The 72,089-nt window shown below is 40.0% G+C and overlaps 1 protein-coding gene across 1 annotated transcript; it reads right to left on the bottom strand.

Moving 5' to 3' along the window:
• Positions 1 to 25,162: 25,162 nt before the first annotated feature.
• Positions 25,163 to 54,259, bottom strand: LPL (lipoprotein lipase). Its single transcript, XM_007961809.3, has 10 exons — positions 53,970 to 54,259; positions 44,040 to 44,200; positions 40,483 to 40,662; positions 39,016 to 39,127; positions 38,093 to 38,326; positions 36,233 to 36,475; positions 32,951 to 33,071; positions 31,241 to 31,423; positions 30,224 to 30,328; positions 25,163 to 27,115 (listed from the first exon to the last, which is right to left on the bottom strand). Coding segments are annotated over exons 1-10 (1,428 nt in total). The 5' UTR covers positions 54,058 to 54,259; the 3' UTR covers positions 25,163 to 27,114.
• Between the last annotated feature and the right edge of the window lie 17,830 nt (positions 54,260 to 72,089).

The raw sequence follows: 72,089 nt of genomic DNA, 5'->3' as shown, positions 1-72,089 counted from the left end.
AAAGAAAATCAAGCTTGGATTTAAGTGCGCAGGGGCCACCTTGCCAGCAAGAGAAGTCAGACTTAAAGTGAAAAGATCAACTTAGGGCAGTAGTATGTTTATTCTCAGGGGGTCTTCAGATTAATAAGCTGTCAAGGAGTGAATTGTACGTAAGGTATAGATTGCCCAGAAGAAAGACCACAATCCAAAGTAGATTCATTGCAGCTCTCTCCACTCCCCTTCCTTATCATCCTCTGTTCCTCCTGGGTTTTGAAGACCATGGGTTTGGGGAAAGATCACTTGCTGTTGGACATTTGTGAGACTATTTAGTGGCTTCCATTGATCTTTGGATACAGTCTAAATGGAACACAAGCTCTTGCAGGGCTGTGCCCATGCCCTGAGTATCAGCCTTCTCTTGTGTCTCTGTCTCAGTCTGCATTTGGCTCCAGAAATGTTGGCTGTCTCTTTGTTCTTATTCTCCAAACAAGCTCCTTTCTGTCTCAAGCCTTTTGTAGATGCTGTTCTAACTGTGTAGAATGCTGACTCTCCCCTTCCTATCCCCGTTCTCTTGCCTGAATAACTCCTATTCATCTTTCAAGTCTCCATTTAAATCAGTTTTCCTTGGGAAAATCTTTCCTGATTTCCAAAGGAGGTTTGGCATCTCTGTTACATACTCTGAGGATACCCTGTACTCTTAATTCTTGGTATATTATCGAATATCATAATTAACTAAATGCCTGTCTCCCCATTAGACCATCAGTTTCTTGAGAGACAAGGATCAAGTCTGTCTTATTCACTGTGATATGTCTAGTATCTAGCATAGAGCTTGGCTCATAGTAGAAATTCAAATGACTATTAAATTAATGACTGAGTAAATAATTGAATGAATGAAACTTGAAATACATCTCAAGCAAAAACGTAAGTGGCTATTTCATGTTCACTGAACTTTCAGAAAGTGCTGATAAAACATTGTTTTCTTAACCATGCTTTTAATTCTTCACTACTTAAAAGTGTCTTTCAGACTTGTACAAAATTGTTTTAGTAATTAGGACCAGAGATAATAAATAGTATTGCAAAGTCGAATAAGCAAATCAAGTTCTGGATCCTGGATTTTACACCTTTCTAATGGGAATTAAACCACTCTAGCTTCCTATTTCACAAGCACCTATTATAAACAGTACGCATTGTTTGTGATTTGCTCTGATTCCAACTTCCTTTGTGTGTCAAATGGAGAGACTGTGGTGACATCTTGCTTTTGGGAAAAGTGCAGCTGCTCTAAACTACTCCTCGTTAGGTCCGTGGCTCCTCTCACCCCATGTCCTCTGGAGTAGCCACAGGCTGAGGCAGTTTCTCTGACAAGTCCAGAAAGAAGTCTAGAAAGAAGAAGCTACGCTAGGTGGTTATACAGGGCTTTGAGAGCTTTTTCCTCTAGGGAACAAGTGGTTGCACCAATATTCAGAGATTTCAAGGTCAAAGAAAGCCAACTTTGGGAATGGAAATGCGTGTCAACCTTGCCTTGCTTTTTTGCACTTTGAGACATGATTTCTTCTCTTAATGAAGATTGTCTTCAAAGGTCATTTTGCCTGCGCTTCTCCTGGCTAAACCATTTATGAAGAAGCATATGGTTGTTTGCCATTGGAATCTGACTTCCCAATAACAGTTCTAGTCCCATACACCTCAAGGGACAATTGATGTCATCATGTGCTTCTTTTCCATTTTTCTGCTCTAAAGATCCAACATTTTCCTCCGAGCCCCTGCCATCCTATGCTGTCTGTTTCCTCTTCGTGAGAGGCGAGGACACTTCCTCCAGTTTTCAGGGGCATCAATTATCTGTGCAGGATCCACCTTTCTCATGAGGAGCATGCACTTCTGGCTCTTGCCTGATCTCTTCAGAGTAGGTGTGCATTGAGGATGCTCTGCAAGATGCCAAGCCCGTTTCAAATCCTATGTGTGTGAGACACAGTATTGAACTCTCTTAAGTGAACCATCCATATATGATTTCATTTTGGACAATCATCTTAAAGGAATGGGTTTTTATTGCCCTAACACATAGTTTGTATGATGGTAATGATGATGATAATGATATTTGTTATTCATTGCTTGAGTGTATGCTGTTATGGAAGACAGTATCTTGTGCTTGACAGGGAAAAACAGTTGATACATTCATTAATTAGGATCCTGCTTAACCTTCTGTTATGAAGGATGATGAATTGTTTTGGGCAGAATGTTGTGTTTTGATGGAAACATAGTGGGATAATAAAAATACGACTGGATATTTGTGTTTAGTTTTATTTTACATTTTAGAATTTGCTTTATGATGAGGTAATCTAGTAAAGTAATTCAAAAATGAAACAACATTGGAAAGACATATTACAGGCTCACCATTATCCCAAATAATTCCGTTTTTTCACCCTCCCTGTCATGAGTAACCACATTTGTCAGTTTATTCTACACTCTGCAGAGTCTCTTAATACCTATGATTTTGTTTCCGTAACATCCAGTATGACTGTCACAGGAGAGGCGGACTGAGCCCCGTTTTCTAAACTAACCTTTATCATCAAAGCAGAAGGCTTAACTTAAACTAGTGAATGGTTATCCTTCCCAAGACATGTATAATGATACATTTTATGTGATATAATTTATTTGTTTCCTTCTCTTATTCTGAATCGAATTGGTACTTCATTTTTAGCTACAAAATAGATATCCATATTAATACACGAAGAGAAATACATTACCTTTTTAATCTTATTTATTTATTTGAAATGGAGTTTTGTTCTTGTTGCCCAGGCTGAAGAGCAATGGCATGACCTTGGTTCACTGCAACCTCTGCTTCCTGGGTTCAAGCTATTCTCCTGCCTCAGTCTCCCAACTAGCTGGGATTACAGGCCTGTCCCACACCCAGCGAATTTTGTATTTTTAGTAGAGACAGGGTTTCAACAATGTTGGTCAGGCTGGTCGTGAACGCCTCACCTCAGGTGATCCACCTGCCTTGGCCTCCCACTGCTGGGATTACCGGTGTATGTGAGCCAACACGCCTGGCCACCTTTTTTAATTGACATATATTTTGTCACTTGAAGGCATAATGAAAGCCAGTCAATGCAGTGACAGTATTATACGTTCTAAAGACATTCAACAAAGATGAAATAACTGACTAATAAGAACCAGATCTGTTTGAATAAACATGAGTATGTATATTTTTGACTTTAGATGAAATCTGATGCAGATGTTGTCATGTAAATGTGTGGGTGTGACAGGAAAGCAAATTACAGTAATATTCTTTCAAAAATGTTTCACTGGGAACCAAGTGCATGTATGTATGTCAAGGTGTCTCTCCAGAAACTGAAACTATGGTTGTCAAGATAAAGTCTATGTATCCCCATAACTGTGTGTCATTCAGTTTCATTATTCTTCAAGGCTCTGTCAGTTATTTTTATATTTTCTTTGTAATCGGTCTCTTCTCCTTCACTAATATATAGGCCTAAGAATGTCCAAATATCTCTTCCATAAAAAAAATAGAATCAAAATCTTGCTTCTTATATACTGGCTCTTAGGTTACCATCTTCTCTCCCTTCTCGAGTTCCCTGCAGACTTCTCTAGAAGCCATTGACTTCATTTGTGAAAGTCCAATTTATTCTTCATTCCTTGCAGTCTGGCTTTTGTTCCTGTCACTCTGTAGAATTTATATTCTAAGGAGTCATCTATAATTCTACTGCCAGACCCAGACACTTCCCTTGTCATTGTCAACTGGCTTCCTTTCCTTGTAGACACTTTCTGTTTCTGACGTTGATAACTTCCACATATCCTACAGCTTCTTTGAAAGTTTTTCAGTGAATTTTCCTCCACCATCTCTTTTCTAAATTTACCTATCCACAAAGGTCAATTTTGTCCCACATTTCTCTCTCACCATTATTTCTTCCTCGGTTATCTTAATTAGCTGTCACTTCCATGAACACAGCCCTAAAATCTATGTTTGTGATCTCTGACCTCTCTCCCAAACTCCTATTATCTATCATCATGTAGATGTTCCTCTACAACTTCCTGGTCAATTTATTGAAAATAAGCCCATCATCTTACATAACACGGAATCTCTTCCAGTATATTCTGGCTCATTAATATTTTTTAATATTTTGATTTTAGAGGTAGGGTCTCACTCTGTTGTTGAGGCTGGAGTGCAGTGGCACAGTCATAGCTTGCTCCAACTCCTGGACTCAAGCATTCCTGCTCCCCCAGCCCCCCAAGTAGCTGAGACCACAGGCCTGCACCACCACGTCCAGCTAATTAAATTTTTTTTTTTTTTGTAGAGGCAGGGGTCTCCCTATGGTGTCCAGGCTGGTCTCAAACTCCTGGCCTCAAGTGATTCCCTTGCCTTGGCCTCCCAAAGCACTGGGATTTCAGGTTTGAGCCGCCACACCCTGTATATTTTCTAGTTTTATTTATGCAGAATTATCCTTTCACGTAGGCTTGAAGTCAATTTACAGATATTTCCTTCTCCTTTGTCCCTTCTTTGCATTACTAACCTTGTTGAATCACTCATTGTCTCAACAGAGGACCTTTAGACAGATAGGCTGATCTGGAGGGTTCAGGCAATAAGCAACAACCAAATATCCTTCAGAAACCATCATTTCTGTTTTTATATCTCTTGATATAAAGAATCCTTCCCAGGAGAGCTGCTCCAGGCATTGCTTTACTGGTCAGAGTAGGATGGGTTTGGGCTGAGTCATCACCTCTCATCTGGTCTTCTTGTCACTGGAGTTCTTGTCAATGCTGAGGGCAAAAACAATCTGGATAATTTTAGAACTGGGTTTCATGGGTTTTGTTGGTGGTGGTGGCAGCTTTCTTTTGAGACAGAGTCTCACTCTGTTGCCCAGGCTGGAGTGCAGTGGCACGATCTTGGCCCACTCGCTCCTGAGTTGAAGTGAACACCTTAGTTCAAGTTTCTCAGCCTCGCAAGTAGATGGGATTACAGGTGAACACCACCATGCCTGGCTAATTAGAACTGTGCTATATGTATATTAAAGGTAGTCTAGTTCAGTGGTTTTCATTGGAGAACTAGATGTTCTGGAAGCATCGGAGAGACATCAAGGGAAACTTCCTCTTCTCCTCTTTCTCTCATATTCCAAGCAATAATTTTGTTTCTTACACTGTTTCTAAATGTATGATTTCATTTGAAGAAAAGTTCTGCAAACTAAAATAATTTGAAAAATACTTACACCTATCTTCCCATTTTACAGATGAGAAAAGTGAGACCCAGTCAATTTAAATAATTTGTTCAAGACCGCATGTTTAGTGAAGTAGCTAGATGGGAATCTGTGTCTTCTTGATCTTGGTGTCTACTGTGTGGGCTCTCCTATCTGATTTTTACAACCTAAGAAGTAGGTCCTACATCTATTAGATGTGAAAAATGGGATCCAGAGAAGTTAAGTAAGTAGCCCAAACTCTTAGAGATAATAAATGGTGAAGCCGGGTTTTAGAATGCCAGGAAGATGCATTATCTGTTATACCAGTGAGTTGTAAATTTTTTTGTTAATCATACTATTTAAGGATCTGATGAGTGCTATGAACCACTTTCCAGAAAAGTAAACTTTATGCCAAGTGTTAGGTGTAATTTAATATACATTCTATAAGTCATCTATGAGCAAAAACTTTCTAGGAAGGGGCTTGCAGACCCTGGATTAGGACCAGTGTTGTGCTGGTAAATGTTTAACAGTCTACTCTCCTTGTGTAATTCTGCCATGAATATTGGTTGATATTTTCATTTACTTTAACAAGTAAGATGAAACTGAAATCATGAAGATGAATGTCAGAATTTCACTTGTTTCTCAAATGATGAGTGGTTTTTTTTTGCCAAATCAGATAACAGTTTTTAAATATTGAAAGAACATTTCTCAATTATTTACAAGGTAATGTCAGAACTCATAGATTGCTTTTATGCTTAATCTGCATTACTAACACTTCTCTGTCACATTCTTAAGTCTAGATAATCCACAAAACAATAAAGCAAGCCCTGATTTGTAATATTTGTTGATCTCTTTGGTGCTGATACTCCCATGATGGCGGATTTCAGGTCACCAACACGATGTTGTTGAGTACAGAGTTGGGAAGAGATATACAGTAGCACACTATTGTAGAGAATATAGATGTAAAAACATTGATATAAATCATAATAATTAGGAATTGAGTTCTGTGTATTGCTTTTGTTTTCAATACAATTTATTTAATTTTAAGTTAATTATAATTTGATTTTTAGATGACTATGTAGGGAAGTTCAAATTTTCTCTCCAAAGGTTCGAGTTTAAGTCTGTTGAAATGAATTGACAATAGACAAATTCACAGGAAAAAAAGGTATACAGATTCATTTAGCATACATAAACACAGAAGCCACTCACAAAATATGAGACTCAAAGAAAGGTCAAATGGTTGATGCTTAAAAGGAAGTAGGGGGCTGTAGGCAATTTTTAAAGGGTAGTAAATGATTTTAGGAGAGATAAATGAACCGAAGAGACAGAAATTAGATTGTAAATGATTCTGTTTATAAACTAAATGGGACCTGAGAAGTAGGTCCCATTTGTAGGTAGGTAATGGGAACTTCAGAGAACGGTCTCATCTTGTACTTTCGGAGAGACAGGATTGAGAGACAATTTTCTCTGGTCCCATTTAGTTTAGAGGGGGAGATCACAGACCTTGAGACTGCTTCTTTAGTTCACCATGTCAAAGTGCTACATTTTGGGGTTTTCTGAGCCCCAAGAGTTGCATTTAACAACTGGCTTACAAGATTTCTAAAAATTTAACAATGGGTTCTTTCAAGCCTGGTATAAGCCAGCTCCAGCACACAACTGGTGAGGAGCCACCAGGCTGTCCCACCTTCCCTCCCTATCCACAATGCTCCTTGTGACCTCCTCAGCTTCCCCAGGTCTCAGAAGCCTTCTGCAATTCTCAAGCCAACTTCCTTCTGTTTCTTCACGAAGTTCACCTAATGGAAAAGAGGGGCAAGATTGCTGAGTCACCTTTTTCTACCTGTGATGCCAATGGATGCCTTGATTCTGTCCTTTCCCTGCTTCCTTCTGGGTTGCAGTCTCACTTTGATCATTATTTGCCCCACTGAGCTTTCAGCAAGTATAACTCATGCTTCCTCCATAGGCCTGCTTCCTAGGGGCAGATAGAGAATGCTGCCTCTGGGTGGATCTGGACTTGATATAATTCGGGGACATATTTTTAAAAGAATATGAAATACAAATGCAGAATGAGATACAGGTCTTTGGAAATGCCTGTGCCTAAGATTTCATTGGTTTCATGGCAAATCTCTCTGCAGCTCTCAGGTTTTCCTGAAATGGATGGATAATTGGGAGGGGTGTATGTGTGTGTGTGTACACATGTACGTGTGTGTGTATGTGTACGTGTGTGTGTACACGTGTACGTGTGTGTGTATGTGTACGTGTGTGTGTACACGTGTACGTGTGTGTACACATGTACGCGTGCGTGTACGTGTGTGTGTACACATGTACGTGTGTGTGTGTGTGTACATGTACGTTCATACCAGAATAAAGGGAAGTAGAAATGGGGCATGTGGGAAGCAGGGTGCATTTTGGTAGGGCAGGGGCCAGGGTAATTTTTGGAGTCCGCTGGTTAATTTACTGTATGGCGCTGAGCAAGTTATTTTACATCTGGAAGCCTCATTTTTCTTATCTATAAAGTGAAGGGAATGTACTGGGGCCTTGTTGATTTTAAATACAATTTTTTTTTCTTTTTGAGACCCTCTGTCGCCCTGGGTGGGGTGCAGTGGCATGATCTCCACTCACTGCAACCTCTGCCTCCCGGGCTCAAGCGATTCTCTCACCTCAGCCTCTTGAGTAGCTGGAACCACAGGTACATGCCACCACACCTGGCTAATTGTTTGTGTTTTTGGTAGAGATGGTGTATCACTATGTTGCCCACGCTGGTCTTGAGCTCCTGAGCTCAGGCGATCCACCTACCTCAGCCTCCCGAAGTATTTGGGTTACAGGTGTAAGCCACCGCACCAGGCTTAAACATGATTTTTGGAGATGATTTATTTTAAATTGTTAAGGTTTCGTGTGTGTCAGCAGGGTACGAAGTAAATATTTCAATGTAAATATTTGTAGCATGAATGAGTGTAGGATCCACTCAAGCTTATCACAATCAAGGGAAGTACACAGGTAAGCAAATCCCTGCCTCCTATTTCACTTGTTACTGGAGAGACTGAGGGATATGGCGGGAGAATTTTGTAAGAATGATGGAGACTCATGTACAATTTATATAATATTTAAATGCAAGGGATGCTCCCCCCTTTGTCGTCTGGCAACAGCCCTCTTTCAGCTAAAGAGATTCCTCCACTAATTCCTCAGCAGCACCAGCCTCATTAAGATCCCTGATTTTTCTCCAGCAAAGGAGGTGCATCCTTCCAATAGTAATTCCCTAAACTTGTGATCTGTCTGCCTTTACTAGACCTTTCTCTCCAAGATCAAATAAGCTTCTCCCCACCACCCCCACCCTCTTTACTAAGTTAAAGAAGCATTCACAGATTTCCCCACCTCGTCTTCCTTAGCTGCTGTGTCTCCCCGGCCTCCTGATCTTACTGTGACAGGTTTCTCTAAGGTCTTTCAATTGCTGTCAAATTACCCAGCCTGCCCCTTCCTTACCTGGACCTGTACCCTCAGCCATGACCCCATTGGCTTCACCCACAGCCTGTCCCTGCTAAGGAGGCCCAAGAGTGAGTCTAGATTCCACACATCACCTCGGACTAGTTACTTATCTGTGTCTTGATTTCCTAATTGTTCAAATAAAGACTATAAGGGGCCTAATTCACAGGTGTGCTGTGAAGATTTAAAAAATTAATGTGTACAAGTTTATGCACATAAAGTTAATTTGCATAAAGTGCTTAGCATAACACCAGCAGACAGTAAAGGCTCCGTAGATATGAGATATTATTATACGATTCTGTGCAAACTCCAAAGGCAGGGTTTGCAGGCAATATAAACACTTCTGTTCCAGCTGCACAGGTGACAAAATTTACAAAGGTTGAAATTTTAGGTAAAATCAATTATTTTGCGCTTTATACAAACCCTATCTCCCTTCCAAGACAGACATTGTTTGAATTTATATGTATTTCTATAACACTTTGTGATCGCACTCTTCCTTGCTTCTCACTAAATATTAAATGTGATATAACCTAACTGAGGAAAGTAAGGATGAAATTTACTTGTTCTGAAGACTCTATCCACCTTGCCTATCTGGAGACAGACTAGCTTATTTTAAGATGTAAAATTCATGCAACCGATTGTTTTCTAAAATAATCGGTAGAATTCAGTTGAATCCAGTCAACTACAAACATGTATTTTACAAAGCAATTATTATTATATTTTTAAACACAGCATCCTTTGGGCCAATTTTGTACTTTAACAAAAGGCTGTGTGCCTTTCTACAGATTGTCTTTTTCAGAAGAGTGGATGCTAAAGGGCCTACATGGGTCTATTAGCTCCACTCTGATTTTCAATAAAGACCAGGGATAGTAATAGTGACAAGAATGATAACAGCCACCAGATACTGAGCACTTATCATGCTAAGAATTTTACCAGCAAATTCCTCTTTAATTCTAATAACTGTCCTGAATATTAGATATTATTAGCTTTATTTTATGAAGGCAGAACTAGGGCACAGAGAATTACTTAATGAGGATGTAGCAGAGCCAGGACCTGCTACTGTACCTGTTTGTCGCCAAGTCTGAGTTGTTAATGACTGTACCATAAAGCCCTCTCAAACTCATGCGTTAAGGGGTAAAAAGAGCACCGTTTAGTGCTTTATGCTATTAATTTTCACTCATATTTTATGATTTTCTTAGGACTAGGAACTCAGTAAGGATTAATATGGAGTTTGGTAGGGAAAATACCAAACCAAGAAGCAGGAGATGTCAGATGTGTACACTTGGGCAAGTCACCTGATCTGTTCAGATGATAGTTTTCTGTCTATAACATGAGCAGTGTTAAAGAAGAATATTCTTGACACTGGTTAAAATGGTAAGGCACACTTTATTTAGGATCATCACCATTGGTATAAGGTCTACTAAATGGGGTTTTGCAGTCATCAGGAGAAATTGGGCTCAACTTCAAACACAACACGAACAAGTGGAAATTTATAGCCAATTTTTAGCAGCGGATGGAAAATTACGAGAGGAAACACCAGAGTTCGAGGCGATTCTGGCTAAATCCATCTAACAGGATTCTTATTGAAGGCAGGCCAGGTGAATCGGATGTTACCTGGGGGATGGTGGAGGACAAGGAACCCAATCAGGTATCAAAGGTGATGACATATCGAGGGCCGTGCCTAAACTGACTTAGCAGAATTCTTGCTAAAATTGGACTCTTGAGAACACACCCAAGGACATGGACTAATTGAAAAAGAGCTCAGAGGAGCCTGTCTAGAGTTTGGTCAAAGAGAGAATCTTTGTCAGGAGGTCAGTGACTCTAAGATGCACAACAGCCTTACCATTCACTTCTCAAGACTGTGTAAGGGAGTGGTGTTGAGGTGTCTCAGATTTTGTGTCCACTGTGTGGAATGTATCACAATTGGTTTATCCATTCATGAGGTAACAGGCCATCTTCATTTTTTTTCTAGTTTTCGCAATTTTAAATAAAGCTACTGTAGTAGGCAGAATAATACCTGCCCCACCCCCATTTTTGTTGTTTTTTGTTTTTGAGAGTTTTTTGTTTTTGTTTTTGTTTCTGTTGGTCAGGCTGGAATGCAATGGCACGATCTCAGCTCACTGCAACGTCTGCTTCCCGGGCTCAAGCAATTCTCCTGCCTCAGCCTCCCAAGTAGCCGGGATTACAGGTGCCCACCACCAGTCCCGGCTAATTTTTGTATTTTCATTAGAGACTGAGTTTCACCATGTTGGTCAGGCTAGTCTTGAACTCCCAACCTCAGGTAATTCCTCCTTCCTCGGCCTCCCAAAGTGTTGGGATTACAGGTGTGAGCCACTGCGCCTGGCCCTACCCCTTTGTCTCCTACACACAGTGCATCTGAATCATAATCTCCAGAAACTGTGAATATGTTAATGTCAAAAGGGACGTTGTGGGTGTGATTAAACTAACAATTTTGAGATAAAGAAATTGGCTTGGTTTATCCAGGTTGGCCCAGTGTAATCACAAAGTTTCTTATAAGGGAAGGAGGGCGGTAGGAGAAGCAGAGCTCTGTGTGTGTGTGTGTGTGTGTGTGTGTGTGTGTGTGTCTGTTTGAGAGACAGATTTGAAGATGCTACATGGATGGCTTTGAAAATGAAGGAGGCTACAATCCAGGAATGAAGTCAGAATCGGCAAGAAAGTGAATTCTCCCCTAGAGCCTCCAGAAAGAACAAAACCCAAAATACTTTGATTTAGCATGAGAGTTATTTTGAACTTCTAACCTCAGAACTGTAAGATAATACATTTGTCTTGCTTTAAACCATTAAGGTTGTGGTAATTTGTCACAGTAGTAATGGGAAACTAATACAGCTACTCTAAATATTTACTGTAGGTTTTTGTGTCAATATTTTGCATTTCTCTTGGGTAAAATTCCTAAGAGTGAAAATCTGGGTCCTAGCTAACTTTACAAGAATCTGCAGAACTGTTTTACAAAGTGGCTGTACCGTCTGGCCTCCCCACCAACGATGTCTGGGAGTCCTAGTTGCTCTAAATCTTTGCTAACAATCAAATTGGTCTTTTTATTTTAACTTTTCTAATATTACAAATGATGTTGAGCATCTTTTTGTGTGGTTCTTTCCCAACAACACTTTTTCTTTGGTAAATTGTCCAAATATTTGTTCATTTTTAAACAGTTTCCCATCCCCACCACCATCACCTGCCTTCAGCAACCACTAATCTACTTTCTGTTTCTGTAGATTTCTCTATTCTGGACTTCCACACAAAGGGGATGATAATATGTGTCTTTTGTGGCTGGTTTCCTTCCCTTAGCGTAATATTTTCCAGGTTTGTCTGTGTTGTGGTGAGTAATAGCACGTATCAGTACTTGGTTGCTTTTAATGGCTGAATAGTGTTCATGGTATGATTATGTCCCATTTTGCCTATTCATTCATAGGTTGATGAGTATTTGGGTTGTTTCACCTTTTGTGCGTGATAAATCTGCTATAAATGTCTATGTATGCATTTTTTGTGGACATATGTTTTAATTTCTCCTAGTTATGTACCCAGAGTGGAATTACTGGGTCTTATGGTAACTGTATATTTAATTGTTTGACCAACTTCCAAACTTCTTTGAAAGCAACTGAAGCATTTTACTTTTCTATCAGCAATGTTTGAGGATTCTGATACATACTTAGAAACATTCTAATTATCTGACTTTATTATTGTAGTCATTCTAGTGAATGTGCAGTTTTATTGTGGTTTTGATTTACATTTCTTTGATGACTAATGACATCAAGTATCTGTTCATATGTTGGCCATTTATGCACCTTTGAAGAAATGTATATTCAGATCTTTTGCCTGTTTTTAAGTTGGGTTATTTGTCTTTTTATTATTGACTTGTAAGAATGAAGTTGAGTCTTACCTTATATTATATGTAAAAATTAGCTAGCAGATAAATTGAACTTCATTCAATGTAATTGGGTTGTCTTTCCACTTTCTTAATGGCATCTTTGAGCACAAAAGTTTTTAATTTTTATGAAATACAGTTTATCTACTTTTTTCTTTCTTTGCTGTGCTTTGAAAAAGTTTGTCTTAGAATCCTTTGCTAAATCCAAAGGTACATTAATTTACCCCTATGTTTTCTTCTGATAATTTTATAGTTTTAGTATTTTGAGTTAATTTCTGGATATGTAAGGAAAGGTAAGGAAAGGTTCCAACTTCGTTCTTTTGCATGTAGCTATTCAGTTGTGTCAGCTCCATGAGTTAAAAAATGATTCTTCCCCTCCTACCCTCACCCCCGCTGCCACAAATGGTTTTGGAACCCTCATTGAATCAGTTGATCGTAGATGTATTAGTTCATTTGTTGACTTTTAACTCTATTCCATTAATCTGTACATTTTTATCCTTGTCTCAACACGACACTGTCTGGATTACCATTGCCTTGTAGTAAATTTTGAAATCAGGAGATGTAAGCCCTCCTACTTTATTCCTCTTTTCCAAGATTGTTTTGGTTATTCTGGGACCCTTGCATATAAATTTTAGAATCAGCTTGTCAATTTCTACAAAGAAGACACCTGGGATTCTGATAGGGATTGCACTGTACATCAGTCTGAGGAGTACTGCTATCTAAACACTGTTAAGTTTTCTAATCCATAAATTTGAGAAGCTGTTGTATTTATTCACAGCTTCTTTAATAGCGTTCAACAACATTTTGTAGTTTTCAGTGTGTAACTTTTGCATTTATATTAAATTTATTATTATTTTATTGATGTGATTGCAAATATTTGTTTGACTTTATTTTCAGATTGTCCATTACAATTTATTCTTTGTGTAGAAATATAACCGGTTTTGTGCTTTGGTTTTAATGCATCTTCAAGCATGAAAGTCTTTAATTTTGATGAAATCCAGTTTAACTAATTTTAAAAATAATTACTTATCTCTTTACTTGTTTAAGGTCTATTCAGATTCTCTATTTCTTCTTAAGTTTCAATAGTTTGTGTCTTTCTAGGAATTTGTCCATCTCATCTAAGTTATCTAATTTGTTGATATACAACTATCATCGTATTCTTTGCAATTCCTTTTATTTCTGTAGCATTGGTAGTAATGTCCCCTCTTGCATTCTGGTTCTAGTAATCTGAGTCTCCTTTCTTTTTTTTCTTGATTGATCTAACTAATGCTTTGTCAGTTATGTTGATCTTTTAAAAAAACAGCTTCTGGTTTCATTTATTTTCTCTATTGTTTTTCTATTCTCTGTTTCATTAATTTCTACTCTAATTTTTTACTATTTCTGTCCTTTTGCTAGCTATAGATTTAGTGTGCTATTTTTCCAGTGTCTTAACCTAAAAGAATGTTGTTAATATGAGATCTTTCTTCTTACTTTATATAGGAATTTACAACTAGGAATTTTCCTTGAAGAATTGCTTTAGCTACATCTCATAAATTTGGGTATGTTGTGTTTTCATTCATCTCAAATTATTTTCTGATTTCCCTGTTGATTTCTTCTTTGATCCATTGGTTATTTAGGAATATGCTGTTGAATTTCTATATATTTATGAGTTTCCCTAATTTTTTCTACTATTGATTTTTAATTGTATTCCATTGTGGTTGGAGAACATATTTTATATTTATATTTTATATTATTTCTATCCTTTAAATTTATGAAGCATTTTATAGCCTAGCATGTGACCTACCCTGGACAATGGTCCATGTGCACTTGAGAAAATTGTGTATTGTGTTGTTACTGGGTGAAGTGTACTATAGATATCTGTTAGATCTACTTGGTTTATTCTTCCAGCCTTCTGTTACCTTGTTGCTCTCTTGTCTAGTTTTTCTATACATTGTTTAAAATGCGATATTGAGATCTCTTACAATTATTGCCAAATTGTTTTCATTTCTGTCCATTTTTGCTTCATGTATTTGGTGCTTTGTTATCAGTTGCATATAAATTTATAATTGTTATATTTTCCCAGCAGATTTACAGTCTTATTATCAGAAAATGTTCCTCTTTGTCTCCAGTAACATTTTCTTTTGCTTTAAAGTCTATTTTGTCTGATATTAGACTAATACATCAGTCTTCTTGTGGTATTTGTTTGTATGATATATGTTTTTCTATTTTCAATCTATTTGTATGTTGTCCATTTTAATTATAGTTTAATTTTTGAAATCTTTTAAGGATTGGGTTATTTAATATTGAGTCTAAGGGTTCTTTAATAGTTTTGAATATAAGACCTTGATCAGATTTTTTTTTTTTTGGCAAATATTTTACTCAATCTGATTGACCTTTTATTTTCTTAACACTATGTTTGGAAGAGCAAATGTTTTGAATTTTGATTAAGTCTTTGTTATCAGTATTTTCTTTTATGGTATGTGCCTTTGATATCTCACTTAAGGCTATGATTAACCCAATGTTACAAAGATTCTCTTCTGTTTTCTTTAAGAGGTTCTATAGTTTTAGGTTTTATATTTAGGCTCAGTTCTAGTAATTTTGTATGTATGTTGCAAGCTATAAATAGATGTGGCTGGGTTTTGTTGTTTTTGTTTGTTTGTTTGTTTTTACAGATATATCCAGTTATTCTAGCACCGTTTGTTGAAAAGACTATCAATTGTTCATTGAATCACATAGGCAACTTTGTAGATAATTTTTGTTTATTCCATCACATTGTTTACATAGATGATCATGTATGGAAATAAAGGCAGTTATACCTCTTCCTTTCCAATATGGATGCCTTTTATTTTTTTAGCTTGTCTTGTTGTACCGAATGGAACCTCCAGTATAATATTGAATAGGACTGGTAAGGCAACTATCTGAGCTTTTTTCCTGATCTTAGGAAAATAATTTAATCTTTTACCATTAAATATAGTTTTAGATGTAGATATTTTGTGGCTGGCCTTCATCATGTTGAGGACATATCCTTCTATTACCAATTTTCTGAGAGTTTTTTTTTTTTTTAACATGAATGAATATCAAATTTTGACAAATCCATCTTTATCTTCATTTTTTATGGTTGCAAAATAATCCTAATTGACAGGTATATGTGTTGTTCACTAATTTGCTATTACAAACAAAATTGTAATGACTGACACTATGTTAATATCCTTTTGCAGATATGTATCTTCAAGGTAAATTCCCAAGAGCAGAACCATTAGAAAAGGATATGTATTTATAATTTTGAAAGGTATTACCAATTGTCTTCTACAAGGATTGCACCAATATACATTTCTATCAGTAATGTAAGAGTTCTTATTTTTCTTTAGAGTTGCCAACAAGGTGTATTTTTAAACTTTGGGATTTTCTCAGTCTAAATTGGTAAAAAGTGGCATTTTCATGTATTATTAAATTCTATCTCTTACTATGCATGACAATGATTACCTTTCATATGTTTAAGGACCACTTTAGGTTTACTTTTGTGTTCCCATCTTTTGCTCTTTTTTCCTTTGTGTGCGCGCGCGCGTGTGTGTGTGTGTGTGTGTGTGATTTTCTTATTGATTTTTAGAAACTTACTATTATTATTTTTTGAGACAGAGTTTTCACTCTTGTTGCCTAGGCTGGAGTGCAATGGCATGATCTTGACTCACCACAACCTTTGCCTCCCAGGTTCAAGCGATTCTCTTCCCTCAGCCTCCCGAGTAGCTAGGCTTACAGGCATTCACCACCACGCCCAGATAATTTTGTATTTTTAGTAGAGATGGGGTTTCTTCAAGTTGGTCAGCCTGGTCTCGAGCTCTCGACTTCAGGTGATCTACCCGCTTTGGCCTCCCAAAGTGCTGGGATTATAGGCATAAGCTGCTGTGTCCAGCCGAAACTTACTTTTTATATATCAATTTTGGGGGGATCAATTTGTTATCTTTTGATTTTGCTTATATTTCAGCTTATCTTAAATGGGTTACATTTTCTTTCCATTAGTTTTTCTGCTGAGCTTTTAGGCATGTGACTTAGGAGAAAATGTGGGAAACGCTATAGTTATGTCTATTATTTTGACAAATCACTTTTTGGAAAGATACCCACATGTGGTGAGCCTTATAAAAAGAGTGTGCTGATTTCTGCTACTTTTTTCATAGAAATTATGCAATATAACTTGAACGTTTCTTCTTTTACTGGTAGGAATAAGAGGTACCACCTTCACTTCCTCACTCCCTACACCCTACCCTTTAAAGAAGCAGTAAACATCAAGGAGCAGCGTGATGCTATTTGTTGTACATGAAATTAAAATGTGTCCTTGGACTTGAGGTCACCTTGAAATAATGAGTGGCCTGGTCTCAGAAGGTTCCATACCTTTGAAGGGACACTTATCATTGTCATCTTAGCCAAATCACATGTGGTAGCAGAGGAATCTTAGGGCCTCGTTTAACAACCCAGGCTTACTTCGGACCTGGAGACATCTAAAAGCCTGAGTTTCTAGCCCTTACATGGTTATCAAAATGCTGAGTTCACATGTTACTCAGGCACATCACCGAGCTCTTTATTTAACTAGCACTGTCATTGCCCTCAGTGTGTGACACAAACTCACATGATATTGGCCCATGCAATGGAAAAATAAGGTTGGTTTTTACTTAAAATCAATATTGTTATTAAAATGATAGCGTATCAAGACATGAGTATCTTCCTTCCTTCTTTCTAACTTCTGTTTTCTGTTGCTTTTTTTAAAAACCCCAACTCAAAATCACCCACTGTTTCCTAAAGATCTATTTTGGTCAATATCTCAGTTCCTTTTTGTCTCCTGGTTGTTTTCTCCTTCTTAGGACATATAGGAAAATCTCTTTCTAGAATAAACTGTGTTCATTTTTGTTACATTCTTGAGAAACTCACTTTTATGAATCAAAGAAGGTATTTTTAGAGCATCCTACATGTTCTGTTCCCAGGAAGAATGAGTGTGCTGGTCAATTTCGATTATGCCCTCTACTTGTAGAAACCTACAAAAGTGGAAACATGGAGAGAAAAATGAGAAGTTTCATTCGTTTGTGCTGCTTGTTGGAGCTTAAAAGTACCTATTCATGGTAGTCTTTATTCACTTATTCAATTATGTATAATTTGTTGAACAAAACAAATTATCATTAAATACACTTATTTTTATACTTTGAATTTTTAAAAGAAAAATAGATGGATGATATAATCATTATTGCCAAAGGAACTGAGATGGCAAGAGAAACAGTGATGCAAATCAATTGCAGGACAACAGAATGCTGGGGGAAACGTAGGGCCAAAATAATATTGCAAAAGCATTTTTCTAGCTTCTTCATCCCCCTTCTTTATATCCAGGTATCTTCAGCATCTTTAAATCATTCCTAACAAACTTGGATGAGAAACAGAGCAGTGAGTAAAGTCAGGGTTAGCATGTACAGTATATTGCCTGTGCATGAATTACCAAAATTTGCCCACTCTGGGCAGATGAATTATAAAAAGACAAGTGTATGAAGACCCTTGTCACTCCTAACTTTGCTATATACTCCCATAAGTCTGCTCAAACAGGGCGCAAGCTGCATGACACTAGCACCTTACAAAAGTTGCCCGCACATCATAGGTACCTGATAAAAATTTGCATTGACCTTACATTTTCCTACCTTTGTCCATCTAGCTGTTAATAATATCACTTGTCACAACCCACCACAAATGAGTTGCTGAAGCACTAGGGGTGTCAAGGTTCCCTAACCTACGGAGTCCCCACTGAAGTCAGTACAGCTTACAAAAGCCACCACAGACTCCAGCGCATTAGAAGCTTGCTGGAAAAATGTTGGGCCACCGTGCTCCACACTATGGATGCCAAATCTAACAATTCACAGATTATGATAGCTGCTTCTCCCCAAACCTCAGGCATCCCCCCATAGGCAGGGCTGTCAGACAACAGAAACAGACACACGGTGGAACTCAAAGTTGCCTCTCCTGTCTATCCTGGGTCTCCATCCATGATTCTCTTTTATGTGTTTTGCTTCTCTTTTCTCTTAGGAAAAAATTTTCCTGCCAATAGATTTATGGTGCACTATCTCCAAGTGCCCCAGATATGTTCAAACAGGCTTAAAACTCAAAGGGGGAAAAGATCAAAAACTCCAACTTTGAAGTCACACATTGGTTTAAAAGCCAACTCGCCCAGTTACTATCTTTGATATCTAAATTAATTCATTTTCCTGCACCTCAGTTTATTCATCAATAAAGAGAAGATAAAAATGTCTATTTTAGGAAGCTATTGTGAGAATAAAACAAATGTTAGCCAAGCACTTCACACAGTGCCTGGCACATAGTTGATGCAGAAAAGCAGGTAGTGACTATTTTTAGTAACACAACATCAGAGCAAGTACTTGCAACACTTGTGCTGACAGATAGATCCTGGTGGTAACATAGCAATGGAAGAAAAAACGGTTGCAGAAGGGAGCTCAGAAAAGTGAATGTAGTCATTAAAGGTACTTAGAAAATAGGGTGGTCATTTTAGGCAGTGAGGGCCATTTGAGCAAAAATATAGAGACTGCAGGGGAAAAAAAACCTTGTTTAGGGAAAGAGTAAGAGGCTAGGTTGTCTGGGGAAGAGCTTTATGTTAGATGCATGAAGAGTACCTGGGATGAGATGGAGAAGTCTGGGAAGTACGGTGATTTATTGTCTCTACCGACCTATTCTCCTTAACTTGCAACTGGGACCATTTGATCACCATTAAGGGACTTGAGGAATCCCTACTTTTGGCTTAGCACAGCATGACTCCGGAAATGGTCTTGGGGTTGCATCCTGAGGCTATCCCATTGTGGTGGTGTGAGCTTGGACTTTGCGCATAACCTTTCCCCATTTGTAATGGAGCAGTGATGCCAACCTCCTGGAATTATTATGAGGATTAGAAAAGATGTATTTGAGGACCTGGATCACATAGCCTTTGGATCTAAGGGGCAGCTCTTGTGCTAATTCTTAGTGTCTCATCCATGATGTGATTTCTGCTGCCACGCCCATGCCATCTGGAAACACAAAGATTAAGGGAAATTTAATCATCCTCAGCTTATGCAGCCAAATTTTGTAAATCTTATTATTGATTCTTATCTCCTTTAGAGCTTTCTCCAGTTGTGTGCTAAGAAGGAATTTCATTTTCATTATGAAACCTTTGTGTTTCATGTTTGGCTCTGGAGGCATTGTCTTTGGCTTAGCGATCTCTTGATTAAAAGACCCTGAAGTTGTTGGAGCCCTGTCAGAGGAATGGATGGAGTCAGAGAAATGCCTTGACTCCAGATGCCTTCTCTTAATCTCACATCAGCAGATTTCCATGGTAGGTTACAAGAGGATGAAGGATCTGAGACCTGATAAAGGAATGAGGTCCCTATACTGGAACTCTAGCACAAGCTTTCTGAGTGAAGTCTGCTTAAAGCCCACATTTACTGAAAAATCCGTCATCATGAGGAACAGATCTGTGACCAGAGAACAGAGTTGCCAGTGTAATTTGATGGAGAGAGGATATTTTTTTCAACAAATTGCTGGAACAGTTTGACTACGTAAAAAAGAAATTATTGCCACAGCTACCACAACAAAAACAAAAACATTTCTATCCATAGATAGTATCATATACAAAAATTAACTAGAAATGGGCTAAATGTAAAACAGGGTGAGTAACAACAGTGTGCATACAAACACACACATGCATATGCAAACAATAATTTATAGTTGTTTTGTTAGGCAGGATGAAAAATAGAGATGAAGCATTGGGTAGAGGAATGGGATGCTACAATCTACTCTAGAAAGTTCACCTGACTCATTATTAATAGACTAATGGGAAGCAAGGGCAGTAGCAGAGAAACCAGGGGAGACTATTGAAATTATCCAGTGAAACCTGATGGCGTAACATTAACAATGGTAAAGTGCAGTCAGATTCTGGATATATTTTGAAACAACGCTGATATAATATATATATTTTTTGAGACAGGGTCTTTCTTGGTCACCCAGGCTAGAGTGCACTGTTGCTAATGTAGTTCTCTGCAGTCTCAACCTCCTGGGCTCAAGCTATCCTCAAACCTCAGTCTCCTGAAAATACAAGTATGAATCACTATGCCAAGCTAAGTTTTTTTTCTTGTTTTTTTTTTTTTTTTTTTTTTTTTTTTTTTAAGTAGAGATGACGTCTTGCCATGTTGCCTGGGCTGGTCTCAAACTTCTGAGCTCAAGCGACCCTCGTGCCCAGGCCTCCCAAAGTGCTGGGATTACAGGCATGAGCCATGACACCAAGCCAGTTTTGTTGACTGATTGATTATGTATTGCGGAAGAAAGAACTCAAGTATGGATTCCAAGATTTCCTCCTGAGCAACTGGAAGAAAGAAATTATTTTAACTAGGAGGAGAAAACTGGTGGATAACAATGTTTTATAACATGATGGGTTCAAAAAACCTATTAGAAAGCCAAGTGGAGATATTTGATAGACAACTGGATATATAAAAAGTCTGAAATTTAGAAGCGATGTACAAGATGGAGATGTAAATTTTGGATTGGTCAGCAGCTATGTGGTGTTTAAAGCCATGGAACTAAGTATCACCTTTTGAATAGATATAAATGAAGTTGAGACAGCCGAAGAATGAGCACTGAAGCACTCAACACGTTAAGGGTTAGGAACATGAGCAGGAATCAACAAAAAGTGAGAAGGAGTAGCTAATGAGAGAAAGAGGGTAGCAAATAGTGCAGTCCTAAGAGAGCAGTGAAAAATCGTTTCAAGGGAAAAGCAACCTGGCTCAAATTACACAGGGAAGTCAAGTAAGAGGACAAAGGAGAGTCAGCCATTGGGTTTACTGCCATGGTATTCATCAGTAAGCTTAGCAAGAATAAGTTTGGTAGATTGAAAGTGGCTTGGTCAGACTTTGTTCGAGGATTGTGAGGGGAAGTAGAAACCATTAGTAGAGATTAAGCAATTGTTATAAAGAAGAACATGAGGCTGGGTGCAGTGGCTCGTACCTATAATCCCAGCACTTTGGGAGGCCGAGATGGACGGATCACTTGAGGTCAGGAGTTCGAGACCTGCCTGGCTGACCTGGCAAAACCCCATCTCTACTAAAAATACGAAAAAAAATTCACTGGATGTGGTGGCACGTGCCTGCAATCCCAGCTACTCAGGAGGCTGAGGCAGGAGAATTGCTTGAATCGGGGAGGTGGAGGTTGCAGTGAGCTGAGATCGTGTTACTGCACTCCAGCCTGGGCAACAGAGTAAAGACTGTCTCAAAAAAAAAAAAAAAAAAAAAAAAAAAAAGGGAAGGTGGAGGTGGAAGTGGGTTCAAGCAAGTTTTAATTTGTTTTTAAGTGGAAAATATGTATTTTTGTTTGCTGTTAGAATGATCCAGTAGGGAGGTGAAAACTGAGAAGCAAGAGAGAACAGGAACAACTCCAGAGCAATGTCTTTGAGTAGGAGAAAAGGACTTCCTTCTCCTGCAAGATCTGTTTGTGCAAGAATTGGTCAGAGATAGGAAGAGGGAAAATGCCTTTTATATCAGAAGGGAAAGCAGAGTGGAGCAGGGAAGTGGATAGATTTAAGAATGAAGCACATAGAGCGTTTTGGTTGCCCCTGTATTCTCAGTAAATAAGGCGATCAGCTGAGTGTGGAGACAGGTGAGAAATTATTGGACGTGTGAAATTAAATCATCCTCTGGGAGAGTGAGGCCTGTTTGAACTAGGGAAATGTAGGAGGACTGCTGGACGACTGTAAGGGATCCATGGAGTGAGGCGGTAATGTGAGGGGCAGCAGGGCTGTGTGTGCATGGGTGTGTTACCTCACATTCTGCTGTTCTGATGCAGTTATGGAGTAAGTGGTGATCTGGGTTTATTCAGGTTTATGTTTTGCCCCGTAGAGCTCAGGTGAGGGTGAGAGAAGCACAGTTCTTTAGAGTTTTGGCATTGGAATAATAATAACCTTGGGCCTTGAAATCTAAGCTGAGTAAGGATCAAATGAGGCTAAGAAAGGAAATGAGGGATGGATAGATCAATGTATTGGAGGTCCTGGGGCAGTTGAGGAGTTGTTGGACTGAGAGCACTAGACTGATTAAAGTAGAAAGAGAGCATGGTAGCCAAAGAAGGGGGAAGTTGAAATTGAGTTTTTATGAGTTATTAGTAATGGCATGATATAGTATAGCACGTGACAGAATGTTTCTATGTAAAGGTTGATTTAGAAGACAAGGCCATGGGAGAGGAGGAGGTAAAGGCAGTGAGAAGCCAGAATAATGGATGCATCATCCAGATGTTTTAATTATCTATTGTTGCAAAACAAACTCCTCAAAACTTAGTTAAAACAACAAGTTATTAATATCTCTCATAGTACTGTGAGTTGGCTGGGCTTGGCTGGGCAGGGCGTCTCTCATGTTGTTGCATCCAGATGCCAGCTCAAGCTGCAGTCTTCTGAACACTCAACTGGCTGGAGGTCCAAGATGCCTCACTCAAGTGACTGACAGTCGAGACTGGTTGTTTGTTGGGAGCTGAGAGAACCAACATATGCTCTTTTTATGAAGCTTCGCCTTCCCACATCATGAATGCTGAGTTCCAAAAGGAAGTTTCCCAAGAGTGAGTGCCCCAAGGAGCCAAAAAGCAGAAAATGCCAAGCCAGTTAAGGGCTGCACCCCACACTGGCACAGGGTCTTTTTAGTTATATTTTACTAGTAGAAGCAATCTTAGGGCCCACACAAGTTCAAAGGAGTGGGGAGACTAGAAAAGTGGGGTGACTAGATTGCAACTCTTAATAGGGATGTCAAGGTAACATTGCAGGGGAACATGCAGAATGGGAGGTAGTGTTGTGGCTGCCATTGGAAAATAAAATCTGTCCCCTCAGAGATGATGAAATCAGTAAGAATAATGACAGAACTAGTGTAGAAGGGAGAGAGAGTGAACCAGGTTCTAAAATAATGATTAGGTAAAAAACTCAGAGCTCCACAGATGTCTGTAACTAGGAAGAAGAGATGGCAATAAACTTGTTGACATGAGCAAGACAAGGGCTTAAGGGAGGAGGATGGGACAATGGTGGGCATGTCTTATGAAAAGTTGCTTTCACCTCATCCCTGTTTTAGCTAGTTCTCAATTTGGTACAGTGTATGAGGCCCACCTCCAGAGTTGAGTCCCACCTCCTACTTCATCTTGAGAATACCTCTTTCCTTTAGCCCTCTCAAATGTGGGTATTTTCTTTCCTCCTGTGTTACTTGGCCTGGGAACGAGGCAGGTAGCCTTTTTGTTCCTCTTTGCAACTTTTACACCGTTGTCCCGTTCTCTTCCCCTAAGCCCATGGTTCCATTTTGCATCTGGTTTCTTTCATATAGCAAAAGGTTTTCAAAGTTCATCATGTTGTATCATATATCTGCCGCTTGTTCTTTTTACTTCCGAATAATATTTCATTGTATGAATTTGCCACATTTTCCTTATCTCTTTCACAAGTTCATGGACATTTGGGTTGCCCACTTTGGGACTAATCTGATTAATGCTGCTGTGAAAATCTTTGTGTGCAAATCTTTGTGGATCTGTTTTCATTTCTCTTGGGTATATACCTAGGAGTGGAATTGCTACGTCATATGGGTTATGTGCTTAATTTGGGAAATACTACCAAATTGTTCTCCAGAGTGGCTGTGCCGTTTTACATTCCCATCAGCCACTTACACAGGTTCACACTTCACATCCTCAGCGACACCTGCAATTGTCTATCTTATTGATCAACAGACATTGATGGGCAGTGGCCAAGTGTAAACTGGGGAGCTCCCTCCTGTCAGGGGAGACCCAAACTCCAGAAGATCCAATACCTAACTGACAATAAAAGTTTGGGTCAAGGCTGGGCACGGTGGCTCATGCCTGTAATTGCAGCACTTTGGGAGGCCGAGGAGGGCAGATCACTTGAGGCCAGGAATTCAAGACCAGCCTGGGCAACATGGTGAAACCCCATCTCTACAAAAAATACAAAAATTAGCTGAGTGTAGTGGCATGTGCTTATAGTACCATCTACTTGGGAGGCTGAGGCAGGAGAATCACTTGAACCTGGGAGATGGAGGTTGCAGTGAGCCATGATCGCACCGTTGCACTCTAGCCTGGAAGTTTGGGTCAGTGGCCATTGAAGTAATTGTTTTCTGGACTAAATTCTTCCTGACTGTACTAAGAAGTAATCCCTACTTAGCTGTATAAATGGACTATATGCTATTATTTTAATTATCAAGGCAACCCAAAGCAAAGTTCTAAAAAATGTACCCTATCCCAAATAGTTCATTTTATTGCACAAATTTTGCTACTTACGTTACAGCTAACGATGAGGCCTCAGAAATAAAGATAATGTATACTATAAAATGACCAAAGACACTTTATGTTGGTCTAACATTTTGCTTGTGAAAAAGCATATTGTAGGCAAGAATAGTCCCGTGTATTTTATGCAGGCAAAATTCTGTATCATTTTCTTCTATAGTCAGTTTAAAGGGTATGTAAGGCTTTCTATAGCTTTATACAAATATGAATGTTAAAAATATGTAAAATGTGCACTATAATTCTCAGAAGCTCTTTGGTTTACTAAGTACAATGGTTACTTAGTCAAAATAAGCTGAGTGAATCTGACCTAAGAATAAATTTACTTTAAAAATGATACAAAATAATGACTTAGTGTGGTAATAAAATGTTGTCAATTTTATTAAAAGCCGATTCCATTTCTTCACACAGTTAAGTACGTTTCTTCCTTGCTTTGTTAAAGCCCATTTCATAAGAGTAAGTTGGCTCTGTGAGAGCATCACTGATAAAGACACGTACAAAGTTAGCACCACACGTTTATAAATGCAGATCGCCACAAGGACCTTTCCAATATGTACAAGCTCCGTTTACACATCCACACAGGTATTTACAGCTAATAAATAAAATGTAAAGCCAAAGCATCCTTGATATAAATAGCAAAGTTTTTCAGAGCCAGAGTTCCTGGTGCTATGTGTTGCTTTAGTGGATCTTTTAAGTTAATGCACCCTGGGTCACAACCCAAATCCAGACATTTAATCAATTAGTAATAAAGGGGATGCCAACAACAAATCGTATGTCATTTTATTTTTAGAGAGAATTCATTCCAAGCCTGATGATGTTAATCACAACATTGGTCCTACTATTTATAGGCACGGTCATCTCTCTCAGAGAAAGGGTCAAAGTTCTGGCACATCAGGAACAATTTCTACTCCAACATGTTCCAATACATCCCTTGATCGACTGTTTTCCCTTCCAAATGATGCTGAAGGACAGCACACGTGCAGAGCTTTCTAGTATGTGTTCACATATCACACATTTTCACAGTCCGGTTCCCAGCGATAGCCTCTGAGATATTTGACATCTTTATCATTTCATATTTTTACATAGAAGAGCATTCTGAAAAATAGATCTAGTTTATAAATAATTGTTCACTCACTCTTAATTCGTTGTTAAAAACAACAAATAACAACCCTCATGGTGCTCCATGTGGCTCCTTGCACGCGATGGTTTAGTAGCACTGCTTAGGAATCTACCCCAGGAACTTCTCCACCCTTTTACTTAGTAAAAACAGTCCTTCTCTAAAATCTGTAGAAGCTCACACAATGCAAAATTTGAACTCAAACGTATCTTTTCATGTCAAAGCTAGGAACAAAAGAGACGTACTGGAAGTACAACTGAAGCATGACTGAGGTAAGCCTAAAACTGAATAGTAACTGTCAGATATTGAATGATTTTAAATTGATGAAAATCATTTGGAGAATCTAATAATAAAATTATGGTATTTTTTTTTTCTGCACTGTTCAAATTATGTGTCAGCTGAGGATTACAGGCTCGTTTTCAACACCTACCTAGAGAACATGATTATAATATAATCTTGAGACAAAGAAAAAAGAAGGGGTAGAGAGGGATTAATCTATACATGATAAAGCCTATGAAGAATTAATTGATCTGGATTTTACATCTGCTTGAATTTGTAACTTTGTCATGATGCGAGCCAATGGTAGGGACTGTTTAAAAGCTCTGTGTTTATCAGCCCCTTTCTTTGTCCCTCTCCAAGTCACACATTTCTGGTGGACTTCTGGACCACATTCCAACAGGAAGAGGGAATCATTCTAAAACGTCATGCATACTGCTGGGTAGATGAGTCTGATTCATGCCATGGAAAAGCATTTTCTGTATTCTTGGAGACTTGGAGTAAACTTTGAGAAGGTCTTAGCCTGAAAGATCTAGAATTTCAATTAAAATAGGAGGTTCTAACCAATTATAGGCGATGGCCCAATACGCCACATGAAGGAGCCTTATTTTACTATGTGCCCAAACAATTATTTCTTTCTCAAAGGACAAAACAGTGCTTTTCATGATCCACTGTCTTTTAACGTTGGAGGATGTGCTGTTTGGCCACTATAGCCCACAAATTGAATTAGCCACCTTTTAGTGCTTGAGACTGTCTCCTAAAATAACTAACAAGGATAGAGCTGGGATTAATATTCAGGAAAATCCACTTTTGAAACACGCCAAACACTGGGTATGCTTTGTAAAAGTTACTTCCTTCACTTCATTCTTCACAGAATTCATGTGCTGTTCTTTCTTCTGTAGAGCTGCCCAGTTTCTGAGAAAAAGCACAGGAAAAGGGCAATTTATTATCTGCTGATTGTCTTACAAACCCTGCTCATACCCCACTGGTTTTAGGATGGAAAAAGCCTTCAACTGGAATTTCAGAGCAAAGGTTGTGAGAACAAACCCACAGGGCGGGGGGTGGGGTGGGCGGGATGTGTATAATGGATTGGGGGGGCGCGGGATGTGTATAATGGATCAGAGAATGGCAGGTTCGTAGGAATGAAAGACACTGGAGCAACTATTTAGCCCCATCCAAATAAGGTGCATCATTTTTGGAGGACTGGGCCAAATGACTTCTAAATTTAGAGGATTTCTTATTCTAAAATGTATCAAACAAAAAGCCCATTCCATTTCATTTCTTGTGATATGAAGTTTCTGATGAGTTAGCAGAAGGTGTGAGAAAGAGAATCTTTGATTTGATTGATTTTAATCACAGAAGAAAGGAACCATTGAAGATCATTAGTCTAATTTATAATTACTTCCTAGATAAAGTTCAGATGCATTTTTTAGAATGCATGTGGCTGGGCGCTGTGGCTCATGCCTGTAATCCCAGCACATTGGGAGGCCGAGGCAGGCAGATCACCTGAGGTCAGGAGTTCGATGACCAGCCTGGCCAATATGGTGAAACTGCGTCTCTACTACAAACAGAAAAATTAGCCGGGCATGGTAGCGGGCGCCTGTAATCCCAGCTACTTGGGAGGCTGAGGCACAAGAATTGCTTGAACCCGGGATGCAGAGTTGCAGTGAACCGAGATGATGCTACTGCATTCTAGCCTGGGCAACAGAATGAGACTCTGTCTCAAAAATGAATAAATAAAAATAAAATGCATCTGAGCATTCTCTGCCTAAATAACTGTTCTTTCAGTAATCCTATAATCGGACAAGGAATGCATCAGTCGGCTTTCTCAGATAAAGTCTTGTAACTTATAGAAATAATATGACTGGATGTGCTTTGCAAGCAGAGTTATTTACTAATTTAATGAGGTTTTATTTTTACATTCACATATAGATTTAAAGTTGTAGATGTTCTGGGAGAATATGCGTGCTATTTATGTGTAACACAAATGCATGTATAAAACTTCATCTAGAGCTGGGTGCGGTGACTCATGCCTAAAATCCCAGCACTTTGGGTGACCGAGGCAGGTGGATCACCTGAGGTCAGGAGTTCAAGACCAGCCTGACCAACATGGTGAAACCCTATCTCTACTAAAAATACAAAATTAGCCAGGTGTGTTTGTGGACACCTGTAATCCCAGCTACTTGGGAGGCTGAGGCAGGAGAATCTCTTGAACCCAGGAGGCAGAGGTTGCAGTGAGCCGAGATCAAGCCACTACACTCCAGCCTAGGCAACAGGAGCGCAGCTCCATCTTAAGAAAACAAACAAAAAAATTCATCTAAAAGTCTATTTCTAAGAATTGAAGAAAGTATGATATTGCCTCAGATTTGTGATGAGGAAAAACAAAGTAATAACCTCTTAGAAGAAAAGTCTCCAGTTAGATAAGAATTGCGTTATTTTGCCTGGGTCAATACCACTAACTATTCTCCATTTTAGTTTATCTTGATGCTCTTACATTAATGCTTTTGATCCAGATGGTCTCATCTAGTCGTTCAGAGTTTATACACCATAATTCTATTTTTGTAAAAGATGAAAAACATATAAATATTGTATATATATAAAGTCTGAAAAAATATAAATCAAAATGTTAATTGGGGTTGTCTCTGAGTGATATGGTCACAGTAATTTTATTTTCTTTTTGCTCATTTTTCCTGATCTATTTATAGTAAACATGCATAAAATCTATTATAAAATAGAATTTAAAAATATTAAAGATGTTAATATATAGGGTCTTTAATGTACTTTTCCTAATAGGCAATTTTTTTTTTTTTTGAGACAGACTCTTGCTCTGTTGCCCAGGCTGGAGTACAGTGGCGTGATGTCGTCTCACTGCAACCTCCGCCTCCTGGGGTTCAAGCAATTCTCCCACCTCAGCCTCCCGAGTAGCTGGGATTATAGGCATGTGCCACCACATCCAGCTAATTTTTATATTTTTAGTAGAGACAGTGTTTCGCCATGTTGGCCAGGCTGGTCTTGAACTCCTGACCTCAGGTGATCTGCCCGCCTCAGCCTCCCAAAGTGCTGGAATTACAGGCATGAAGGCAATTCTTATTCTATACTTTTGTCTCTAAATGCAAACTAGGAAAAGAGAACAAACCAAAAGCAATTGCTTTTCCTATTTCCAGATGACACTGTGTCCAGCCTTTCCCATCATTTCTTGTGTCACTGGCTTGTATGACATGATCTAATATTTCTCCCCTTTGTTCCTGTAACCCATTAGCACTTGCTATCTGGCAGGGGATGTGTGGAGGGATGAAAATGGCATATTCCGGGAATTCAGAACAGGAGTGGTGAAGGTCACATGCTTGGTCTCCTCTTAGTACTGACACTCTGGAAAGATTCAGCTAACAGCTGCCACATGGATTAGCCCTAAAGGTCAGGTAGGAAAGAGGCAGAGAGTTGTTTGGAGATAGAAAAGAGAACAGTTTCCTATAACTCTCATTCTGTTCAGTTGGTAACTTCGAGGGTTTTGAGATGATTGCTTGGGCTAGTCCTGTTGGCTGGCTGTCCTGGAGTGCGCTGGCGCTTGCAGAATCAAGAACTATGTGGCTACAGGTGATGCAATGAAACCTTTTCATTTCCCTGAGTACATCCTGGGAAGAACTGCGCCCACAGCCAGAACGGCAACTACTAAATTTGTGTTACATGCTCTGCAGATGGGATTTGCAAAGACAGCAGAGATGCAGTAGAGAAAAACACAGAAGTGAAGATTCAGGGGTAGTTCAAGGAGTAAAATAAAACCTAAAACGTGTGCCTGGGATGAAGGTCAGGGCTGGGAGAAACAACAGAAAGAAGAAAGAGGAAGTATTGCAAAAAGCAACAGACCCATCTGATACGTATACAGAAGGACTAAGAAAGACTGAAGGCTTTGATCACATGAGTCAGGACAAGCTGCTGGTGATAGGGTGAAGAGGAATGCATGAAGCTGCCTCCCTTAGGGTACAAGCTCAGGATGCCCGGACAGCTTTAGCCCAGAATGCTCACCAGCCTGACTTCTTATTCAGAGACTTGTCATGGCATTTCACAAATACCGCTGGTGCCTTGCCTTTTTGCAAGTGAGACACTTTCTCCCTAGAACAGAAGATCACCCTGTGGAAGAAAATGGATGTGACTATGCCATGTAGAATAATCAAAAGCCCTGTTCACAAAGGTACAGTTCTGTCAGGACTGTTTAAATACTACGTGATCGTGCTGGGTAATTGTTTTGATATTCCCAATAATTAACTGTCACACTCAGGCCACATCAGAATCAGAGGGTAATTTGAGAGCCTAACCCAGTGTTCAGCAAACAAGCTGGTTAATTTAGATAGACAGGCATGCAGACAGCCTAGAGCAGCCTTATATCACTGGGCTTTCACCAAGAGATGATAAAAGATCAACTCTGCCATCTCTTAGCATCTGCATTAAGGAATTAGCGCATCTGCCTTCAACTGGACCTTGCTAGTGAAAAAAAGGTTCTTTATAACATTTCTGTCCCATCCCCAAGATCTTTTTTCTTTTTCTGTTTCTTTTTTTGGTGATACAAGCAAATGACTACTATAGCGTTCTCTATGTAATTCATTTTATGGGTACCCGTGGGTGAGGTTGCAGAGACAGGTTGAGATTGTCTTGGAATCTCATCCCTCTTGAAGAGGTTGGTTTGAATCTTTGATTATCCAGGTAACATCTCGGAGGTTTGTTCCCCAACTATTTTGTGCTCACAAGAAACAGTGCTAAATGAGAAGCTTAGATTCTTGACTTCTAATCCCAGCACTCACTGAATAACTCAGAGCGATTCAGGGCTTATGTTTTCCTTACATGAAATACAAAAATACTATCATTTCCCCAAAAAATAAAATAAGAAAATAAAATAATACTCCTAAAGAAAATCTACATCATATAGTAATAAATACAAGGTTTCCTAAAGCTCTCCCTGAATCTTGAAGGCCCCTGAAATACAATCCCTAGGTCATGATATCAGGTGGGGGTCTAAAGTGGATGAAAAAAAATACATTTAATTACTTTTTCTGAGTCTCTCCGGCTTTTACTCTGATCTTCTGAATGGCAAAGCCGGGACTGCTCCACCAGTCTGACCAGCTGAAGTATGAATCGCTCTTCCATTTGAGCTTCAACATGAGTAGCTCTCCAATGTCTACCTCTGTGTAAATTAGGAAGGAGTATGTCTTATTTGTGGAAACTTCAGGTCTAAACAAAAAAGTAATACATTTGGTTAGTTATAGAGATCAGTTCTCCCTGCCCCCCACCACTTTTTTTTCTCTTCTCCAAATATAAATAGTTCTATTGTTTAGGGCATATTTTAAAAATGCAAAAAATGCCCAAGAAAATACCCAAAATGACGGTCGATGGCATTTAGTATATTTTAAATTATATCCACATCCCTTTGGTCTATTCCAGCATTTATCCTAATGACATGAACTATTTAATACAATTCTAAAAGAAAATCCTGAAGTCAATCATTCAGAAATAAAATTTTCATTTTCAGGTATTCCTTTTCAATTTGTATGGATACTTGAACATTATTTAGTTACAATCATAGCACACATAAAATTCTCTATTCTTTATTCTCTTTATATTTTATATTCCATTTTTTACCATGTTTTCCTGGTTTCCCAGAATTACAGTTTTTATAGGCTAGATCAATTTTATTGACTTGATAAACCACAGTTCATTTAACTACTGACTCAATGTTGGATACTGGATTTCTAATTTATGCTAGTATATGTACCGTTGTAATTGATGTTTTAAAAAATGTTTGTTGACTATTTCTTTAGGATAAATATTAGAAAAAAATCACTTCCTTCTATGTAATAACATTTCGTAGCTGTGGAAAGTTATTAACATACTGCCTTCCGCACCTAGAGGGTTCTAGCTGTGAACAATGTGCAGTAGGTTCGCATGTTCTGCTTCACCACCTTGTCTGCACTGGCTATTTTAAAGATTTGTTCTTCTAGTAATTGTAAAAGAATATCAAGTTGCCTTAATTTTATATTTCTTTGATTAATAGTAAGGGGTAGGCTGGGAACAGTGGCTCACACCTGTAATCCTAGCACTTTGGGAGGCCAAGGTGGGTGGATCACCTGAGATCAGGAATTCGAGACCAGCTCGGCCAACATGGTGAAACCCTGTCTCTACTAAAAATACAAAAATTAGCTGGGTGTGGTGGCGGGCACCTGTAGTCCCAGCTATCGGGAGGCTGAGGCAGAAGAATTGCTTGAAACTCGGGAGGCAGAGGTTGCAGTGAGCTGAGATCGCAACACTGCACTCCAACCTGGGTGACAGAGCAAGACTCCATCTCAAAAAAAACAAAAAAAGAAGAGCTAACACTTTGTTATGGACTTGTTACTACTTATATTTTCTATACGTATTATACATATATCTAGAGTGGTTTCTTGTTACTATTGCTCATTTTCTTTAATGTCAAACCTTTTGAGATGATTTGATTGTATTGTTTAACAGCAGCTTTATAAAAGAAATAAGCAGATACAAGATGATAAATAAAAAAATATAACTAGTAAGTGAAAATAAAATGGCCAATTTGAAGCATTTTTTTTTCTCAATATAAAATAGAGGAAAGACCTCAATTTTGAAATTCTGATTTTTTTAACTAGAGACTTGTTTTCTAGGCATCCCGCTCTGCCTCTGCTGCTCAGACCAAGGGTTATGGCAGGGGAGGGAGCAGTGCCATGATGACTGCCCCCATGTGCTACTCACAGGGTGAATGGGATGTTCTCACTCTCAGCCACGGTGCCATACAGAGAAATCTCAAAGGCCTGGTTGGTATGGGTTTCACTCTCAGTCCCAGAAAAATGAATCTTTACTTGGTAATGGAAGACTGTCAGGGAGGAAATTGGAACATGCTGATCAATCTTTATGAAAATATCACAACCCCAAACAATCAGGCAATTTAGAACTACAGAAAGTATCTCACTAGCACTCAAACCAGAAGTTCACACACATGGAACCACTGGTGTTGCTTGGAAAGACTTCATCATGCACAATGTTCATATTTAGAAAACGCAGACCTTGAATTCTACTCCCTTTCGGAAAAGTGTGGTTATATGCATAGGAAAAACCCAAATGTGTCTGAATTGCCAAGCAGCACTAGGAAGTAGCCATCTTTAATGGGGTGCTAGAGAGATCAAATCAGAAGGCCAAACAAAACACTCATGATGCTTTCTCCATGAACTCTGCCATCCTTGGCCGTCTTGTCCCTTAGCATCTGGAGCAAGCATATTCAGCATTTGCTTCTGTGTCACTATATGTCACTGTGTTTGTTTCATGAGTAGGTCTGTCCTTCCACCCTGGCTGTAAGCAGGCTTCTGGTCAGAGGACCATGCCCACCCTTTTAATTCCCGCACCATCTAGTGCAGAGTAGGTGTCTACTAGGCACACCATAGAACTTATTTCATTAATTTTTCCATTCTGTGATGGGCACACCAAAATCTCACAAATCATCGCTAAAGAACTTACTCATGTAACCAAACGCCACCTGTTCCCCAATAACCTATGGAAATAAAAATAAATTTTTAAAAGAACTTATTTCCTTGAGCCATCAGCGAGGCCACAAGGACTGCCTTGTAAAGCCAGCTCCTAAAGTATTCTATACTAGGGACAGCCTCTGGAAGCAGGTACTTGAACTTCTGTATCTCTTCCCTGCCCCTCCTCTGGTCTCTACCAAAAACCCTGAGCAAATGGGCCTGGGGAGAGGTTAAAAGGAAAGGCAGCAGGACTAAAATACAATCTCAATGATGGGGGAAAAAAGAGTTCTTGGAGGCCAGGCACGGTGGCTCATGCCTGTAATCCCAGCACTTTGGGAGGCCGAGGTGGGTGAATCACCTGAGGTCAGGAGTTTGAGACTAGCTTGGTCAACATGGTGAAACCCCATTTCTGCTAAGAAAAATACAAAAATTAGTCGGGCGTGGTGACGGGTTCCTGTCATCCCAGCTACTCGGGAGGCTGAGGCAGGAGAATCGCTTGAACCGGGAGGCAGAGGTTGCAGTGAGCCAATATTGCGCCACTGCACTCCAGCCTGGGTAACAGAGCAAGACTCCGTCTCAAAAAAAAAAAAAAGGAACTCTTGGAATGTTTTTTTTTTTCTATATCCCACTATCCTTGGTCAGATTTTTTCTTTTATTTGTGTTACTATCTATTAAATGTACTTTCTCTTAAGCTGAGACACAGATCTCTTAAGATTGATGGTTTAGAATAGAATATAGAAGACCATATTTTTATGCTGCATTAGACTCTTGTCCAGGTGAAAAAAATTTCAATAAATTTTATTGTTGTGAACTTCTGATAACAATCTCTATTTTGTTTAGATATATCTCTTTTTATAATTAAAAAGTAGCCAGATACTAAGCAAAAACAGAAGAACAACAACAAAACCCCATAGCTACTAAAAGATGAAGAGACATTGAATTGGGAATTAAGCAAATCCCTTGCAGGCAGCAGGACAGGCCAGAACTGAAGAAGCTGGGAGTGGTGAGGTGCCCCCAGGAGACACTGACAGAGCCTTGAACCCACTGGTGCAGGCAGCAGGGATGAGTGAAGCCTGTCTGTGTCTTCAAGATTATGGTCCCATGGTCCCCTCTTTACCTCATACACATTGCCTGATTCTGAAGAGTTAAGGTTTCCTTGAAGCACAGGTGCCCCAACCTCTATACCACAAAAGACACCTCTACAGATTCTAGGAATCACCTTACACACAGATGCCATATGTTTTACCTGGGGCCACTGTTCTCTAATATCGTCCCTTCCGTTAGGTTTCCACCTGAATTCCACAAAAGCCACCCTTCCTGAAGTTGGTCCCTCTCACCAGATTTATCCAACGACCTCCTCTCCCATTTTCCCACCATTCCTTTAGGTCTGGCTCTAAACAAGAGGCCAAGCTTGAAATTCAAGTGTGAAACAAACTCCTGGCAAAATGGCAATATCTTAGAAGGTGTGAGATACTCTTGCCTTCCAGGAATAGTTGCATTTAAAAAGACAAATGAAGCCAAGGAGGGCAGATCACCTGAGGTCACTGGTTCGAGACCAGCCTGGACAACATGGTGAAACCCCCTCTCTACCAAAAAACAAAAAAATTAGCCGGGCATGGTAGTGCATGCCTGTAACCCCAGCTACTCCAGAGCCTGAAGCAGGGGAATCCTTTGAACCCGGGAGGCAGAGGTTGTGGTGAACCAAGATCGTGCCCCTCTATTCCAGCCTAGGAGAATGCTAGACTTCATCTCAAATTAAATAAATAAATAAGACAGACAGATGGTCCTTGCCTTTATGTAAGTCGTGAACTTTCTGTAAAGGGCCAGGGAGTAAGTATTTTAGGCTCTGTGGGCTATCAACTCTGTTACGGTGGCATGAAACCAGCCTTTGCCAATATGGTAATGAATGTGTGTGGCCATGTCCTAATAAAACTTTGCATGAGCACATAGAGGGGAACAACAGACACTGGGGCCTCCCAGAGGGTGGGAGGAGGGAGAGCTTCAGGAAGAATAACTAATGGGTACTAGGCTTAATACCTGGGTGATGGAATAATCTGGACAACAAACTCCCCTGTCACAAGTTTACCTATTTAGCCAACCTGCATATGTACCCCCGAACTTAAAAGTTTAAAAAAACTATTTACAAAAGCAGGAAGTAGGCTGGATTTGGCATAAGGGTTATAGTTTGTTGACCCCAGGTAGATGGTTCCAAATGAGCTCTGAGCTCTGTGCTGATGGCCTAGCCCATGCTAATGGCCACATTTACAGGGGAGGGCAGCGAGCGAGGCTGCAAATCCCAGGCTGGGCACTGAGGCCTTGCTGGCAATGGGAATTAGGAGCCTCAGGCAAATAGATCAATGTAACTCCCTATCAACAGAAACACCAGTGAGGGCTCAGGGTTTAGTAATACCAGTCATCATCTCTGTTCCAATGGACAGAATCAGTACATGCGATGCAGTGAGCATGATAAAATAGGACTCCTTGATTTCCTTATTTACAACAGTCTCCAGCCTACCTTTGTAGGGCATCTGAGAACGAGTCTTCAGGTACATCTTGCTGCTTCTTTTGGCTCTGACTTTATTGATCTCATAGCCCAGATTGTTGCAGCGGTTCTTTCTACAACTCAAGCAGAGCCCTTTCTCAAAGGCTTCCTTGGAACTGCACCTGTAGGCTTTACTTGGATTTTCTTCATTCAACAAGGAGTCGATGAAGAGATGAATGGAGCGCTCGTGGGAGCACTTCACTAGCTGGTCCACATCTGGGTAAAAAAGAGACACAAAGATTGTATCTCAGCAGAAATCCACAACGTGTGTTTCATTTGGCGTGTCTAAAATAGGTTAGATGTGGCGTTAGAATAAAATGACCCAAGGATATAGTCCTGTGTATTTATGATCGTAGGCCCGATTTCAGGAAATATTCTTCGTGGTAGTGACCCACGCACCTCCAAGACAGTGAAAGTTGCAAGTTCACAGGGAATTTTCGACTTTCATACTTCTTATATTTATGTGTATGTTTATGAAGCTGTGATAAGCCTCCAAGGTGGAGGTTGATTTCCTTGTTTATCACGTCATTTTCTTATATTGAAAATGTCTAACACTTCTAGGTGCTTCTAGAAACATATACATGCCCCTTGCCTTACAATATATTTTTCCTAAGTCAAAAATACTGTAAGTCGAAATGCACTTAATTCCCCCAAAACCCATCATAATGTCAAAAAGTTTTAAGTCAAACCATCATATATATACACATGTGCTTCTCAACTTACAGTGGGGTTACGGCCCAATCGTAAATTTTTTTTTTTTGTATTTCTAGAAACCACATCTTAAGAAGGTAATTGTTAAATGAATTGTATTTTATCATTGATATTATGTATAATGGAGGATTCTGCCCCTACTGACACTCTTTTGCATCAAATGAACCATAGAAATAATCAGCAATGCCATAAGAATGAATTCCTTGTATGTTTTTAGGACAATTGAAAATAGTAACATTGTGCTGTAAGTTCTATAACATATGTACAAAAATAATGAGAATATCCTAGGTGGGTCCCAATGTCCATAAAGTATACAAAGGGCCTTTAAAAATAAATCATAAGCTGGACATGGCACCTCACAGCTGTAATCCCAGAACTTTGGGAGGCTGAGGCAGGAGAATCACTTGAGGCCAGGAGTTTGAGACCAGCCTGGGCAATATTGCAAGTCCCCTGTTTTTACAAAAAACAAAAACATTAGCCAGGTATGGGGGTGTGTTCCAGATACTTGAGAGTCTATGGCAGGAGGATCGCTTGAGCCTAGAAGTTCAAGGCCACACTGAACTCTGATTGTGTCACTGCACCCCAACTTGGGCAATAGAACAAGACTCTGTCTCAAAAAAAAAAAAAAGAAAAGAAAAGAAAAAAGAAAAAATCATAAATTTAACACAAGCTAACATTATTAAAGTAAAACATTAAGCCAACATTATGTTTTGAAAATTTTGGAAGATTTATACTAATTAATATCTCCTTCCATTCCAATAACATCTACAATCCTTCCATTGGCTTTGCAACTGCATTCAAGGTGTGACAACATGTGGCCAGATAGCATTTTATGGTGCCATTATTGAGGTCAGTGGAGTTTTCCTGTCTAAATCTCACCTTTTTCTCTTGCTACTGTAAGTGCACTGCTCAGTGTAGTCTACAATATAGTAAATAAAAGATAAAATGTCTGTTTGCCTGGCTATAAGGTGGTCATGCTGAACATTGCAGAATTCTTCAGAAACATAATTTGGCCAAATGTGTATATGAAAACTACATACTTTGGAGCTACTGGGTAGGACTTTGGGTCAATAAGGGTTAAGGATAAGAGTCACATTTAATTCACTTCTAAATAATATTTACCTCCAAGGCCTCTCTCTGCAATCACGCGAATAGCTTCTCCAATGTTACATCCTGGCTGAAAAGTACCTCCATTCGGGTAAATGTCAACATGCCCAACCGGTTTCTGGATTCCAATGCTTCGGCCAGGGGACCCTCTGGTGAATGTGTGTAAGACGTCTACAAAATCCGCATCATCAGGAGAAAGGCGACTCGGAGCTTCTGCATACTCAAAGTTAGGTCCAGCTGGATCAAGGCCTTAGGAAAAAACAGGTCCACAAATCTGTAAATTTCCATTCGTATGATATTCGTATGTCACTGCTCATCATCTGAATGCACTGGCAGATGTTTAGATTCTTATCATCTCCTATTCTGTAGTCACTGGATCTTTACTTAGACATAAAAGGAGGCTTGGCTCCTTCTGCAATGAATTTGAGTCTGTTAGCCTTATACAGCAATTTTCACTCAGGATGGTTGGATTTCCTTTTGTAGATTATTTTGAATATGTTGAGAAGATGTATAAACAGCGGTGGGTTCTTTCTCTCTGTGTGTAAGCCACACCTTTGCCTAGATGCCTGTCTTCTTTCTAAGTGGCCTCTGGAATTGGTCCTTTTCCTTTTCTCCTCGTACTGATGTGCATTACACTATGAAAACACAGAGCTGAGAGTGGAGGGAAACAGGCTTCCCAGAGAAATCTGCAGGCATTGTGTGTAATTCTGCTTTATTTCTGTGCTGTTGCCAGTGGATAGTAAGCCTGTCAGAGCATCTGTAATTTTTCTTATCCCTAATAAAGAACCCTACAATGAGGTAATCAAGTGCTGGGCATATCTCCTGGAAGAACACCACACACGTGGAAGAACACGTAGGTATTTAACAAAATTTGCTGATTCTCTCTCAGAATGACAATTTTCTCAACTCTTACAAGACCAGTGAAATTTCTTTCTTACCAGTAATTCTGTTGACTTTCTTATTGGTCAGACTTCCTGCAATGCCAGCAGCATGGGCTCCGAGGCTGTATCCCAAGAGATGGACATTGTCCAGAGGGTAGTTAAACTCCTCCTTTGGAAGAGAAAAAGAAAACAAAGGTTCTTATAATTCTGCCAAAAAACAAAACTAAAAGAAACAAAATGAATATAAATACTGTTTTCAAAATATAGGAAATACTGAAAACTAATTCTACTTATTTTAATTTTGTGTTACAGGTAAGAGAGAGAAAATATTCTCTATTGTTAAAATTTTCTCTTTTTCTTTTGTTTCACTGTTCCATAAACAAATCCAGTATAGATTTTCTCTTCCTTTAATAACAGATTGAAATGACAATGTTTTTCCATGCATCTGAAATAGTATTATTATGTATATAATATATGCATATGTTTGTATGTGTCTTTGCATATATAACCATATACTATATGTACAAGCATATACACATATACATATATATGCATGCATATATATGTATATGTGTATATGCATATATGCATGCATATATATGTATATGTGTATATGTTTGTACATATAGTATATGGGTATATATTTTCCTATTATTCCTTACTCTAAATACCTGTATCACTTTATCAATGAAGGTTAGCCAACCAGACTCAGGAAACATTACAGTGGAAGGGATCAGAGACACATGATCCAACCCCTCATTTAACAGGTGAGAAGCCTGAGCCCCAGGGAGGTGATCCCGTTTGCCCATGTTCATTTGCCTGGTCAGCAAAAAAGATAAGAAAAGAACTTTTATCGTTTATGGTCAGTCTAATAAATACAGCTTATTTTTTACTTCCAATTACCTGGTTAAAATAATTTGCCTCGGTCAGAGTATTAGCTTCTTTCCAACCCCAAGATACTTTTCAGAGGTACTTTTCAGGGGATCATCTGAAAAAGTGGGTCTCTTGCAGCTAAGTCAGAACGCCAGACCTCAGTTCCCTTCTATCCTATGCACCTTCCCTTCCAACATCTTCCTAGCTCAATTCCATCACTCTCCCAATGTTCAACAAAAAGATTCATCCTATTTCACACTAAAGAATAAGTACTATTAGTATTTTCATGACAGAGATTGGTATGTCAAGGCGAGGATAAGATGTCCATGGGCCAGCCAACTGGTGGGGAAGGATTTGGCTGAACATGCCATCTTTCCTCTGTCCGAAAATCACAAGCCTTTGTCTGTTGGATCTATTCACTATGAAAATATCAAACAATAGAGCAGGGCAGGACTATTTATTGGACTTATAGTCTATTCTTATCAAAATGTTGCTTTTGGATATAAAATAATGCCCATGCTCATTCCGAAGATTTGAAATGCCCCCAGAAAATCTTTACATCTAAGAGAAAAGGAAGAAAGAACAGCCATTTGTCCGGCTCCAGTCAAAGACACTGTTTCGGACACTTAAGTCTACTTCTCCCAGTCTTACCTCCATCCAGTTGATAAACCGGGCCACGTCCTGTCCCACCAGTTTGGTGTAGCCCGCGGACACTGGGTAATGCTGCTGAGCCCGTGACAGCCAGTCCACCACAATGACGTTGGAGTCTGGTTCTCTCTTGTACAGGGCGGCCACAAGTTTTGGCACCCAACTCTCATACATTCCTGTTACCTGAAGATGATGACACAAGCTTTCTTAAAATACCCACCTACCACTTGTCATGGATATATCAGCCCAATACACCTGCATGAAATGGAAAAAAACTAACTTGGAAGGAAGCCCGTTGGCACAGATGGAAAAAATCAAATAACAGAAGAGCATTCAGAGACAAGTCTGTCCCTTCCAAGGCCAATCTAAGTACGCCAGGAAGGCATTGAGTTGAGGAACAGCAGATTGGAGTTCACCATGCTTTCTATTTAAAAAGTATATTTTAGACATTCAGTAAAATTTTGATCATTTATACTATTAAGAGGAAAGATTGGTCTGAATGCAAAGCGGGTCTTTGAGGAAACTAGCAGGAGCACCTGGCTAGGAGCAGAACCCTGAGGAATCGGTCCAGTCCCACACGCCTTCGCCTCCCTTCAAGGTTGGGGCGTTGGGCACCCTTTGTAGTTGGTTTTCAAGATCAAGAGAGGATGAGGTCATTTCTTCAGAATGTAATGTTAATGGCTCCCTGTTTCAGCCAGGATCCCCTACTTCACAATGGGAACCCTGTACTTAAAGCCAATGACATCCAAGCAAGTGGCAAAGCTCCAAGATAGCTGTGTCTAAGCAACATGCTGGGATGCATCACATGCATGCTACATGCTAAGCATTCTTTTGAGAATCTCTTGACACAGCTAGAGAGCCTCCTCAGTTCCCTTCATCTGTGCCCATGAGTCCCCAGGCAGCTTATTTCAGATAAAGTAAGAAAACTGGGTTTACTCTAGGCCCCTATTAGAAGTTCTTCTGTTCTACCAGTGTTTCTCTTTTCTTTGTCCTCCCTCCCTTCCTCCTTCCCTCCCACCCTTCCTTTTTTCCCTCCTTCCTTCCTTTTTTTTCCCCCTCCTTTCTTTCCCTTCTTTATTTCCTTTCTTTTGGCAGAGTCTCACTGTCTTACCCAGGCTGGAGTGCAGTGGCATGATCTCAGCTCACTGCAACCTCCGCCTCCTTGGTTCAAGCAATTCTCCTGCCTCAGCCTCCTGAGTAGCTAGGACTACAAGCACGTACCACCACACCTGGCTATTTTTTTTTTTTTTTGTATTTTTTTTAGTAGAGATGGGGTTTCCCCATGTTGGCCAGGCTGGTCTCAAACTCCTGACCTCCAGTGATCTGCCTGCTTTGGCCTCCCAAAGTGCTGGGATCACAGGCATGAGCCACCGCTCCTGGCCCAGTGTTTCTAAGTTAAGCAATCTAAAAGGGCTGGTCATCCAACTTACTCCTACAGTGGCTGACACTTTTATTAACTGCACAATAGCTAATTGAATCCTTTCTTTCTGATCAACATAAAATAGTGATGTAAGTAACCACAAACAAAGCAAGTGAAAAATTTAAGTACTCACCTTCCTCAACTCAAAAAGGGTCTTATTTTCTAAGTTCTTTCAATCTGAGTTTTTCTTCTGAGGTTCAATAATTACTATGTTTTAAATCTTTGGTTTTCAGACATGCAGCTGAACTGAAGCCCTCCCTGCTGCCTGTACCAGGTGGGTCACCTGACCCTGCCAGTGAGTTCACTGAGATAATCAAGATTAGTGTGGCTGGCTTCATTCTTGCACAGACCCAACTCAGTCCCACAGCCAGACAACAGTCTCTGGGCTCAAGCACTCGAAATGTCAGGACACATGATATGAAAGATCCAGGTGGGCTTAGTGGGGTGGTAGGACCAATGATAGGAAGTGGCACCATCTGTTGATACTGGGTTGGTCATGTCATCTTGGTATGAAAAAGAAACGTTTTTTTCCGTAACTTCCCAAAATGTAAAACTCTCTCAGGGATAAGATTGAGATGCCTGAGATCCTCAATTTATTTCTGTTGTATAAGTGCATTTATTAAGCTCAAATTTTTTGAAAAGTATTAAAAGTCAATTTCTGCATATAACCAAAGGGCCTCTAGAGGTTCCTTTTTTCTGGGCCAGACACAATGGCTCACACCCGTAATCCCAACACTTTTGGGAGGCCAAGGTGGGTGGATCACTTGAGATCAGGAGTTCGAGACCAGCCTGGCCAACAGGGTGAAACCCCGCTTGTGCTAAAAATAGCAAAATTAGCCAGGTGTGGTGGTGAGTGCCTATAGTCCCAGCCAGTCTGGAGGCTCAGGCAGGAGAATCTCTTGAGACCAGGTGGCAGAGGTTGCAGTGAGCTGAGATCGTGCCACTGCACTCCAGCCTGGGCAATAGAGTGAGACTCCATCTCAAAAAAGAAGAAGATTCCTTTTTCCTACTTATACCTATTAAAATATGAAAGGATTTATGTTTAGGAATTTGAGCTTTTATCACAAAATATTGAATTTACTATGTTAACATAGTAAATGGCTACATTTTAGTAAACATCTGTGTGAATTCTGTTGGTAGTAGTCTTCATCTCTATTAAAATTGTAACAATTGTCCTCTTCAGTCAATAACAAAGGCACTTAAATTATGTAGGAAAGGAAATGTGGACTAGATGAATGTTATTTTTAGCTAGTTCTCACTAGAAATTAGTATTATAATATGCACAAGCTCTGACATAATGGATAGATAATGTATCTTTTACAATCCATTTTACATAAATTCTTTTAAATAAATTACACAGTCTACTCACTTGGGATTGAAACATTTTAAAACAAACTAAGCAAGAACTGCATAACGTAAAGTGACCATGTGACATATTAGAGAGAGAACTTTTATCAATTTTTTAAAAAAGTAAATTTAATCACAGTTTCACTTTTTCTAATCATCTGGCATGTCAGTTCCCTGCCCAACCTTTTTTTTTTTTAAGTTTCTAGAAAAGTTCCCTAAAGTTTACAACTGAAAATTTTGGAAGTAGAGTGTTCTTAGGAATAGCTAGTACAACCTCTGCTTTACAGATCAGTAAATGGAGACCCAGAGATGACAAGTGACTTGATTCATAGCACAGAGCTGGAGAATGGCAAAGCCAACACGGACCCCACACTTCCTCACTCTGCTCCAGCCCTCTCCTCACTCTTCCATGCTGCCTTCTTTAGAAAGGTTCTCCTGGCAATGTGCTGGATGATGCAGGATCACGCCAGGGTTCCGCCAGTTCTCCACAGCAATCACATACCTTCTGCTCTGTAACTGGGCAGAGCGTCCTTTACCCACCTTGCAGGAGGCTCTGACTCAAGAGCACCAACCAGGTACAGTGTTAAAATGAAGGCTGGCACTGCCTAGGGGGAGTTCTCCTGAACCTGTGGCTTCAGATCCCACCTGAGCCAGAACTGTGTTTATTCGAGTGTAAAGGAGAGCCACGCGAGATATGGGGTGTGGACCCATCACTGGCTCCCTAACAACTGGGGCAGGCCCATCAGGATACCTCACCACCCTAATCCCCTCTTCCTCAAAGAGCCTCCCTTACCGTCCAGCCGTGGATCACCATGAAGGTTTTGCTGCTGTGATTGAAGTGACAGGTCGCCACAGATTGTGCTACTCCAGGAATGAGGTGGCAAGTGTCCTCAGCTGTGTCTTCAGGGGTCCTTAGGGCAAATTTGCTTTCGATGTCGATAAAATCTCTTCTTTCTGAAACAGAAAAATTGGATATGAGGTTAACTGGAGGGTTGCTTGGTTTTATTCATTGGAATGGTATATTTTAGGTTTACAGGTAACCACCGCTGATGCTATTTTTGTTTCTGAAGTATTTTCAAAAACGAATGTGGATTGCAAGAGAACAACAGATCCTCCAACGTTGAGCAAAGTTGACAAACAACCTTAACTCTGAATTAGGATTGTCACCATTGACTTCTCGTAAGTCTTCCAGCCTTTCCTGAAGCTCTCCTTAGTTGGGGGGGGGTGTGTGTATGTTCATGATTTCAAGTAAGTGAACTGCTATTTGGGGATTCCTTAGTGAATTCTATCTTCTCTCAAGACAGAATTTAAGTGACTTGGCCAAGGTTACCCAGGTATTAGTGGGAGGGTGAGGATCAGAACCAGGTCTCTCAATTCTACTTCGAAGCTCACTTTCCTGGAGAACATTGACTCGTGCATGGCTCTTGTGTGCTATAGTTCCAATATTTGTGGGGGGTTTTTCGTTTTGTTTTGTTTTGTTTTTTGAGACAGGTCTCGTTCTGTGTCCCAGGCCAAAGGAGTGCAGTGGTGCGATCTTGGCTCACTGCACCGTCGACCTCAAGTGATCCTCCCACTTCAGCTTCCTGAGTAGCTGGGACCACAGGCGTGTGCCACCACCCCAGGCTAATTTGCATTTATTGTAGAGATGAAGTTTCACCATGTTGCCCAAGGTGGTCTCTATTTCCTGAGCTCAAGTGATCCAACAGCCTCAGCCTCTTAAACTGCTGAGATTACAGGCATGAGCCACCAGACCTGGTTAATTTTTGTACTTTTAGTAGAGACGAGGTTTCACCGTGTTGGCCAGGCTGGTCTCAAACTCCTGGCCTCAAGTGATTTGCCTGCCTCAGCCTCCTAAAGTGCTGGGATTACTAGTATGAGCCATGAGGCTGGGCCGCTAGTTTTAATAAAATAATTTAAAAAAATTTTTTTTAAAGAAAAGTTGGAAGCATGAGGAATCCTTTGTATGAAACTGTTCCCACTCCTATGGCAAGATATACTTCAAAATGTTCTAAGAAATCATTTCGTAGGTTGTCTAGAAATACCCGTGCTGTGTATGAGCCGTGGTTAATTCTCTCCCCAAGTGTTTATTTTCCCACTATGTCATTACAGTCTTCCACACAAAAGCAAAACTTGAAAACCACAGCAAAACTTGTTGTAGAAAGGGTTCAGTTTGGTTCTTCATAGTTAATCCCAAACTTGGTGAGAAGAGAACTTTGAAACTATGCACAATAATTATAAATGCTGCTAAATCTTCATGGGGTACAGTGAATAGTTGAAGTAAATTATATTGCAAATAAAATCAGACTTCACAAAGCAGAGCACAATCAAAGGGAAGTTATGTTAAAGGAAATCATTTAATTTTCAAGTAAAAAAGTATAAAAAGAAAACAACCCATAAATCCTACCTATTCACTATAAGAAAGTAATAATTTGCAGATTTTAGATTTTGCCATTCAAACTTTCAGGAGATTCGTGAGGCTGCTAGGACCACTTCTCTTTTCTTAATCTAAATTTGCTCTTTTTTTTCAACTCAAAATTTAAAAATCTGTAATATCAAAATAACTGCAGAAGTCAGGCCATTAATAAAAATAAGAGTGGCATAGTAACAACAGTGAAAATACAGGCATTTGAGCAAATCAAAACCACAATGAGATACCATCTCACACCAGTTAGAATGGCGATCATTAAAAAGTCAGGAAACAACAGGTGCTGGAGTGGATGTGGAGAAATAGGAACGCTTTTACACTGTTGGTGGGACTGTAAACTAGTTCAACCATTGTGGAAGACAGTGTGGTGATTCCTCAAGGATCTAGAACTAGAAATACCATTTGACCCAGCCATCCTATTACTTGGTATATACCCAAAGGATTATAAATCATGCTACTATAAAGACACATGCACACGTATCTTCTTGCAGCACGATTCACAATAGCAAAGACTTGGAACCAACCCAAATGCCCGTCAATGATAGACTGGATTAAGAAAATATGGCACATATACACCATGGAATACTGTGCAGCCATAAAGAAGGATGAGTTCGTGTTCTTTGTAGGAACATGGATGAAGCTGGAAACTACCATTCTGAGCAAACTATCACAAGGACAGAAAACCAAACACCGCATGTTCTCACTCATAGGTGGGAATTGAACATTGAGAACACTTGGACACAGGGCAGGGAACATCACACACTGGGGCCTGTCATGGGCTCGGGGGACGGGGGAGGGATAGCATTAGGAGATATTAGGGATAGCATTAGGAGGTATAATGTAAATGACGATTTAATGGGTGCAGCACACCAATATGGCACATGTATACATATGTAACAAACCTGCATGTTGTGCACATGTACCCTATAACTTAAAGTATAATAATAATGATAATAAAAAGAAAGTACAGGTATCTGAGTCAGCCTTATCTAATTATCTACGATTGGCCAACATTTTCCTATTGAGTAATTATTTTCTAAAATTCCTTAAACAATATTGTGGTTTAAGAAATATGCAGTGAGTTGATCACACACACGTACACATACACATGCACATACACCTCCATCATCTAAAATGTAGGAGAAATTTCTTAATGATTCTAATTATGAGAAAAGGAGTTTGTCACAATGAGTAAACACTCCAAGATCATTTATTCAAATAAGAATCTATGCTAAGCTATTGATCTTTAAAGCTCTTTTCATTTGCATATAGTAAAACTGCACATGAATCCATCCGTCCACCAAGAATACGCTCTCCCTCTCATCTTTATTTGAAGATGTTGGTCGCCTTCTTCCTTCCCAACCAGAGAGCATTCTGTTAGCTCTACTATTTATCTGATAATGGAAAAGAGTATTGAATACTTTTGATCTAATTCTGCTTTCAGTGCCTAAGAACTTCTTTTCCTGTTAAAAAGTGCTTTAGAAAATTTAAAACTAAGTTAATTTCACCCTCTCCCACATCTTTCCACCTTAAATAGCTCATACCTCCTCTCCACCAGTCTTATTTTAACATATTCTATTATCAATCTTTTTAAAGCAGAGATGATCTGAACAACCTGGCAGACAGATCTAGCTTACCACCTATTTGCCAAATTGATATTTTAAGAATATTGCTTAGTACAACTCCAGAGGCTGCCATTCACTTTTAGTCCACTTTCCCCTTGAATTATGCAATTTGGTGTTCCTGGAATTGCTGGTGGTTTTGAAATGACCACAAATTTTCTTTGAAATGACCAAGACTGGCTTTGTGTAGTTACGTGAAAAAAAAAAAAAAAAGTCTATTCAATCCATAGATCCTGTACCAGATTGCATGTATGGCTCACTGACAGCTCCAGTTTCCCTCTGTTGGGTCCAGAACATGTAATGAAAAGTAGGAAATTTACACATCCTCTAGTAAATTTGTATTTAGAGACTTTCATTTTACTTTTAAAGCAAATGATTTTCATTTGACAGGAAAATAGTGCCACTCTGTGTGCTATGTGATGGTTTCAATTCTATGTCAGATATGAAATGGTAAATCTTATTGGCACTTAGTCAAAATTTCCTTTTCTTGGATGTTCTGATAATTTTCACACTACCTGTGTTTGCAACCCCGCGAGGATGTCTCAGTGTCCTAAAGATGAATGTGCTTCCCAAGCTTCAATCAGCTCTCTAGTAACTGACTTAGACCATGTAGCGATGGGTAGGACGATGGACCCTGGCTGTGGGGCAGTCAGTATATTTGGTTGTTCCAGTGCATCCTGTGATTGCTATTGGGCAGCAGGTGGACTGATTTGATGGAGCTGTTAATAAAGAAACTATTAGTTTCCATACATGGAAATAATATAAGTGACTGCACTCGTCTAACTAGACCGTCTTTTACCATGTCCCTTAGAAATTAAGGCCACCTTAGAATTGAGAAAGAAGAGGAGTACAGGAGGAAGGGAAGGGAAGCAGGAAGTGAAGCGGGAAGGGAAGCGGGAAGGGAAGGAGGGAAGGAAGGAGGGAAGGAAGGAGGGAAGGAAAGGCAGGCCTCCATCCTGAATTTAACTTAGCATCTCTGTACTACCTGCCAATCAGGTCTCATCAGAAATGTCCATATTAAGCACTTAGGGGAGAGTTTTGGGTAACACGCAAGTTATAAGTTATGCCTTTCCTGACTATGGAATCTTTATTACTAAACTCCTAAATAAGTAGCTACAAATCTGAGTGTGTAACCAAAGATGAAGAATTTATTCTAACATAGATAATAACTCACAGAGACAAAATTAGGCTGAGAAGTTAAAGCACGTAGCGAAAGATAAATGTATAGAGGGGAAGAGCGGGAATTCTTGTTGCTAGAAAGAGAGAAGCATTGAGCATCCCAGGAAAGCAACAGATGATGCTTTAAAGGCAGATCAAAGTCATCACATGAGTGACATGAACATTTATGCAATGACATGAGGTACAAGAACTCAATAAGAATGCAATTCTCTTTGGAATATCTATTCTCCCTTTATCTCCCCACCCCTTTCTCTCTCTCTCCCCTTTTCTCTCATTCCTACAGGACTTCCTCAGTAATTCATTTGCTCTCTGAGACTGATAGTCATAGTTATCGACTCAGGCAGTGTTTGTTGAAGAACAAACTGAATTACTGATGTGGTCGATTTGGTGAAGAAAAACATCAATATCATGATCAGACTGAATTGATTGATCTGTTCAGATATTCCAATGTAAACAATGCTCTTGACTTATCTAACAAGCAGCTTTACTTTATTTCATTTTATTTTATTACTATTTTTTGAGACGGAGTCTTGCTCTGTCACCCAGGCTGGAGTGCAGTGGCGTGACCTTGGCTCACTGCAAACTTTACCTCCTGGATTCAAGCCATTCTCTGCCTCAGCCTCCCAAGTAGCTGGGATTAAAGGCGCCTACCACCACGTCTGGCTATTTTTGGTATTTTTAGTAGAGATGGGGTTTCACCATCCTGTCCACGCTGGTCTTGAACTCCTGACCTCATGATCCACCCGCCTCAGCCTCCCAAAGTGCTGGGATTACAGGCATGAGCCACTGTGCCAGCCTACTTTTTATTTTTATAAAAATTATTTTATTAATGGAATAGTAAAAATAAATCCTGTATGTATCACCTGAATTTTACCCTGAATTTTCTCCAGTATTAGGGGTAACCTTCCACACTACTGAAAAGAGGGGTTAAAAAATAGGTTCAGAGATGTGTGTTAAAATTTCCCCACTGAATTAGACCATCAAGTGTGAATAAGCCATCATTATTTAAAGGGATCTTGTGGACTGGTTAATGAAATAATTTGGTTGAGTGTCATCACATGGGCATATTTAAGTCAAGATTTTTTTAAGTGAAATACAAAATGTTTACATTATTAATCTGAGACTACTTTCTTCTTGTTGCTGAGGATGGCAAATGGGAACATCTAGTTGTCTCAAACTAACACAATGAAAGTCCATGATTACTTTGCCAACAATTGTTTTATTGGGGGGAAGGCTGCATAAACATGGGGATGCTATTCCTTTTAGTTAAAATGTAAGTGCTAACTCCTATACTATTCTTCACCATAATTAATTCTGCAGCCAATTTTTTTTCAAAGGTACATTATTGATGTCATGATAGCTGTATCTTGAATGAAGGGCTGTTGAGACTCTCTAAATGCAAATCCATTTACCTACATTCACCACGATCCCTCCAAAAGCATCTGACTTTTCATGCTACTTAAAAGCTTCTCTAAACTTTATACTACACTCAAATTAATCCAAGCCAGAATGGTATTACCCCTACCTGATTGCTTAGAAAGAGACTTCAACATGTATGAAAACACAGATGAGCACACACACCAAAGTGGGTTGAGTGCTGTGAGCAAGGTGGCTGGATTAGACAAAGTGTGGCCACCCCAATTGGGTCATCTTTGTTCTATTCTACTGTCAAATAATGGTGGGAGATGTTTTCTTTCATTCAATCAAACAGTCAAAATCACCAAACTACTTAGATAGCATCTGATCATTCTGAGAGCACAGACTAGGAAGAGCAAAAGGAATGGACTGGCACAAGTTTAATAGGCTCACTCCTAGCAGAAATATGTGTGTGTGTGTATATATATATATATATCACCTAAGATAATCCATTCCTTCCTTCATAGTAGATACCTATTGTTGAGCACTCAAAGGGTGTCAGTGCACACAGACAATCTTAAAATGGCCACAAGACGGCAAAGTGCAGTCATGCAGTCTAATGAACAGACATTGTTCAGAGTAAATTTCAAACTCAGCCTCTAAATTGGAACCCTATCCTATTAGACCTTCAGAAACTAATGGAGCCTTCAACTTTTCCAAAGACAGAATGTGACAAAAGCACTGTGACAAAGATTTTACTCCCAGGTTAGAAAGTCTCTGTTGATAAATGGTATTTAGTTCACTGTGGTGACAAACTCATGTAATGGATAAATGATCCCAAAGCTTTACACTGATAAGTGTTTTTGTTGTTTGTATTGCCATAAAAGTTGGAATTTACCTTATGCATAAATCCAAATGGTCTCTTCATCCAGACCTTAAAAAATCATGATACTCGTGTCTTGAATACTTTCCTTACACTTTGTGATCAAAAATCATCACCAGCCATCACTTTGATGGCTGGAACATCTTCATATTTAAGTCAGTGAGGTCTTTGTGGTGGTCACAGAAGAAACTAGCTGCAAAATGTTGTAAGTTGCAAGGCACTTTCTTGAACAATCTGGCATAAGGCAGTAAACTGTATGGCCTGGTTTTTCCTCCATAATAAAGCAAGAATAGAGAGCTGAGTTAAAAATAAGCTGCTGAAAGAAAGAGAAAATTTTCCATCACAGCTCTTCCCCCGTACCTGACTCCCACCTTTCAATACAGCTATTAATCATTCCCTCACTGAGCTCTCCTCCAGTGACATCTGCTGTTTTGCTCTCCTTTGCCATCATGTTCAACTCGGAGGATAGCCTGGAAATTCATGATGGCCAGGCAAACAGAACTTCAGCTGCTAAGCACTGACCATACTCTCCCTCTCCTAACTCTTCACATTTCCTAACTGGGACCATGCAGAAATGGTGGTGGCTCCCAGGACAAAGTGCCTGAGGGCAGTGCCTCTTGTTCTCATATTCTTCTTAGAAAGAATTCAGAATGAATAAGTAAACTCAAGAGCCCAGAGGAGGTGCTGCCTCTCTTTCTACCACACTGACATCTTTCTCTCCCTGAAATTCTTACCTTGCTAGATGAATGCATCTGGGGGAGAAAGAGGAAGAAAGTTTCTGTGATGAGAGAGGCATTATATATTGGGTGAATAGAGTGAAAGTGGAGGGGTTGAGAGGCAGTCGTTTCAAGTCTACTTTGAAATAATCCTTCTTTAATATATTTACAGCCAAGAAAAGCATGTGTTGGCTACAACTCAATAAACTAATTAATCACATAAGTGTCCACTTAAAGAGTCAAGAGTTACACCGGCCCCAGAGAACATTGGCCTCATCCAAACTCATCTCAGAGTTGAGGAACCTAAACCCAGAGAGGTGACACTGACTCCCAAGAATGTAGGGTCTTAGGCCGGGCGCGGTGGCTTACGCCTGTAATCTCAGCACTTTGGGAGGCCGAGGCGGGCGGATCACAAGGTCAGGAGATCGAGACCATGGTGAAACCCCGTCTCTACTAAAAATAGAAAAAATTAGCCGGGCGAGGTGGCGGGCGCCTGTAGTCCCAGCTACTCGGGAGGCTGAGGCAGGAGAATGGCGTGAACCCGGGAGGCGGAGCTTGCAGTGAGCCGAGATTGCGCCACTGCACTCCAGCCTGGGCGACAGAGCGAGACTCCGTCTCAAAAAAAAAAAAAAAAAAAAAAAAAGAATGTAGGGTCTTGAACCTGTAAGGGAGCCTAGCAAAAACTTGAATGTGATGACATATTTCGGTGCTTGTTTTGCAATGAAAACAACGTTATTCTATGATGTGCTTTCTGAAATAAGAATTTGGAGTTCGCTCCTACCATCTTTTTGTCAGCGTTAAGCAGTACAAAGGGAAACATACCCCACCTAAGATGTTGACGACTTTCTCATCGAGTCTCCAGTGTTTTCAAACTGATCCAATAGAAAAGATACTTTTTTTTTTTTAATCCAATTTTGCTTTGATGGAATCTGTACTTAGCGTGTGTGTGTGTGTGTGTGTGTGTGTGTATGTGTGTGAGAGAGAGACTGTCACCCAGGATGAAATACAGTGGGACAATCACAGCCCACTGCAGCCTCCTGGAACTCCCTGGCTCAAGTGATCTCTCCTCAGCCTGCTGACTAGCTGGGACCACAGGCACAGGCCACCATGCCCGGCTAATTTTTTTATTTATTTATTTATTTATTTATTTATTTATTTATTTATTTGATTGAGACGGCGTTCCCCTATGTTGCCCAGGCTGGTCTCGAACTTCTGGGCTCAAGCTATCTTCCGGCCTCGGCCTCCCAAACTGCTGGGACTACATGGGTGAGCCACTGCTCCCTGCCAACTTTTTTTTTTTTAACCTAACAAAAATGTTTCACAAATTAATGCCAAAATAAAACAAACGTTCAGTGGCAATCCAAGCCATAGACAGACTCCATCATAACTTGAACCGCCGTGGACGTGCCGCCTGAGAGCACATCCAAGCGACACCGCCCGAATTGCAATTCCAGCAAGTAAGAAAAAAGGAAATGTTGGCCCGTGTTATCAATGGCTTCAGCTGCTCTCTATATTGCTGTTGCATGTTAACTGAATCGAGTTTTGAATTAAGCAGACTGCCTCCATTGCGGACAGGTCTGAGACATTCTCATCTGGAGCCGAACGCCTGGACCCTAGCGAGCGGGCGGTTCCCTGGCTGAGATGACCAAGGTTGTGCCCGCGGCGCCCAGCAACCCCACGTGCTCGCAGCCGCGCGGCGGGGCCGGGAGCCCGGAGCTGGCCTCAGCCCCCAGGACAGGAGTGGTGGCCAAGTGCAGACCTGGCAACCCCCGAGTCGAGTCGGCGGCCACAGATTGCTGGTGGCTGCGCCACGTTTTCGGGAGGGTCAGCCCCTCACTGGGTTCTCAGGGCACTAAGTAAAGAGGGCATGTGAGCCTGGAAGCTGGAGAGAGTCCCGGGCGCCCTATAGCGGGCGGGACGCCGAGTCCCCAGGACTCCGCGCCTCGCATTCCTTCTACACCCTCACACCCACTGCCACTCCCACAGCGGAGCAAGGGCGAGCGTGCCCCGTGCGGCTGACATTCCCGGAACGCCTCCCGCGCCTCGGCTTCCCCAGAAGGGGCCCCTGTCGGCCCGCGCGTCCCCAGGCGGGGGCTGAGCCGCAGTCCTAGCCAAGCCGAGGTCACCTTGGCCTGTGCGCCTTTCATTCCAGGGCCCCTCCAGCAGGGAGGTGACTGCAGGTCACCGCCAGCCGGGCCCTTACTTCCCGCCTCCGCTGTCCCGCCCCCCACACCCCCGAACCTCTCCGGCGAAGCCCGCGCGCCTGGGAACGCGGTCCCGCCAGAGTGGAAGGGACAGCGCGGGAACCCGGGAGAGAGAAAAAGCGGGAACCGGGCGCCGCCGCTTCACGATCGGGAGGAGATTCCCTCCCGGCCCCTCCTGGATCCCACACCAGGGACCCTTTCGGGCTAGTGCCCAGGCTGGGAGAGTCCCCGGGCGCATCACAGCCCCTTCCAACTTCCTTTTTCCCATCCTCAGTTCGGATGGCAAGTGGCCACCCGCCGGGTTTGCAGTTGGAGGGGAGTCTGCGTGCAAAACTTACGGTCGGCGGCGTCCACCCCTCCGCGGGAGGCGGTCAGACTCTGGAGCCACACGGCCAGGGCCAGCAGGAGCAGGGCTTTGCTCTCCATCTCGGGGCGCGTCCCTCTGGAGGAGCTGCAAGGCGCGGTCGGACTGATGAGCCGGCTGAGCCGGGGGCGGGAGAGGGCTGGAGCCGCGGTCCGGCGCTGGGCAAGTCGCCCTTTAAAGGGGAGGGCAGGGCAGCTAGAAGTGGACAGCTTTCCCTTGAGGAGGAGGAAGAGAGGGAATCGAGTCTGACACTGTTTTCACGCCACGGCTGCTTATGTGACTGGAAATATGCAAATAAACCTCATCACCTATTGGCTATAAAATCATAAGTTGGGGGGAGGGCCCTAAATTCACTTCTGAACGTTTGAGCAAACAGTAATGAGGATCAACCCTGCCAACGAGAAGAGGAGGAAAGGGCAGACGGAAAACTTTGCTTCGTTAGGCTCCTGTTCGCTTAGCCTAAGGGTTTCCACTCTTCCCGGGGCCCCCTGTCTAAGCACCAAACACAGGTTTATATCGATTCACGTTAAATACTCAACAATCACCTGTTTTCCAAGGAGGGAAAGTTTAGCTGTTAAATTACATTTGACTGGCACTTTAATACACCTCTCTTTAGATGAATCCTGTTTGTCACTTGCAGTCCTCCCTCACTCACCCCGCACCCCACCCCCACCCCCGCAAAGTCAATGTAGGGATACAGGGACACACATTGCGTCCCAGCTTGTGCTCGTACAATCTGGTGTTTTAACATTGGCAAGATGGATCAGCTTATGTGATGGAGAAAAGCCTACTCGCTCTAACTAGTTTCTAATTTTTGCCTCATGCCAATTATTCTCAATCCTCAAACTCATCAAGGAATGCAAGGATAATATTTTGCGTTCAGAGGCAGAACATCGAGGTCAAATAATCTAAAGCCGTATTGAGTTATAAGTGAAAGAAGATAGTCACAAATGACACATATTGTATGATTCCATTTAAAGTGTCCACAAATAGACAAATCTATAGAGACCGAAAGTAGATCAGTGGTTGCCTGGGGCTGGGTAATTAACAGGGGAGGGGAGGAATAGAGAGATTTGGGGGGAGTTGATGACAATGTTCTAGATTACGTTATGGTGCTGATGCACAGCTCTGTAAATATACTAAAAGCAATAGAATTGTGCACTTTAAATGGGAGAATTATATAGTGTGTAAATTATAGGTCAATACAGCTATTTTTAAATGGATAAGAGGCATGCACATAAAATAAGAAAAAAATGGATACTGTGCTTTTCTGCCAAAATGCTTGGAATATTTTTAAATATCTTTTTAAATATAAGGGATTTACATTAGCCAGGAAGGACAATGAAGTGTATCCCCAACCCCCTCTCAGTTTATGGCTGAGAAACTGACTCATCAAATCAGAACCTCCAATCTACTATATTTATAGTCTGAATATTTTTAATGTCCACTTTTACTCATCCCACCCTCCATCTCACACACACACAAACACAATGCACAATTGTAGGTTAGAACAATGAAAAGCTTTTTTAAAAACTGGGCTCGCTTTTTAAGTTTTTCTCAAAAAATGAAATAAAAGTTGATAATACCCAAATATTTCAAAAGTCTGTATTCTGCACAACAGAGTTCTATCTTTAAGTTGATGCATTCCATGCCACAACACAACACGCTGTCTTGTATTGCAATTATTACACAATGTACTGTGCACATTCACTCTGTCCTACAAAGTGTGTAGAGAATCTTGAAACCTGCCAAAAATTAAACTTCGCAAAACTTTAGAAGTGGCAGAACAGACCATGCAAGGGATGAATAACTATGATGTGGCCGTCCTCCAAAAATCATGTAGTAAACTCTAATTTTAAAAAATGACAGAAGATGAGTACAATTGCATTGGATGTGTTCATGGTGTGAATGGCATATAAACAGACGTGCAGAAATGCCTGCTATCTTATATAGAATACTCCTGCAGCCTATTTTCATGCATAAATGTCTTTTGATAAGACAACCAAACCAAACTGCACTTCTGTGCCTTTCAGAAAACTGCAAGGAGATTTTATGTAATTGCTAAGGGAAAGTCTTATACTTATAACGTATTTTTTAAATGATTTCCCAGGCTAGCCAGATAACAAAATTAAAGCACTCAAGAGTTGGAGGATATGTAATATTTAAATATGAATTCAGTTTGAAGTGAACTAGGCCGTTAGCACGTCCAATAGAGTTGAAGAGATTTCCAGGAAGACTTAATTTATAGCAGCTTAACCTGGTTAAAAAAAAAAAAAAGAAAAGCAAGACAGGTTGGCTCCTCTCCCAGGGCAAGCACGGAGCAGGTGGGTGTGGCGGCAACACTCTCTCCTGATTGGCTGCGCTGGGAGCGATCAGGTGCCTGCCTTCTAACGCAGAAACTCACATGATCTCCAGGTCAGGATTGCATGTGCGTTAGTGAGGCGACTCATCCAAACTTCCGCGAGGTTACTCGGCCTTCAGTAGCTAAAGGCTTGACTTTTTCCATAATTGGCATTTCCTTTATAACAAACTAAGTTTTAGGTGAGAAGAAGCTAACGTTATCCCTGTAGCAGGACACTTGCCCCTGGGACACATTTAAAACGACCTAAGTAAAAAGTCTAATGTGCATACTTAATGAAACAACTTGAAGTTCTGGATGTAGGGAAGCATTATTTAGCCAGCCAGCCAGCCAGCTAGCTAGCTAGCTAATTTTGATTGAAGGCCTGCTAATTGCACTGGGCACTTTTCATCTTCTCCTGCGTTTAATCATTACAAAAGTACTCCAAACTCAATAATATTACCCTTCTACAGATGAGGGAAGATGAAACTCAGGGAAGATTAAATAACAGCAACCACAAATCATGAGATGTTTTTTCTTTGGCGATCCCAGGAGAGAAGAAAACATGTATTTCATGTGCTATATTTTAATGTTGCAGCAGTTGCAAACAGGAGTAGCCTGGGAATCAGACTTTTTTGTACACACATATTTTAATGTAGATTTTTATTTTGTGGCTTTCTTACTAAAGTAAAATACAATGAAATGTGTAAGTAGGCTCTAAAGATCATCAGTACTGAGTTGGATCTTGTCCTTATAAAAATTATAATTAATGTAAGAAAACATACTGATACAAATAAAATGTATAAACGCAAAGTCATAAATATTTAAAAATATCCTAAAATCTGTTGACTTTTTAAATAAGAAAAAACAAAGATGTTTACTAAAAATTGTCATAAAAGGCTTTGCCACCACTACCTACTCACATGTGTCCCTTAAGTTGTAGCACAAACTGGCTCTGAACAGAAATGATAATGTGTTGCTGAAGGTAAGGATGAAGTTGAGGTTGACAGCTCTTGGATCTGGAGATGTGATGGGATAGGGGAAAAAATAATATAATCAGCATTAAAAGATTTGTCTGAATAAAATGAAGAAGATAAATTTCAAAATAATTTTTAAAAAGAGAGAATTCTTTTAAAAGCCAGTGCACTGCAATAATGCATCCAGGAAGAGACTTCCCTTCGCCAACATGGTGAAACCCCGTCTCTACTAAAAATATAAAAATTAGCCAGGCGTGGTGGCAGGTGCCTGTCATCCCAGCTACTCAGTAGTCTGAGGCCCCAGAATTGCTTCAACCTAGGAGGTGGAGGTTGCAGTGAGCTGAGATCGCACCACTGGACTCCAGCCTGGACTACAGAGTGAGACCCTGCTTCAAAAAAAAAAATAAAAAATAAAAGAAAAAGAACAGAGCACACTATCCAGATGATGTCCCAGAGGAACTGGGGAACCAAGGGGGAGCAGGATGCAAACCTTTCCTAGAAGACAGCTCACACACAATAAAGAATATCCCACAAATAACCCATTGGATTTCTAATTCATGTTCATTTATAAGTAGTTTCCCCCTTTTTCAAAACAAAACCAAACAAAATTAAAAATTTAAGTCCGTGTAGATGAAAGAAAACTTTGAGACCCAGTTAATGATTGGAATACAGAACATCATGAATGTTTTTTGCTGATGGTTTCACATTCAGAGATAACTTCAGAACCATGTCAAAGGCCTGCTCTGAAAATGAGCTTAGCCCCATTTAGCAGAAGATGAGTTTGAGATGCCCCCTGCTGACTTCCTGGTGATATTGTAATGTCTCAAAAAAGCCCTTGTAACAGGCTTGAAAAAGAATTGACTTAATGAATGAATATACTCTAAACTCTTATATTGTTATTTGAGCCTTCTTTTTTTCCTTTTTCTTTCTTTTTCTTTTTTTGAGACAGAGTCTCGCTCTGTCGCCCAGGCTGAAGTGCAGTAGCACAACCAGGGTTCACTGCAGCCTGAAACTCCCAGGCTCAAGCAATTCTCTCACCTCAGTCTCCCGAGTAGCTGGGACCACAGGTATGCAGCATCATGCCCGGCTAATTTTTGTATTTTTAGTAGAGATGGGGGTCTTGCCGTGCCCAGGCTGGTCTCGAACTCCTGGGCTCAAGTGATCCACCTGCCTCAGCCTCCCAAAGTGCTAGTATTACTAGCGTGAGGCACTGGGCCAGATCTGAGCTTTCCTGTTTCTTTTGTTCAACCATAAGTAACCTGAAGGGAGGTATTGCTCTTTCCGTGCCTGGGGTATTTCCCGCAGCATCTACTGGTGCGGGGAAGTTAGGAGGTTCTTAGCCAATAGTTGTTGGGTGAATTAACAACACTGAGTAAAAGATGATCCAGTGTCAAATGGGGGAGAAAGCAGGGTTCCTTTTATTTTAAACTTTCACTAGATTTATTAATTATGAATCTACAATCACAAAACCACAAACACAAACAAACATACACAGACACATAATTAAGTTTACGTAGCCCAAATCTGGGTTAGAAAAATAGAGGGCAACTTCATTTGATTGGAAATTTTGTTGGCATCATATCATTCTCTTCTTATTTATTTTTTTATTTATTTGAGACAAAGTCTTGCTCTGTCACCCATGCTGGAGTGCAGTGGTGCAGCCATAGCTCACTGCAGCCTCTACCTCTTGAGCCAAGGCAATCCTCCCAGGCTCAGGCAATCCTCCTACCCCAGTCTCCTGAGTAGCTGGGACCACCAGCGTGTACCACCACACCTGGCTCATTAATTTTTTTTTTTTTTTGTATAGATGGAGGTCTCCCTATGTTGCCCAGGCAGTCTCAAACTCCTGGGTTCAAGTGATCCTGCTGCCTCATCTTCCCAAAGTGCTGGGATTACAGGTGTGAGCCACCTCGTTCAGCCTCTTCTTCCAATTAACTCTTTAGTTGAAAAAGTAATCTGTTGTTAACCAAAAACAAAAACACTAAAATCGAAATTTCAAGCAGTGCAAAATTATGTACAACGAAACAAAAATCTTTCTCTGATCTAAGACTTCCAATCCCCTAGTCATTCTCCACATGCTGCTAGTTTCCTTTCTTATAAAGTTTACCCTTCCAGAAAAGTCTATGAACACACAAGCATAAATGTGTTTGTAAATGTGTACATGTGTATGTATTTATCCACACACATACAACTTATTTTTTACAGTAAACAGTAATGTCAGCATACCATGAGCAGTCTTCTGCAATTTATATATATATACACACACATATATATACATATATGTGTGTATATATATATATTGTTGTTGTTGTTGTTTTTAAGACGGAGTCTTGTACTGTCGCCCAGGCTGAAGTGCGGTGGCATGATCTCGGCTCACTGCAAGCTCTGCCTCCCAAGTAGCTGGGACTACAGGCCCCTGCCACCACGCTTGGCTAGTTTTTTGTATTCTTAGTAGAGACGGGGTTTCACTGTGTTAGCCAGGATTGTCTCTATCTCCTTACTTCATGATCCACCCGCCTCGGCCCCCCAAAGTGCTGGGATAACAGGCGTGAGCCACCGCACCTGGCCTGCAATTTATATTTTTCACCTAACAACATGTCTTAGAGATTAGCTCACTGAGGAAGAGTTCTTTTTTTTCTTTCTTCTTTGGGCCACATAAGATTTTCTTATTTGGGTTTATCTTCATTTATTTAATCAGACACCTATTGATAGTTACTTAGATATTTTTGTAATATAAACCATGCTGTAATAAATATAAATTCTTTAAAATTATTGAGTCAAAAAGCCTAAGTGTTTATTTTTCTAATAAGTAAAGTCACCTGTTTGCCAATGAAACTGCTCAAATTTACATTCTACCTACAGTGTAGAATGAGTGATTGTAAACATTCTGGCTATTACTGTGTGGTGCTGAACTATTTAACAATCTTGCAGGTGTAACGTGGTCTCTTCTTTAGTTTATATTTTATATCATCATCATCATCATCATCATCATCATCATAACTAACCTTCATATAGCACTTACTATGTGCCAGGCATTGTTCTGAAAGCTTCACATATATGAACTACTTTAATATAAGTCAGGTCTGTTGAGATATAGTTTAAATATACACTTCATCTACTTAGTATATAATTAAATGGTTTTTAGTTTATTCACAGGAATATGCGACTGTCACAAATTTTAGGTCATTTAATCACCTCCAAAGAAGCTCTGCACCGATTAGCAGTTAATCCCCCATCCCCTGCATCCAACTGTAGACTAGTTTCTGTCTCTATAGATTTACCTATTCTAGACATTTCATATACACATTCATATAGTATGTGGTTCTTATAACTGGCTTTCAGTTAGCGTATTATTTTTAAGGTTCATCCATGTTGAAGCATGTATCAGTACTTCATTCCTTTATATTGCCAAATAATATTCTGCTGTATATCCCACATTTTATTTATCCATTTATCAGTTGACAGATGTTTGGGTTGTTTCTGCTTTGGGGCTATTTGATTAATGCTGCTATGAGCAGTTGTGTACAAGTTTCTATGTGGACAATATGTTTGCAGTTCTCTGGAGTATACAGGAGTAGATTTGCTAAGTCACAAGGTAACTGTATGTTTGAGTCTTTGAGGAACTGCTAGACTTCAAAACACCTCTTTCTCCATGGAATTTTCTAGGTTTCCCTCTGAGAGTGAGTCACCATCTCCTTGTGTTACAAAGCGGTGTCTATATCTTGATTGTTGTACTTATAATATCATATTATTCACTGTCTGTGTGTCACATGAAATTGTGACTTTCCCAAAGTTGGGGATGAAATCTCATTTATAGTCCTGGTATCCTTACCAATGAGAATAGAGCTGGATAGCAGAGTATGTACTCAAACATTTACGTGAATAAGTGATTGAATAAAAGAAGAAGTAAAAGTTTGAAAGGTGAAAATCAGTACATACTGCCAGCTATTTAGTTGATCTTAGAACTCATTTTTTAGTTTTCTTCACAAAATAATTAAATAAAAGAGCCAGAATTAAAAATGATAAATTGAAATCTTCGTGTTTTAAAGCAGTTTATGTATAAATGAACACAGCAGTGTGATCCTATTTATAACTGAATACAAGAAATCAAAACCAAAAAAGAAGATTCAGATCTGTGCTTACTTTGTCATAAATACTGTTAATTATATGGTACCATTTTTATTTTTATTATGTGACTTAAATGCATTATAGCAACTGGTACAATTTCACAGGTGACTTTTTACTCTTAACTTCAACTGATATTTTAATGTAAGGTTAATTGCCATTTTAATGAAATTTTTATGAATCTATTTTGTCATCCCTGTCAAAGAGTACTCTTTTTTTTTTTTTTTTTTTTTTTTTGAGACGGAGTCTTGCTCTGTCGCCCAGGCTGGAGTGCAGTGGCCGGATCTCAGCTCACTGCAAGCTCTGCCTCCCGGGTTTACGCCATTCTCCTGCCTCAGCCTCCTGAGTAGCTGGGACTACAGACGCCCGCCACCTTGCCCGGCTAGTGTTTTTGTATTTTTTAGTAGAGACGGTGTTTCACTGTGTTCACCAGGATGGTCTCGATCTCCTGACCTCGTGATCCGCCCATCTCGGCCTCCCAAAGTGCTGGGAATACAGGCTTGAGCCACCGTGCCCGGCCCAAAGAGTACTCTTTTATCCAAAAAGTTATTTTATGTTGTCCAGTCCCAATATCTTTGGCTTGAGATATTTAAGTAGTCTAACAATAACACAGTGTATTACATACAAGCAGGCTTCACGGTTGTGAAAACAAAAGCATCACACTCAGAACTGAACATCTGCCTGGGCTTGGCCTTAGTTCTCAAACAACCGTCCAGGAAAATCAGCCCACAGATTGGTCTTCAGAATTACGTCTAAAAGCTCTACTCTCGGACTTCACACATCATTCACCTCTCAGTACGCAGGCATTTGATTGACCCATGTCCAACACTCTACACAACCATCCCAAGCCTTCTGCACACACTCTACCCTAGACATGCTCCTGGGACCATTTCATGCTTCAGAAGGTCAACCCAGTTGACTTATTACTTAATAGCAATGTAAGAGGGGCAGGAATCTGCCAGGACCTAGAGCCTACATTACAAAGGCCTTCTCTAGAGGCCTTGAACATAGTTTGTCTGCTTGACTGGCCAGGAGAGATTAGGCAGTCCCATCAGCTCAGTCTTCTGTGAATGAGAGAGGTTTTTCCATCTCAAACTTCAGCTCTAGCAGCTTCAGTGAAGAAAAGTGCCAAAGAAAATAGATCTCATTAGGACTTGATGGAGAAGACTGAGAATAGGTGGCACAGTCTACAGTGAAAAGGCAGGAGACCACAGAAGTTGGAGCTCTGGGCTGATTCCTGGGCCAAGTTGGAATGGGCCCCAGGGTTACTTGGATATCAGCAATATCAGATATTTAAGATAGAATGCCCTGTTCACTCAAGCTCTGTAAATCTTCACATGTGATGTGCTGAAGCTGACTGACATCAGCTTGAGAAAATTGATGGAATACTATACAGCCATAAAAAAGAATGATTTTGAGATCCTGAAGGAAGCACTAAACATGGAAAGGAACAACAGGTACCAGCCATTGCAAAAATATGTCAACATGTAAAGTCCATCGATGCTAGGAAGAAACTGCAACAACTAGCGAGCAAAATAACCAGCTAAGATCATAATGACAGGATCAAGTTCACACATAACAATATTAACGTTAAATGTAAATGGACTAAATGGGCCAATTAAAAGACACAGACTGGCAAAGTGGATAAAGAGTCAAGACCCATCAGTTTGCTGTATTCAGGAGACCCATCTCACATGCAGAGACACACATAGACTCAAAATAAAGGGATGGAGGAAGATCTACCAAGCAAATGGGGGAAAAAAAAAAGAAGCAGGGGTTGCAATCCTAGTCTCTGATAAAACAGACTTTAAACCATCAAAGGTCAAAAGAGACAAAGAAGGCCATTACATAATGGTAAAGGGATCAACTCATCAGGAAGAGCTAACCTAAACATATATGCACCCAATACAGGAGCACCCAGATTCATAAAGCAAGTCCTTAGAGACTTACAAAGAGACTTAGACTCCCATACAATAATAATGGGAGACTTCAACACCCCACTGTCAACATTAATCAGATCAACAAGACAGAAAGTTAACAAGGATATCCAGGAATTGAACTCAACTCTGCACCAAGTGGACCTAATAGACATCTACAGGACTCTCCACCCCAAATCAACAGAATATACATTCTTCTCAGCACCACATCACACTTATTCCAAAATTGACCACATAGTTGGAAGTAAAGCATTCCTCAGCAAATGTAAAGGAACAGAAATTATAACAAACTGTCTTTCAGACCACAGTGCAATTAAACTAGAACTCAGGACTAAGAAACTCAATCAAAACTGCTCAACTACATGGAAACTGAACAACCTGCTCCTGAATGACTACTGGGTACATAACGAAATGAAGGCAGAAATAAAGATGTTCTTTGAAACCAATGAGAACAAAGATACAACATACCAGAATCTCTGGGACACATTTAAAGCAGTGTGTAGAGGGAAATTTATAGCACTAAATGCCCACAAGAGAAATCAGGAAAGATCTAAAATTGACACCCTAACATCACAATTAAAGAACTAGAGAAGCAAGAGCAAACACATTCAAAAGCTAGCAGAAGGTAAGAGATAACTAAGATCAGAGCAGAACCGAAGGAGATAGAGACATAAAAAACCCTCCAAAAAATCAATGAATCCAGGAGCTGGTTTTATGAAAAGATCAACAAAATTGATAGACCACTAGCAAGACTAATAAAGAAGAAAAGAGAGAAGAATCAAATAGATGCAATAAAAAATGATAAAGGGGATATCACCACTGGCTCCACAGAAATACAAACTACCATCAGAGAATACTATAAACACCTCTATGCAAATAAACTAGAAAACCTAGAAGAAATGGATAATTTCCTGGACACCTACACTCTCCCAAGACTAAACCAGGAAGAAATTGAATCCCTGAATAGGCCAATAGCAGGCTCTGAAATTGAGGCAATAATTAATAGCCTACCAACCAAAAAAAGTACAGGACCAGATGGATTCACAGCCGATTTCTACCAGAGGTACAAGGAGGAGTTGGTACCATTCCTTCTGAAACTATTCCAATCAATAGAAAAAGAGGGAATCCTCCCTAACTCATTTTATGAGGCCAACATCATTCTGATACCAAAGCCTGGCAGAGATACAACCACAAAAGAGAATTTTAGACCAATATCCCTGATGAACATCGATGCAAAAATCCTCAATAAAATACTGGCAAACCAAATCCACCAGCACATCAAAAAGCTTATCCACCACGATCAAGTGGGCTTCATCCCTGGGATGCAAGTCTGTTTCAATATATGCAAATCAATAAACATAATCCAGCATATAAACAGAACCAAAGACAAAAACCACATGATTTTCTCAATAGATGCAGAAAAGGCCTTTGACAAAATTCAACAGCCCTTCATGCTAAAATCTCTCAATAAATTCGATATTGATGGAACATATTTCAAAATAATAAAAGCTATTTATGACAGACGCACAGCCAATATCATACTGAATGGGCAAAAACTGGAAGCATTCCCTTTGAAAACTGGCACAAGACAGGGATGCCCTCCCTCACCACTGCTATTCAACATAGTGTTGGAAGGTCTGGCTGGGGCAATCAGGCAACAGAAAGAAATCAAGGGTATTCAGTTAGGAAAAGAAGAAGTCAAATTGTTCCTGTTTGCAGATGACATGATTGTATATTTAGAAAACCCCATCATCTTAGCCCAAAATCTCTTTAAGCTGATAAGCAACTTCAGCAAAGTCTCAGGATACAAAATCAATGTGCAAAAATCACAAGCATTCTTAGACACCAGTAACAGACAAACAGAGAGCCAAATCATGAATGAACTCCCATTCACAATAGCTTCAAAGAGAATAAAATACCTAGGAATCCAACTTACAAGGGTTGTAAAGGACCTCTTCAAGGAGAACTACAAACCACTGCTCAGTGAAATAAAAGAGGACACAAACAAATGGAAGAACATACCATGCTCATGGATAGGAAGAATCAATATCGTGAAAAGGGCTATACTGCCCAACGTAATGTATAGATTCAATGCCATCCCCATTAAGCTACCAATGATTTTATTCACAGAATTGGAAAAAAACTGCTTTAAAATTCTTATGGAACCAAAAAAGAGCCTGCATTGCCAAGACAATCCTAAGCCAAAAGAACAAAGCTGGAGGCATCACGCTACCTGACTTCAAACTATACTACAAGGCTACAGTAACCAAAACAGCATGGTACTGGTACCAAAACAGACATACAGACCAATGGAACAGAACAGAGCGCTCAGAAATAATACCACACATCTACAGCCACCTGATCTTTGACAAACCTGACAAAAATAAGAAATGGGGAAAGGACTCCCTATTTAATAAATGGTGCTGGGATAATTGGCTAGCCATAAGTAGAAAGCCGAAACTGGATCCTTTCCTTACTCCTTATACAAAAATTAATTCAAGATGGATTAGAGACTTAAATGTTAGACCTAAAATCATAAAAACTCTAGAAGAAAACCTAGGTAATACCATTCAGGACATAGGCATGGGCAAGGACTTCATGTCTAAAACACCAAAAGCAATGGCAACAAAAGTCAGAATTGACAAATGGGATCTAATTAAACTAAAGAACTTCTGCACAGCAAAAGAAACTACTATCAGAGTGAACAGGCAACCTACAGAATGGGAGAAAGTTTTTGCAATCTACTCATCTGACAAAGGGCTAATATCCAGAACCTATAAAGAACTCAATCAAATTTACAAGAAAAAAACAACCCTATCAAAAAGTGAGCAAAGGATATGAATAGACACTTCTCAAAAGAAAACATTCATAAAGCCAACAGACACAAGAAAAAAATGCTCATCATCACTCGCCATCAGAGAAATGCAAATCAAAACCACAATGAGATACCATCTCACACCAGTTAGAATGGCGATCATTAAAAAATCAGGAAACAACAGGTGCTGGAGAGGATGTGGAGAAATAGGAACACTTTTACACTGTTGGTGGGACTGTAAACTAGTTCAACCATTGTGGAAAACAGTGTGGTGATTCCTGAAGGATCTAGAACTAGAAATACCATATGACCCAGCAATCCCATTACTGGGGATATACCCAAAGGATTATAAGTCATGCTGCTATGAAGACACATGCACATGTATGTTTATTGTGGCACTATTCACAATAGCAAAGACTTGGAATCAACCCAAATGTCCATCAGTGACAGACTGGATTAAGAAAATGTGGCACATATACACCATGGAATACTATGCAGCCATAAAAAAGGATGAGTTTGTATCCTTTGTAAGGACATGGATGCAACTGGAAACTATCATTTTCAGCAAACTATTGCAAGAACAGAAAACCAAACACCGCATGTTCTCACTCATAGGTGGGAAATGAACAATGAGATCACTTGGACACAGGAAGGGGAACATCACACACCGGGTCCTATTGTGGGGAGGGAGTGGGGGGAGGGATAGCATTAGGAGATATACCTAATGTAAATGACGAGTTAATGGCTGCAGCACACCAACATGGCACATGTATACCTATGTAACAAACCTGCACATTGTGCACATGTACCCTAGAACTTAAAGTATTAAAAAAAAAAAAAAAAGGAATGATTTCATGTCCTTTGCAGGGACATGGATGAAGCTGGAAACAATCATTCTCACCAAACTAACACAGGAACAGAAAACCAAACACTGCATGTTCTCACTCATAAGTGGGAGCTGAACAATGAGAATGTATGGGCACAGGGAGGGGAACATCACACACTGGGGCCTGTTGGAGGGTGGGGGGCAAGGGAAGGGATAGCATTAGGAGAAATACCTAATGTAGATGACAGGTTGATAGGTGCAGAAAACCACCATGGCATGTGTATACCCATGTAACAAACCTGCATGTTCTGCACATGTATCCCAGAACTTAAAGTATTAAAAAAAAAAAAGATTTTAATTTTGATAAAATCCAATTTGTCTATTTTGTTCTTTTATTGCATATGCTTTTGGTGTTATATCTAAGAAACCATCATCTACTCCAAGGTCATGAAGATTTATTCATGTTTTATTCCGAGAGTTTTATAGTTTTAGCTCTTACTTTTAGGTCTGTGATTCATTTTGCATTAATTTTTTATGTACACTGTGAGGTAAGGATGTGCGTTTATTCTTTTGTCCATGTGACTCAACACCATATCCAGTGACTCCACACTGCTTTTGAAAAGACTCTTCTTTCCCTACCCTCCTCAAAAATCAATTGACTATAAATGTGAATATTTATTTCTGGACTGTCAATGCTGTTCCACTGATTATATGTCTATCCTTTTGTCTCTACCACACAGTCTTGATTGCTGTGGTGTTAAAGAAAGTTTCAAATCAGGAAATTGTCCTTCAATTTTGCTCTTTTTAAACATTCTTTTGGCTATTTGGGGTCCTTTGAATTTCTATATGCTGTCAGTTTATAATCTCACTGTGGTCAGAAAACATACTTTGTTTAATCCATTCACATTTAATGCTGTAATTGGTACAGCTGGATTTACATATGTCACTTTACTTTTTGTTTGCTTAGTGTCACATCTTTTGTTCCCTCTATTCATCCTTTACTGCTTCTTTTTCGTTACCTGAATGTTTCTTTCTTTTGTTTTTGGGCGGGGGCCGGGCGTGGACAGAGTTTCATTCTTGCTGCCCAGACTGGAGTGCAATGGTGCAATCTCAGCTCACTGTAACTCCCCTGATCTCAGGCGCTCCGCCCACCTAAGCCTCCCAAAGTGCTGGAATTACAGGCATGAACCACCACGCCTGGCCTCTGCTTTCTTTCTCTATGATTTGATTATTCCAGATAGAATCATATATTATTTGTCTTTTGTTTTGGGTTTATTTCATTTAGCCAAAAACAAAAATTTGTTCTTCAAGGTTCATCCATGTTGTAGTGTGTATCAGAATTTCATTTCTTTTTAAGACTGAATAATATTTCATTGGATATATAGACCATATTTTATTTATGCATATTCTCATCACTGAATATTTTGGTGGTTTTCACCTTTTGGCTACTGTGAGTAATGGTCCTAGGAACACTGATATACAAGTATCTGTTCTCGTTCCTGCATTCAATTCTTTTGGGTTTATACCCAGAAGTGGAATTGCTGGATCATATGTTAGCTCTATGTTTAATTTTTGAGGAACTTTCATACTGTTTTCTATAGTAGCTGTACCACTTTACATTCCCATTGGCAGTACACAAGGATTCCAATTTCTCTGCCTCCTCACCAACACTAGTTATTTTCTGGTTTGGAGTTGTTTTTAGTGAGAGTCACTCTGAAGAGTATGAACTCTCCCACCAGCTTCTGCTTGGGGCCTTAGGTGCCATTGTATGTCTCCACCCAGAATCTCTTGCCCCAGGTATATTAGACAAGGTTCTCCAGAGAACACAGGAGATATGTGTGTATGCATGTATCTATCTCTCTACCTATATATGATTCATTTTACACATATATGCTTTGTTATTGTAAGATATTGTCTCACATAATTATGAAGGCTGAGAAATTCCATGATCTGCCATCTGCAAGCTGGAGACCCAGGCAAACCAGTGATGTAGTTTCAAGGTTCGAGAGTGGAAGAGCATGGGATCTATTTATCATTTGGGGTGAGCTGACATCTTAGTATCCACATCCTTACCAATGTTTATTTACTTATTTAGAGACAAGGTCTCACTCTCTCACCCAGGCTGGAATACACAGTGGTGCAATCACAGCTCACTGCAGCCTTGACCTCCCCAGGCTCAGGTGATCCTCCCACCTCAGGTTTTGAATTCTTAATAGAGATGGGGTTTCACCATGTTGCCCAGGCTGGTCTCAAATTCTTGGGCTCAAGTGACCTGCCTGTCTCAGCCTCCCAAAGTGCTAGGATTACAGGCGTCAGCCACCACACCCAGCCAATGCTTTTCATCTTTCATCTTTTTGTTAATCATTTTAACAGTTGGGAGGTAATATCTCGTCGTGGTTTTCATTTGCATTTCTCTGATGATTTGTGATGTTGAGCACCTTTTTCAAGTACCTGTTGGCCATTTGTGTATCTTATTTTGAGAAATGTCTATTCAGGTCCTTTGCCCATTTTTGAAATCATATTATTTTTTATTTATTCATTTTATTTTGCTGTTGAGTTGTATGAGTTTCTTATATTTTTTGGATATTAACCCCTTATCAGATATATAGTTTGCAAGTATTTCCTCCCATCCTGTAGACTGCCTTTTAACTCCGTCAGTTTCTCCTTTGCTGTGCAAAACTTTTTAGTTTGATGTAAGCCCACTTGTCTATTTTGCTTTTGCTACTTGTGCTTTTGGTATCTTGACCAAAAAATGTGTGCCAAGACTAATTTCAATAAGCTTTTTCTCTATATTTTCCTCTAGTAGTTTTAGAGTTGCAGATCTTATAGTTAAGTTTTTAATCCGTTCTGAGTTGATTTTTGTTTACTCTGTGAGATAAGGATCTAATTTCATTCTTCTGCAAGTGGTTATCTAATTTTTTTCACACCGTTTATTGAAGAGACTATCCTTTCCCTATTGTGTGTTCTTTGCACTGTTGTTGAAAATCAGTTGACGGTAAATGTGTGGATTTATATATCTCTATTCAGTTGCATTTTTATGTGTCTGTTTTTATTCTAGTATCATAATGTTTTGATTACTATAGCTTTGTAATATATTATAAAATGAGAAAGTGGAAAATGTTTATCTTTGTTATTTCTCAAAATTGATTTGGTTATATGGGGTCTTTTGTGTTCCTATATGAGTTTTTGTCTTTTTCTACTTCTGTAAAGAATGCCACTGAGATTTTAATAGGGATTGCATTGACTACATAGATCTCTTTTGGTATAGATATAGACGAATGGAACAGAACAGAGACCTCAGAAATAACACCACACATCTACAACTATCTGATCTTTAACAAGCCTGACAAAAATAAGCAATGGGGAAAGGATTCTCTATTTAGTGAATGGTGTTGGGATAATTGGTTGGCCATATGCAGAAAACTGAAACTGGATCCCTTCCTTACACCTTATACAAAAATTAACTCAAGATGGATTAAAGACTTAAATGTTAGACCTAAAACCATAAAATCCCTAGAAGAAAACCTAGGCAATACTATTCAAGACATAGGCATGGATAAATGACTAAAACACCAAAAGCAATGGCAACAAAAGCCAAAATTGACAAATGAGATCTAATTAAACTAAAGAACTTCTGTACAGCAAAAGAAACTATCATCAGAGTGAACAGGCAACCTACAGAATGGGAGAAAATTTTTGCAATTTATCCATCTGACAAAGGGCTAATATCCAGAATGTGCAAAGAAATTAAACAAATTTACAAGGAAAAAAACCATCAAAAAGTGGTGAAGGATATGAACCGACACTTTTCAAAAGAAGACATTTATGTGGCAAAAAAACCCATCATTACTGGTCAGCAGAGAAATGCAAATCAAAATCACAATGAGATACCATCTCACGCCAGTTAGAATGGTGATCATTAAAAAGTCAGGAAACAACAGATGCTGGAGAGGATGTGGAGAAATAAAACACTTTTACACTGTTGGTGGGAATGTAAATTTGTTCAACCATTGTGAAAGACAGTGTGGTGATTCCTCAAGGATCTAGAACCAGAAATACCATTTGACCCAGCAATCCCATTACTGGGTGTATACCCAAAGGATTATAAATCATTCTATTATAAAGACACAGGAGATCGGGCATGGTGGCTCATGCCTGTAATCCCAGCACTTTGGAAGGCCGAGACAGGCAGATTCTGAGGTCAGGAGTTTGAGACCAGCCTGGCTGACATGGTGAAACCCCGTCTCTACTAAAAATACAAAAATTCGCCAGGCGTGGTGGCATGTGCCTGTTGTCCCAGCTACTTGGGAGGCTGAGACAGAAGAATTGCTTGAACCCGGGAAGCGGAGGTTGTAATGAGTTGAGTTTACACTGCTGTACTCCAGCCTGGGTGACAGAGTGAGACTCTGTCTCAAAAAAACAAAAAACAAAAAACAAACAAAAAAACATGCACACATATGTTTATTGCAGCACTATTCACAATAGCAAAGACTGGGAACCAACCCACATGCCCATCAATGATAGACTGGATAAAGAAAATGTGGCACATATACGCCATGGAATACTATGCAGCCACAAAAGAAGATGAGTTCATATCCTTTGCAGGGACATGGATGAAGCTGGAAAATATCATTCTCAGCAAAGTAACACAAGAACAGAAAACCAAATACCACATGTTGTCATTCATAAGTAGGAGTTGAGCAATGAGAACACATGGACACAGGGAGGGGAACATCACACACCGGGGCCTGTTGTGGGGTTGGGGGCCTAGGGGAGGGATAGCATTAGGAGAAATACCTAAGGTAGATGATGAGTTGATGGGTGCAGCAAACCACCATGGCACGCATACGTATACCTATGTAACAAAACTGCATGTTCTGCACATAGACCCCAGAGCTTAAAGTATAATAAAAAATGAAATTAAAATTAATTTTGCAAAGGGCTTGGACAGGACAGTAAGGCAGAAAAAAAGTGAATTTGCACTTTTTCTGGATCTGGGACACCCATCTTCTCCTGCTCTTAGACATCGGAACTCCAGGCTCTCTGACTTTTGGACTCCATAACTTGTGGCAGTGG

This window comes from Chlorocebus sabaeus, chromosome 8 (assembly GCF_047675955.1).
Source record: "Chlorocebus sabaeus isolate Y175 chromosome 8, mChlSab1.0.hap1, whole genome shotgun sequence".
Taxonomy (NCBI): Eukaryota; Metazoa; Chordata; class Mammalia; order Primates; family Cercopithecidae; genus Chlorocebus; species Chlorocebus sabaeus.
The sequence above is the reverse complement of the archived record's forward strand: the minus strand, read 5'-3'. Positions and strand labels throughout refer to the sequence as shown.

Bases quoted from the DNA above. Each gene is read 5' to 3' on its own strand.
- LPL (XM_007961809.3), bottom strand. From the start codon at position 54,057: ATGGAGAGCAAAGCCCTGCTCCTGCTGGCCCTGGCCGTGTGGCTCCAG. The intron at 44,201-53,969 runs GTAAGTTTTGCA...TTTCTGTTTCAG, and splicing joins AGGGGTGGACGCCGCCGACC to AAAGAAGAGATTTTATCGAC. The intron at 30,329-31,240 runs GTAATTAAATGT...TTTCTTCCACAG, and splicing joins GCCGGAGAGACTCAGAAAAA to GGTGATCTTCTGTTCTAGGG.